This window comes from Gossypium hirsutum, chromosome D08 (genome assembly GCF_007990345.1).
Source record: "Gossypium hirsutum isolate 1008001.06 chromosome D08, Gossypium_hirsutum_v2.1, whole genome shotgun sequence".
NCBI classification, from domain to species: domain Eukaryota; kingdom Viridiplantae; phylum Streptophyta; class Magnoliopsida; order Malvales; family Malvaceae; genus Gossypium; species Gossypium hirsutum.
The window spans coordinates 29881131-29953219 of NC_053444.1; the positions used below are offsets into that span (position 1 = coordinate 29881131).

Consider the following 72089-nt stretch of genomic DNA (forward strand, 5'->3'; position numbering starts at 1 on the left):
CGAAACTCGTACGAATTTAGAGAGGAGAAAACTCACTCTTTGAACAAAGTTCATTCAAATGATCAAAAGTCAAAAGTCAAAAGTCAAAAGTCAAAAGTCCTTTACAAATGAAAGAAAACAAATATTTATAGGCACATAGATGACCATTCAAATTCGGCATCTAGGTGTTCACACAATAATAAAAACGTTCACACTAATGTATTAAAATAGTTCATAAATTCGGCAGATTCATGCACTAGCTGAATGGACACTTTCTTCCCCCTTAGTTTGTGCATGAATGCTTAGTCATAAAGAAAGGCTTCAAGTGACTTGTATGTGCACCAAAAGGTTGCATTCATCTCCTTGGGACGTTCATGCACTTGTATGGACCATGTATCTTCATAATTAAACACTTTAATGGCATGTAAGTTCATAAATGGTAGCATGAACCTAGTAAATTCGTTCTCCCCTTTGTGCATGCACTTAATTCAATCAATGTGTTGAATTATTGAGTTAATTCCTTCCCTTGGACGTTCTTGAACCCATCCATGCATGTGTAGTAGCCTATAGGTCAATTCAAAGTGTGAACATGCTCAAGGAGCTCTATGGTCAACATAGAATTAGTTAGCAGCTACTTCTTGGCCGAATAAGTGCCTTGGAAAGTTAAGAGACAGCCACCATACATGCACTTAAGCCATTCATGCATTCTATCATCCCATGCATTTGATCCATTCATGGACTAGCCTTTAATGTCCATACATGCATTCGAGACATGCATGAATTTGTAGAAACATTGCATCTAGCCGTACATGCACCAGCATTTAATACTTCTTCATTCATGAGTGTGGAATGCCCAAAGAGATGTTTCTTCATTCATACATTGTACCGTCCAAAGGAATGTACCTACATGAAATAAACAAGTCATTAAGACATCTCATGAACACTCATAAATTCGGCATGATGTGAACACATTAATGTCATGCATTAATTCGGCTATGTGAACATAATCAATTTATATAATGACAATGATATATTAATAACAAATATTAATATAAGACAAGTTTAATGCTTAAATGAATATGTGCAAATTTTATTTAATGTATTAAAGACAAAACCGAGTTTAAACTAAAATGAGCTAAGTTTTAGCTCGTGAGCTAAAGTTGAGCTGAGGCTAAACTCCTAAGCTGAAGTTGAGCTAAGGTTTAGCTCGTGAGCTAAATATGAGCTAGGAGTGAGCTCGGTTTAGCTCAGGCAAGTTGGATCGAGCTTGAATAAGCTGGATTTGAGCTAGACGGAGCTCGTGGAGCTGGAAACGAGCTGGGATCAGCTTGCCAACATGTCAATGCTCGGCTTGACAGACTTGCTCGATGAAGTTCACGGGGCGTGCTCGTATCACTTGCTCCTTGGACGGCCTTGGCAATTTGATCTTGATGTTACACACCAAGGCAAGCTCAATAGATACTCTCTTGTGTTTAAAGGCTAAAAATTCACTTTTGCTCCTTTAAATCCCAATGATGTATATAAAGATCAATTAAAAATGATGAAATTTTGTGAGGGGTGGAGTAGAAAGGACAAATAAAAAAGACAGAGAGAAAAGATGCTAGTAGTGAAAAAAGTCAAAATTTAAATGGCCCAAAGGTGAGTGAATCCGCAAGTGGTAAAACTAGAGTGAAAATTTTAATTGCAAGAAAAAAAGATGTGCGGAGAGCCCTACTCAATAAACAGCCTTGTATCCTTATGAGGTTTAGGCAAAACTATTTATCTCTATCTAACATTAATGAAAATTTGCCTAGTGTGTTTCAATGTCTTTTGCAACATTATGCGGATGTTTTTAGTGAGGCCCCTAAAGGTTTACCACCTTTACATGGGATAGAACACTTCCATTGGCCACATATGAAGAAGGATGTCGAAAAGGTATGTTCTAAGTGCATCACACGTAAACAAGCAAAATCTAAGGTAATGCATCACGGCTTTTATACTCCTTTTTCGATTCCTACTTCACCATGGGTAGACTTCTCCATGGATTTTATTCTAGGTTTGCAACAAACTAAGAAAAGAAGAGATAGTATATTTGTTGTTGTTGACAGGTTTTCCAAGATGACACATTTTATTCCTTGTCACAAAACAAATGATGCTACACATGTGGCAGGCTTATTTTTTAAAGATGTGGTAAGATTTCATGGCATCCCTAAAGCAATTGTTTCCGACAGAGATGTCAAATTCCTTAACCACTTTTGGAAGGTATTGTGGGGAAAGCTTGGTACGAAATTACTGTATTCAACTACATGTCACCCCCAAATTGATGGCCAAACTGAGGTAGTCAATCAAATTTTAGGAGCCTTCTTACGATCTGTTGTGGGAAAGAACATTAAAAATTGGGAAGAATGTTTGCCATTTGTTGAATTTGCATATAATAGATCTATTCATTCTACAACTGGCTATTCACCATTTAAACTTGTTTATGGTTTTAACCCACTAACATTACTTGATCTTGTGCCATTACCACTAGAACATATTGTTAATTTAGATGGTGAACAGAAAGCTGAGTTGGTGAAATCCTTACACGAGAAGGCTAGTCAACGAATAGCCAAAACAAATAACATCAACACCAACAAAGCAAATAAGGGGCGCAAACGGGTTGTCTTTGAACCCGGAGATTGGGTTTGGGTCAATATGAGGAAAGAACGATTTCCTACAAAAAGGAAGACCAAGATGGACCCAAGAGGTGATGGGCCTTTCCAAGTACTCGAGCGGATCAATGATAATGCATACAAAATTGATCTACCCGGTGCGTACAATGTAAGTTCTACTTTCAATGTGGCTGACTTATCTCCATTTGATTTTTCAGATTCGAGGACAAATCTTTTTGAGGAAGGGGGAATGATATGAGTCACAAAGGCCCAACTCAAGCTCAAGAACGTGATGGGCTCAAATTACCACAAGGAACAATAATGAGGTCAAAGGCCAGAAAAATGCGTATGAAACTAAATTGAATCATTCAAGACTTCATTAGCAAGGCCTTAGATGCGTATACAAAGGAAAAAGAAAATCAAGATTCACTTTCTTGTTTTTAAGAAAATCAAGAAATCAAATCTTGGTCCAATCATGCTGTTTTAAGCAATTTCAAGAATCAAGAAAATCAAGATTTCAAATCTTGGAATTCTTGGCCCAAGAAACCGAATCTTGCAACTAAGGCGCATTGGATCTCAGTTATGAGCATCAACGAACCAATTTCGGGAGAGAATGGATTACAAGCCCAAATTCTTGAAGAAACGGCCCAATAAGATGTTCGAAGCCCAATCAAGAAATTTAAATTAGACTTAGTTGGAAATCAGGCCAAATTGTCAAAGTGGCCCAATTTGTAAAATTTTATTTTTTTAAATACTTATTAAAAGCCTTGGCCGAATTTCCCTTGATGTTAATAATTAGGTTGTTTTTTAGTTTTCCTAATAGTGTTAGGAAAATAGATAGAAGGCCTATAATAAGGCTTGGCCGGCCACCTTATAGAATTTTCTTTGAGTTACACATTGAATTACACATTGAAATCAGATTTTTGTTGAGTGAAAATTCTCTTTGAGTTTCTCCAAGAAGTTTCTCTTGAGTTTTCTTTGGAAGTAGTTTTAGCAATCTTTTTGATTGTGGAAGCCATCTTCAGCCTTCTTCTTGCCATTGTCCTACATTGGAGGGGAGATTAGAGCCGTTTGAAGGGGGTTGTGAAATCTTTCTCGATTTCAAGGCTTCTTAGGACTTTTCTTTATTTTCTTGCTGTTTATTCCACTTTAATTTTTCTGCTTGTACCGATTCATTGATTAAATTGTTTTAATCTCTCTTGTTGCTTTTCCAGCCCTTTCAATCTTCAAGAATCTGTTCGGCACCAGTCTTGGGCATCAAGAATCGTTCTTGATTCGTAATTCTTCTTTTTCTTGCCGCACAAAACCTAGTTCTACTTCAATTTAGGGTTTCGTGATATGTTGAGTCTAATTTTTCTGTTTTGTGTTTACTTGTCAGATTCGGCTAATTGGAGACTTTTCTTCAAGTTCAATTTCGTGTTCTTGGCTACCAAGAATCCTTATTAATAAGTGTTTCAATTCTTGGCTGATTTTTTATTGTTTTGGGTGTTTCGTTTTAGATCTGTTGATTCTAAGTTTAATTTTCTGTTTCGTTTCAGATCCAATTGTCTATCATTTTAGTAGGATTTTCTCGTGACTTGATAATTCGATCTTGGTCCGCGCGCAACCCTCTATTATCCCCGTTTATGGAAATGTTTGGACGAAAAAAAGGGGGTTGACCTTTTAGAACAGTCAATAATTGTGGCTAGGAAGAAAAATAATATAAATGGGAGTACAGGGGTTTGAACATGATAACTCTAGGATTTAGTTTAAAAACTAAACCACTAGGTCATTTTACTCGTTGTGATACAAAGATGCGCAATTTAATAAATAAAATCTAAGGCGTGACCATCTCCAACATCAAATTAGGGTTATGAAAAGTTACAACAATTAACAGAACAAACATATATTAATTCAATTCAAAAATTTACTTTTAAATCAATCATCAATAAGTCCATTCAATAAACATGTCTTTCAAACGAGACTTAAATCGAGCCTATAAAGCATTAAAAGTGATTGAGAAACAACCAAGGATTAAAATGAATCAAAATATGAAAATAGGGTAAAAACTTAAAACAGTGGTCACACAGTTGTGTGACAGGGCTCAACCCGTGTGGTGCAAAGACATAGCTATGAGGCCAAACTGTGTAACTCATTGTGCCCGTTTAATTCAGGGTCACACGGCCGTATCGCTAGGCCGTGTTACTCTTTGAGACTATGTGAACCTAAAATCACCAAAATTATACAGAGGACACGGCCGTGTCATACAACCGTGTGGGGCACAAGGCCGTGTGGAAGACCGTTTCATAGGTCATGTATACCCAAAAATACCTTCAAACACAAGCCAATTCACACACCCTTTCTTAGGTCCCAAGCCATTCATTATCCAACATCCAACCCTATTGAAAATGTGCCAAAACATGTCAAAATATACCTATTCAGAATCAAACTAAGTGTCTAACCAATATGCCTTCATTGGCACCACAATTCAAACATAAACAACAATCATTCAAAGCAAAGACATATGCTATTCATTCAACCATCAATAAAGTTCCAAATACCATATGCCAAAATCATTCATTTATACCACTTTCAAAAGCAATCACACTCCATCCTAAAATCATAAGTTACCCAAAACCAAAATGACCATTTCCATAACAAATCATCAATTAAGACATCATATAACAAACTACCTTATCAAGATATCAAATACCAACTTATGTTTTCCACTCTAATGACATAAAACATTATTTCACAAAATAAAGCCAACATGGCATTTCAACTAATTTCTCCACATTCATCATAAATTTGGACATGGAACATGAACTTAACACTACATACTAGCTTTAACCAAAATTTACAAATCTGATTAAATTCATTAACTTCAAAACCCTATATACATGCCACAAAACCAAAATAACCAAATAAAAAACTACCAAAATAGAAGCTTGATAGTGTAAGCTCTGAAGTTGATCCGTTCGACCAGTTCCAGAAAACGTTAACTATAGAAATTACAAATAAACAGAGTAAGCTTAAGCAACTTAGTAAGTTCATAGCTAAAATTCATTTCAACTTACCTCACTTAAACATTGTGAAAACTAACATAAATTAATTAAACCTAACAATCATTTACGAGAATACATATGATTAGTACAGAATTAGTTCATTATATATTTCATATTCCACAATGGTTCAAACCAAATTAATTCACATAAATATATATATCTCTACATTTCATCACATCAATACCACAATGAAATATTTTGCATGATCATTCTTGAAAAAGCCTTCAAACTAATATACATAAGAATTATCAATTAATTTTAACCTTAGACACATATTTTCATAGCCTGATGAACTATAGTAACATGAATTGGATACTCGGGTACTCCAAATCACACCGAGAGCACCAAAATGCTAACAGAGGCATCAAAGTGCAATCTCGTACAAGCGCGCATTCAAACCCTATTGACATGTCAATCGTATCCTAATCGTTTACTATGTTCAAACATGCATTTCAACAGAATTATCACATTTAAAATTCAAAGGCACTTCCAGAAATACTCTTGTACACATGCTATCAATCAGTTAAATTCGTTCCAATATCATATAATCATATTTCTCAAATATTAAATAACAACCAAATATCCACTTTCTCACCTGTACTTAATTGTAAACATTTTATAATTTCAATTTAATATCAAAATTCAACCCAAATACAATTAAACCACATCATAATAGCACAAGTCATAAATATATACATATATTCATCTATACTATGAACTTACCTAGGATATGCTATTAGTTGACTCGTAGGGAGTAATTCGCGATTTTCCCTTTTCCCCAATTATCCTCTGCACGATTCAATTTTTGATCTAAATATAATAATTTTATTCAATTAACCAATTCAATATCATAAAATACTTAAATTTACATTTTTGACCCTTTAAAAAATTACACTTTTACCGTAAAATTTTACATTTTATACAATTTAGTCCCTAAAATCGAAACTATTTAAAATTTCACATTTAACCCTTAATATTCAAAACTGAACAAAACAACATCCCTATTTAAACATTCAAAAATTACACTTTAATATGCTAGATTTTTTTTACAAAATTTCATATTTGTCCCTAGGTTTAAAACTATCAAAAATTCCTTTACAAAGTAGTCCTATTTAACAATCAAATTTACAAACTCAGCATTTTTCACTAAAAAATTAAAGAACCATCAATGGAAAGTTTTCAAAACTCTTAACAATTTTACAAAATAGTCATTGAGTTAGCTAGATAAAGCTACAATGATCTCAAAAACATAAAATTTAATAAAAACCGAATTAGAAATCACTTATATGCAAAAAATCTGGTTGGCTGAATGCTCCTAAGTGTTCTTCAATGGAGTTTCGGTCTAATGCTAAGAGAAAGATGAAAATGATGGTGGTTTTCTTATTTTTTTTATGTTTTATCACTTTTAAATTTTAAATAACTATAATAATACTTAATTTAGATAACAACAAAGCATTAACCATCCATATTGATATATTAAGGTCTAAATACCATATGAATCATCCATCATTTATTAAATATATATACCCTTTAATTAATAAAATTCCATAGCGATTATGTTTTAAATATTTTACGATTTAATCTTTTTTCTTTAATTAATGAGCCGAACATTAAAATTCCCGGGCCAAACTTCAATATACCTATATAGTAACTCTTGTAAATATTTTATTAAATATTTACAAGCTAAATTTACAGAAATGAGGTACCAATACCTCATTTTCCACAACCACTTCACTTTAAAAGCAATCCACTTGAACTTAACTATTCATTCAGTTAGCAAAAAATATTAAATCCAACATTCAATATAAAACTACATTTGACTCGTATAAATTATATAATACTAATTACAGGCTCATTATTCAGATTTGTGGTCCCGAAACCATTGTTTTTGACACCACTGAAAAAGGGTTGTTACAATTGATATGGTATATCGAGATAGAGGACTAAATTAAAAAAAATAGAAAGTAGCATGATTTAATTAATGTGATATTTGGTATGAAAATGAATTGAAACATGTTACATGATGTGCTGGAATGGTGAATTAATGATGAATTGAGAATGATGGAATTTGAATTGAACAATATGATGAAATTGGAAAATTTGTTACCCTATTAAGTGTTCGGGCAGATTCGGATATAGTTGGCATGCCACAGGATTAGATTGTATATGGGTCTATACTTTAGTTTAGTCGATGATGCAATTATGTGTCAATATATTTACTTTGGTTTGGTCGATGATGCACTTATGTGCAAGTATATTTGGTTCGGTTCATCCGATGATGCACTTATGTGCCAATATAATTGCTTCAACTTGTCCGATGATGCACCTAATTGCCAGTATATTTCCTTCAATTTATCCGATGATGCACTACAATGCCAGATTGGGATGTAGGTAGGCTAATCCATGTATCCGTCTTGAAACTTGAGTAAGGTTAACAATGATTATAAAATGTAAGCTAGATAAATAATATGGAATTGAAATGATTTGATGATATGGAACTATATTTGTGCATATATGTAATTCATGATAAAGATAGTATAGAAATGAGATTATGCAAATTGGTTGAATACAAGCCTTGGGGGCTGAATTGAATACGAATGAATCAATAGACTCTAGAAAATGAATTGAATAAAAGTAGAATTGTTAAATGGTGTTAGTTGATCATGGAGTTTGAATAGCCTATTATTGTAGGTATAAATGTTAAAAACTTAAATGGTATTGAATGTTTTAAATGGTACCTAGATTGGTACTTGGTGAATGGTATGAATTGGTGAACTCTATAGATATGTTGATATAAAATTTTCCATATGAATCTTTACAATAATATTTGATGATGGAATTACTTAGTATGATAAAATGTGATTTAATTGACTTTGAACTTGATTTTATTATAATTATTTGCTAATATTAATTTTTCTTATCTTGAATCATAAAAGTACCACTGAGCTTTATAACTCAACGTACACTTTGTTTTCTCCATACATAGGTATAGATATATCTCGAGGTTTCGAGAAGTGATTCTGGCATCCAAGAAGCAATCTCCAACTTCAAAATGTTTGTATAGTCTTGTTTGGGTTAAATATATAGCATGTACTTATGTTGAGTCAATTTTTGCATAATACAATAATGTTGAAGTTGAGCTAGTAATGGTTAGCTAGATATAGCATAATGGTATGGTTCAAATTATGTTTTTGAGATTAATGATATTGGAATGAAGTTATGTTCATATATAGTTTTAAAGTGGATGAATAGAGATGGTATCTTAAAGCTAATAGTTGGTAGGTGTAAAATGTTGTTAGTAAATAAATTAGAGTGGTGTTTTGATGTAACGCAAATGTGCAAGTTCTGTAAATGTTTATGAATGAACATTGTGTTATGGTGTTTTTGCTTGTTTTAATGCAAGAAAGGTTTGGCTTGTGTAAATGGGAGTAAATTGTATAGGTACCAAATTAGACCATTTGCAAACAAATAGTCACGTCCTGACGTAGGACCCTTGTCATTGTGACACGTCTAGTCAGTATGGTGCATCGCAATGAGAAATCCCTAGAGTCTCGATGTCAACCTGAGATTTTGAAATCTTTACATTTTGGTCCTAATTCGACCTTAGGTTAGCAATAGAGCTTTCATAAGCTCATGTAAGACCTGAAAAGGATGCATATCGCATTATAAGCTTATATTACTCATATTTAAATTTTTAATGGTAAAAATTGAATCTAATTGATCGTATGTTGCTCCAACAACGAATGTGGCATCCTGTAGCTCGGACTCGACGATCAAGTTGGGTATAGGGTGTTACGTTGTGCGCGTTGTAGCAATGTCTGGGAGACATATATTTTCATTCTTGATCTTGGGACCTACCAAAGAATTATGGAAATTCATTTTCTTCATAAAAAATACACAAAAAGGGATTTTAAGAAAAACACTTTATTCAAAAGAAAACACTAAAATTGAATAACATGAAAATATTCCTAAAAACAATAATTCAAATATTATTTTCATCCTTAATAATTCTATTCCACCTCCAAGTGGGTAAAATCAAAAAATTTATTAAAGCCATGTTCATTATAAATAGATTTTGCTTTAGTATGATAATCAAGATCATCATCTTTGTGCCAAAATTAGCCTTTCCATCATCATTTTGATTTGTCAAATTTGTTTCAACATATTTTCCATTATTTTTTTACGGAGGCTTGATATATCTTTACAAGATGATCGGATGTATGTTAAGTACGCGACCAATGTCCTTTCATATCACATCAATAGGACAAATTTTATGTACTTTTTGAAGGATTGATTAAGCCATATTTCTCTTTCTTTTCAATATTCTTCTTCTTTTGGTGTCAATATTACCATGATAACGATAATTATTACATCCTTGATCACGTCTATAATTACAACCACGGTTGTGACTACGACTATAATTTCTTTCAGGTTTAGACATACCACATTTCACTTCTAGGGATGAAGCAAAACTAGTAGGACAACTTTCATAGTTTTTCATTAACAACTCGTTATTTTGCTCAACCACCAAAAAAACATGATATTAATTTAGAGAATTTCTTAAAACCCTTTTCACGATATTACTATTGTAGGAGCACATTAGATGCGTGAATGGTTGAGAAAGTTTTCTGTAACAACCCGTTTTCAATTGTACCAGAAATGATAGTTTTGGAACCCCTTTTTCCAACGATTAAGTCAGTAGATACTATTTATTAATATTTACTCATCTATTATGATATTAAATTAGGTTTTAGTCCAGTAATTTTGTGGATTAAATGGTTGACTAGAATATAAGGATTAAATCGTAAAAACTACAAACGTTAATTGCTATTAATTTATGTGGGTTAAATGAGTATAAAAGCATAATGTAATGGGTTTAAATGGAAATTAGGCCATATTAGTTTATAGTGGACTAAATTGTTTAGTAGATATTTGTTAGTGTTGTGTTTAGAGACTAAATTGTAATTATGTTGAATTTGATATGAAGTTGCTGAAATTTTTAGTTCTACAGGTTATAAGTGGATAGAATTGAAAAAGGTTTGAAGAATGATACTTAAATATAAAAGATACATAAGTTTAATTTTAAGGACTAAATTGAATAAAAGGTAAAAGTTTAGGAAAATGTTGTAAAATGTTATAAAAAGGTCATATGCATATTTTTAGATATTATAAGGTATTTGGAGTTTATAATTGAATTAATTATTATATACATCAAGAAATGGATCAACTAATCAATAAATGCGAAAAAGGAAAAGGTTGTTGAATAACCCTCGGTGTTGTGTTCGTTGCTGTTCTGGTTAGGTAAGTTCGTATAAATTTCATTTTGATTAAAGAAGTTTGTGTTATATTAGATATATGTATATATATGTATTACTTGTGTTTGAGTTGTATGAATTATAAAGTTAACATTAAAAGGTCTAAATTACAAAGTATGATATATATATGTGTCTTGAATGAATAGATAGATGATATGGAATGTTAATTGGACCATGTTGATGTTTGAGAAAATGTTACATTGATGGAGAATATTTCAATATTTATTAAAAGCACGTGTGAACTTAGTGAATGAATAGGATACAAATGCCATGTCATTAGGGTTTTGAAGTATCAAGTACTATGTAACGGTGACTATATTATATCAAGTACTATGTACCAGTGACCATATTATATCAGTTACTACGTATCGATGTTTATTTTGTATCAAGAACAATGTGTCGATGCTTATATTCTATCAGGTACTATGTACCAGTGTTGAATACCTTACTGATGGCTGAGGTCCAACATTTATTGTGGATTCTAGCTCTTGTGAGCAGCATTGAGTTAAGTTTAACATCTCTATTTGCAGCTCGTGTGAGCAAAGCTATCCCGAGTATCCGAGGTTAATTTACTATAGTTCTTCAAGCAAAAATAAGTTATGAAATGAAAGAGTATTTGCATAAAGTTGTTAACCATGGAATGAGCATAGCTATTATAGTTGCTATGTTACTTATAAGTATGTGATGATTATTATGTTAAGTTGTACTAAACAAGTTGATTATGGCATGAATTGTGTAAGGTGACAAGGACTACTATGTTTATATGTTATTTTAAATTTTTAAGATATGAAATGTCAAGTATGTTGTGTTTATTTTCATACGAACTTACTAAGCTTTGAGTAAGCTTACCTTTGTTTCATTTTTCTTCCTTGTAGATTGTCAAAACTGTAATGTCGATTGGATCGTTTTTAAAGCTCACACTATCCACAAATCCCTTTGGTAGACTTTTGAACATTTTGACCCGATTATAAGTGGCATGTAAATAGGTGTAAATGGTTACATAATGTAAAGTTGAAAATTATGTTTTAGTTCATTTTAATGTGATATATGTGTAATGTTGTAACCCTTAATGTTGTTTTGGTTAGTTGTGGCATTAAATGGTATATATGCTTTGGGTTAATATGATGAAACTTTCTTGATGAGTTTCTTTTTGGCACTTAGGAAAGATGATTATGTGATGAAAGTTTAGGTATTGATAATATGGTATATTTGATAGTGATTGTTTGGTTGAGAGTTGTGTTATTGCGGTGTCAACCGTGGCATATAAGTTAGGCATTTAGGGTAATGTTATAAGTTATGTTTATGGTATGAAATGTAGATGTTTTGAAGAGGTATTCCATTATTTATATGTGCGTTATAGGTCCCACGAATGGTTAGTTTGAATTGTGCATTTAAGGTTTTATCTATGCTATACATGGTTTGACACACAGTCGAGTGTCACACACGGGCTAATGACATGGCTATGTGCTCCTTAAAATTTAGTTAACTTGTGCACTTCACGGTTACATAAAGTTACACGGACTGGCCACACGCCCGTGTGGTACTATTCATATGGTCATTAATTTAGCACAAGGTCTCTATTTGTTACACGGTCTAGGAACATGGCCATGTGACTTTAAGTTGAAAAATTTTCATTTAGGTCCACACGGCTTAGTTAGTTACACGGCTTGGTGACACGGCCGTGTGACTCCCTTCCACAAAGTTTCAGCTTTTCACACCGCCATGTGACTTTCTTTTGCTGAAATTTCCCTACTTTTTGTTTAGTTTTTAATTCAGTCTCTATTTGGTTCTTGGTTGGTTTGAGAGCTTTCGTAAGCTCGTGATAAAGAATGATGTGGATGAATGCGGAAGCGAATCGTAAGTTTGTAAAAGTTGTGGATTTATCCTAGATCTTTAGATGAACGTAAATTGAAACGAGAAACAACGAAAACAGATTAGTTGTTACAAAGGAGAGTTAAACGAAATTAAAATGAAAGAAAGATGAGTTGCTGGTAAAGAGCCCAAAAGAGAACGACTTAGGGTTTCTTGGATGGAAAGAAATTGTCATTGGACCTCAAGAAAATTCCCCAACTAGATTTGGAAAAACAAAAACAAATAAATTTGTTAGAAGTGATTTTAAAGACAAAAGCAAAATGTTTTGTGCATGAATGTTTGAAATAACAAGAAAAGATTAAAATTCCTAATTTTGATGTGTTTCTTGATGGAACATGATAGAAGAACATCTTTCTTAAAGCAACTTTAACCTAGAACGAAAATCAATAAAATCAACAAGCCAAAACAGCAAAAACTAACTTAAAAATGATTTAAGGATAAAAAAGAGAATATGACATCCTAAGAAGCCTTAGAAACATTAAGAAACCACAACTTCTTTCAATGGCTCTAATTCCCCCTCCAAAAAAAGATCTTGGTAAGAAAAAGCTTAAAGATGATTCTCATAACCTGAAAGATTGTTAAAACAGCTTCTAAAAGAAACTCAAGAGCGATTCTTGAAGAAAAACTCAAAAAGAATTATTATTAGCTCAAAAAATATAAATCAATTTTGTGTGTATAAGGGTGAACGTCCATGCTACTTATAGGCCCCAAAATAAGTTTTCCTAATCCTAATGGAAAACCTAACATGACAACTCATCAAATAAAAAAATTGGAATTTTAATGGGAATTCAGCCAAATGAATTAAATGGGCTCCTTGGGTTGAATTCTTACATGATGATCCACCTATTAAAATAAAATTGTACCTATAGTTTAAATATTTTACAATTTGGATCATTTTGATAATTTGGCCTAATATTCTATAAAATTACTTTCCAAACTTCAGGATGGGCTAGTAGACATCTTAATGGTCTATTTTTTCAAGAACTTGGTCTTGTGATCCGTTTGGTCCCGAAATTGGCTCGTTCAAGCTCATACATGAAATCCAATGAACCTTAGTTACAAGATTCAGTTTCTTGGACCAAGATTTCCAAGATTTGAAATCTTGATTTTCTTGATTCTTGAAATTGTCTGAAAAAGTAAAATTGGACCAAGATTCGGTTTCTTGATTTACTCGAAAACAAGAAAGTGAATCTTGATTTTCTTTTTTGGTCATGTGCGTATCTAGGGCCTTGGTAATAAAGTCTTGGATGGTCCTGTTCAATTTTGCTCAGATTTGCTTGGCCTTTGACCTCATTATTAGACCTTGAGGAAATTTGAGCTCATCACATTCATGAGCTTGATTTTGGGCCTTGAAACTCGCATCATTCCCCTCTTTCTCAAAAAGATTTGTCATCAAATCTTTAGCTGCACAAAAAGAAAAGGGATTAGAATAAATAACAATAAAATGAAAAAAACTACTTAGCTAAGCTTTCTTGTGCATCAAAACTATCTCCAGGATCAAAGATATTATTTTGATCTCCCAAATCAGCATGGATCAAACATCTCTCCTTAAAAAACAAACCATTAACACTAAACATAGAAATATTAGGCACATGACTGTTCAAGTAAAAAAAACTTGAAACTTTCTTTGAATATACATGGTTATCCATAAGAATTTCCAACGATGAGTCAAGAATGTCACATAATTATAAAATTCAAGAAGTTTAATATTATTATGTAAAAATTCATATTTAAAGTCCAAGGTAGAAAATTTTGTTGCAAGATCAAATGCATAAGGTTCTTTAATAAACTTGTCAAAAACAAAAAAAAACAAAAGTAAGCTTTACATACCTAGATAAACCCATAAAATCAATTGAAATTTTAGACCATTGTTTATTGAAACTTGACCAATGAGAAAGTATGTCGTAAGGAAAAATAAAATTAGTAGCATACTTATCGAACACATGCAAGGTATGCATTCTTAATTCAATTTCTAATGTTTCATTTCCTTTCTTTCCTTGTAGCACTTGTGGAGAATTATCAATGTTCAACTTACCTCTCTCCCACAAGTGAAATCATCTATTGATGGTAGAGTAATATAAGTAAGAGTTCGTCAATAGATCCTTGAAGTCTTGCAATAAAGAACACCACTAAACAAATTTGAGTTAGGGTAAGTTAAAACATAATCATTCCTCACTTTTGTATGGATATTTTCTTTCTTTTCATATTATTTTTCCTCGTGATAACTCTCCAATTTTACCTCATATGGATTTTCACTCACCAAATTTTGACCATCAAGTAGACTTTTATCACTCAAGGTCTCTTTTTTCTCAGTCTTTTCACATGAATTTTCCTCACTCCCATATCCCCCTCACAAGTATTATGAATATTCAATTCAGTACAATATATCTCAGTAAGAGAACATGTCATTTTTATCTCATCTAACTCCATAGGTTCGAGGAAAAAATTTTCACTATCATCTTTTTCCCGTTCATGAAGTTCGCTACCACATATCTCTTTTCCACTAAAGTAAGAATCAACAAAAGGTACAAAGTCATACTTACTTTCTTCTCTTGTTGGATATTTAATTGGACATTGGAAACTCTTATGATCCTTTGAACTATACCAATAACATTGCACAAAAGGTGATAGCTCAATCTTATTCTCTCTATTTGGATATTTAATTGCACATCGGAAACCCTCATGATCTTTTGAACTACACCAATAACATTTCACAATAGGTGAGAGATCCATCGTACTCCTCTTTTTGTTTGACCATCTCCCCATGTCTAATAGTTCCTCTATTTGCCCTTGCAACTTCCCAATCATAGTATCGCGAATCATTATGAAAGCTTAAAAAGAACACAACATTCAAGAAAAGAAAAATTAAACAAACCTCACTATTATGCACTCAGAAATAAAAATCAAATTCTCAATAAGGTAAAAATTAATCTTGTGAGTCCTTTAGGAATATTTATGACAATCAATCATAATGTTAAAGAATCTAGCTACCAAATATCCTAACGGTACTAGGAGTCTAAAAGTGGCTAGACACCAACGGTTTGTGTTGCACGGCGGAAGGAATGTGCAACATGTTTTAACCTACTAACACAGGAAACAATAAAGTATTAGAATTCATATAGGAATAATAAAAGGAAAAAACAAATGAAAACCTAAGGCTAAGAGTCATTGAAAATTGCTGAAACCTGAAAACCCAAAACATTGCGAACCAACTGGAGCCTCCTCAAATAATGTAGATCTGATTTGGAAATTTAAATAGGAGCCTCCTCAAATAATGTAGATCTGATTTGGAAAGTTTCGACAAAAATTCAACCCACAAAATATTTTTTTATTTTTTCTGTTCTTTTTGTATTTTCTTTTTTCTATACTTTTTCAATCACTTTTTTTCATGGGAAATATTTTTTTATATTGTAATACAGTGCCAAGAATTAGTATATAAAATTTCAGATCAATTAAAAAGCGTTTACCCGCTCAAACTTTTTTTTCAAAAAAAATTCTGGATAAAAACTGCTTAGAGGCTGTTTTGCAATGGAAATAGATTTAGAAATCAACCATAAACACCCAAAATGCCCAAACTTGATACCAAATGATAAAGAATGAGACAGATGAATGTGGAAGCGGATCGTAAGTTTGTCAAAGTCACGGATTTATCCTAAATCTTTAGACGAACGTAAATTGAAACGAGAAACAACGAAAACATATTAGTTGTCACAAAGGAGAGTTAAACGAAATTAAAACAAAAGAAAGATGAGTTGCTGGTAAAGAGCCCAAAAGAGAACGACTTAGGGTTTCTTGGATGGAAAGAAATCATCCTTGGACCTCAAGAAAATGCCCCAACCAGATCTGGAAAAACAAAACACAAATAAATTTGTTAGAAGTGGTTTTAAAGACAAAAGCAAACTGTTTTGTGCAAGAATGTTTGAAACAACAAGAAAAGGTTAAAACTTCTAATTTTGATGTGTTTCTTAATGGAACAAGATAGGAGAACGTCTTTCTTGAAGCAACTTTAACCTAGAACGAAAATCAATAAAATTAGCAAGCCAAAATAGTAAAAACTAACTTAAAAAAGCAAGAAACGATAAATTAAGGATAGAAAAGAGAAGATGACGTCCTAAGAAGCCTTATAAACATTAAGAATCCACAAATCCTTTCAATGGCTCTAATTCCCCCTCCAAGAAAAAGATTTTGGCAAGAAAAAGCTTGAAGATGATTTCCATAACCTGAAAGGTTGTTAAAACATCTTCTAAAAGAAACTCAAGAGCAATTCTTGAAGAAAAACTCAAAGAGAATTATTATTAACTCAAAAAAACATAAATCAATTATGTGTGTATAAGGGTGAACGTCCATGCTACTTATAAGCCCCCCAAAACAGTTTTCCTAACCCTAATGGAAAAACTAACATGACAACTCATCAAATAATTTTTTTCTAAGTGTGTACTTTTAATGGGAATTCAACAAAATGAATTAAATGGGCTCATTGGGCTGAATTCTTACATGATGATCCACCTATTAAAATAAAATTAGACCTATAGTTTAAATATTTTACAATTTGGGTCACTTTGATAATTTGGCTTGATATTTGATAAAATTACTTTCCAAACTTCAGGATGGGCTTATAGACATCTTAATGGACCAGTTTTTCAAGAACTTGGTCTTGTGATCCGTTTGGTCCCAAAATTGGCTCGTTCAAGCTCGTACATGAAATCCAATGAACCTTGGCTGCAAGATTCGGTTTCTTGGACCAAGATTTCCAAGATTTGAAATCTTGATTTTCTTGATTCTTAAAATTGTTCAAAACAACAAAATTAGACCAAGATTCGGTTTCTTGATTTTGTTGAAAATAAGAAATTGAATCTTGATTTTGTTTTTCGGTCGTATGCACTTCTAGGGCCTTGGTAATGAATTCTCGGATGGTCTCGTTCAATCTTGCTCGGATTTCCTAGGCCTTTGACCTCATTATTGAGCCTTGAGGAAATTTGAGCCCATCACGTTCATAAGCCTGGTTTTGGGCCTTAAAACTCACATAAGCTCGTTTGAAACTTGGTTTTATTTGTAAACCATGTTATACTTAGATTATGAATAGTTTTATTGTTTAATTGAATGTTTAAAGCTGAAATTATATGTGACATATGTTGATAACTATTGTAGCATCCAATAGCTCGGGTCCGACAATCAGACCGGGTGAGGGGTGTTACATTTTCTCTAATGATTCTGCATCAATAGTTTTCTCTCCACACAATTTTAATTGAGAGCTTATCTTAAATACTGCAAAATTATACTCATTAATTTGAAATCTTGCAACCCAGGTGCATCCATTCATAACGATCTTTAGGAATTATTACCATTTTTATGGTTGTATCTTTCTTCCAGATTATTCCACAATTCAAGTGGATCCTTTATGGTCAAGTATTTTGCTTTTAACCATTCGTGAAGATGATGACGAAGGAAAATTAGGGATTTGGCTTTATCTTGGTTAGATTCCTCTTTGCCTTGGATAGTTGTATTTCCAAGACCTTTAGGATCTAGATAGATTTTAGCATCAAGTATCCATGATAAATAGTTTTCCCCAATTATATCAAGAGCCGTAAACATGAGTTTTGCAATATTTGACATAATTATCACTAAAACAAAACGAAACAAAAAAATAAAAGAATTTATAAGATAATAAGGTTACTAAAGAAAAAAAGAATAACAATAAACCAATATATTAGATAGATATATGCATGGTGTTCAATTCTCGATTTAAAAAAAATAATTATTCAATTATTATGCATAATATAATTCAATAAAAAGTTAATTTAAAAGAAAGTTTAAATAATAATAATTTTCTTCCATAAAGAAAGATAAGAACAATCTTATCAAAAATTAAAAAAATATAGTGAAGAAAACATATCGGATATGAATATACTTTATATAAATTTCTTGGTGTTTTAAAACTAGTAATATTAGAGTATCTTAGTGGTTAAATATGGTACTAGAGTCCAAAGGTTTTAAAATTCATATTAGTTAAGATTTTATTATCATGTTTTATTTATTTTAAAATATTTAATATTTTGATTTATAATGATATTTTTGTTCATGATATTATTTTATTTTTATTTTTATTTTATAAATTTATAATATTTAAGTAAGTTTAATATTATGAATTTATTGCATTTTATCTATTTCTCAAAAACATATTATAAGTAATTGAACTAAATTTATAATATTTTTCCTCAAAAAATATTTTTCAATTTATAATATTATTGAGTTAAATTTTATCATTTTAAATATACAATAATATTATAAATTATAAGTTATTTAAAAATAATATTATAATATTAAAAATAAAAATTTTATAAAAATAGTAAAAAACCTTTTGGGTTGCGTCACATCCCTCAATCATTTTATCTATAAGTTTATCAATAAGTCTATTTTTTATTAAATTAAAAAGGTAAAAAAAGGCAAAATTATTTTTTTTCAAGCCCAATTCTCTCTCCTGTCACAAAACTTGTACTAGTTTGATAAAAAATGTAAAAAATATATTAATTTGGTAATTTATTTTTATTTTTCTATTATTAGGATAAAAGAGCCCACTAGTGTAGATAAAGAAACAGCTTCAAGTAATGACAATAGCAAATATTTTTGATGATCTAAAAAAAGCTTTTACAGGTACAAATGCTACCATCCTGTAAAAGAGTATATTGTTTCTAGATAATGGGTTACTTTTGTTGGAAAAATATGATATTTGGAATTTTAAGGTATATTTTCGATTGGTAAATGAGAAGTTTTGAATCATAAAATAATGATTTTATGTTCTACCCCATAAGACCTTTACAATGGGATATCGTATGCTCAAAATGGTTGAGTGATGAATGAAAAATCGATGCTAAAAGTAAGTTACTTGTGAATTATGTTGAGAAAAATGAAAAGCATTAGGCCCACATTTATTGGGAATCAAGTGTGGAACTTGTATATATATGTAAACCTACTTGGTAGTTATTGAATGACTAAACTAATATTTTCCCTTGCGCGCAAAGGGGGTGTGAATCCAAATCCACTAGGTTTGGTGGCACATCTGCACAACGTGAGTGATTCAAAATGTTCCTTGCTTATTTTACATACCAACTTGTTGGAAGACTCCTTTAATACAGATTTATATCTTTATTCATGGAAATTTTCAAAATGTCTATAAAAGCTTAAAGAATATTGCAGAATTTTTTAGAGACAAACAACGAATTTATTTCACTCTCAAAAATTCGTTTCTTTTTCTCCCCAAATTTTTGAATGTTTCGGTGATAGAAGAAGGTAAGGTTTGTTTGTTGATCACTGCAAAGGTACTATTGCTGCGATCATTTTTTTGTTGTATCCTGAGAGACAGATGACCAATTTTTCTCCAAGTACCATAGGAGCGGTCGAATTTGTCTTAAGGAATATGTGAAAATAGGCATCAACATCTAGTAAAACTCGATTTCCTTTATTCGATTTTTGATTTTTCAAGATCTTGTTTATTTAATTATTTTTTAGATATGGTGTTTTTACATAAATATAAATATAAATATTTATTTATATTATTTGTTTAAATCTTGTATTTAATATAAATATTTATATTTATATTTGTTCACTAACATGTTTTGTCCTACAACTTTTTTTCTCAACATGCTAGCATTCATTATGAAAGAGAAAATTACAAAAGATCTTGTAATTTCGTTCGAGGGTTATGAACCTAGTTTGATGGACAAGTCTCATACAAAGAGCTTTTAGCAATCTAATCATGAGCTAAATCCCTATTTCGTGGGGTTAAATGAAAGGAAAATATTATAGTATATTGGAATTAATGAGAGAATGTTGGTTAAGATTGCAGATGATTCCAATAGGTGGTCAGAATCCTGCCATAAGGCGTCCATGTAGAGCTTGCTGTCGGATTCCAAGATGGTATGTCTCCTTTCATAAAAGTGCAAAAGTTTTGAGCCAAGCCTCAAAGTATATGCTTCGACTGCTTATAACGAGGAGGAGTGAATTAATGAATTGGCTCTAGCAACTACACAACCTTGGAAGTCTCTAACAATGGTAGCAATACTAGTTGTAAAACGAAGAAAAAGTTGTGTCACAGTTAGTTTTAAAAGTGCCTTCCGAGGGAGAAATTCATGTCAAAGTGGGCAATGTGGATGAATTGACTTGAAAAGAAACTAGGTTTGTTCCGAGGAAGTCAAAATATCCTTTGAAATCTTCGTTCCAAATCTGAATCATATCTCTCTCTCTTCCCCTTCTAAGATGGAGAAAATACGAGTTTTTCAAATTTTGCAACAAATGTAAGCAATAAAACTGTGACCAAAAGATGAAATTAAGAATGTTTGGAAAATATGGACATCACATATATAATAAGGGTAATTACATGTTATTTTTTATTATCATGATAGGTTAGCCTAAATTAAAAGTGATCTAATTTGGTTAAGATTTATTCGGCTTTAATTATTAAATAAAGTATGAGTTAAATATGTGTAGATACTCTAGTAATTAAGTTTGAATCAATTTCTAATTAATGATGGGCTAATTAGGAATTAGGGCTAATGTGTCAAAGTTATATATATTAGGGTTATGGCCCCCAAATTACACACAAGATAACGTTTCTAATACCCCATCCTTAGGAAAAAGAGAGAAAATATTCTTTGAATTTCTTGTGTGCTAATTTGGAAGATCAAATCCCCAAGATCCGCAAAAACTTCAAGAAATTCATGGATTCAGGTACACTTCCGCATCTAGTTTATTCTTGTTTTGTTCTTGATGATTTGACATGACAGATCCTGGTTTATGATTTCTTAAGCTTTATATCATATCTTAATTTATGATTCTAACAAAGGAGGCAACCATTATTTGCATCGAAATCCACCATTGTGCGAAGGAAGAAAATCTTTTTAACATAGGAAAACCTCACATGTCCTAATCTAGCACGCCATAAATCATAAGAGTCAATCAAGTAAGTAAAAGAACTGTCATTGCCATTAATTATTTCATAAACAAACAAGAAAAATAATTCATGGTTACAATAACTCTTTCCCCCCACAAAAGACTTAATTTTTAGTCATCACAACCTTACCAGATTCAAAAGAAACTTTCAGTCCAACTTTCCTAATAATTTGATAGGAACCAAATTTGTTTTAAAATTAGGAACATGAAGCACCTCATTCAAGGATAAGATCTTTCCAAATGTATGCTTGAGCAGAATCTTGCATTTTCCAAGCACTTGTGCAATTCATGAGTCTCAAAGATAAACAATTTCTTTTCCTTCCTCCACTTCGGAGTAGGACAAAAAGACATTTTAGTTGTCGCAAATGTGCCTTGTGGTACAAGAGTTTATCACCCACTATTTTATTTTAGTCAAATATTGACCTAAAAAATGATCACATCAATTATGTCATCTACTTTGACCAAATTAGCATTTGACTTAGTGGTATTATCATTCCTCCCTTTTTGATTTCTACACTTAGGTTCCTAATGGCTTGGTTTGCCATAGAGAATACAGTTTCCTTTTTTATCTCAAAGGTAAGATTATTAGTTTAGAGTTTATGATCATATTTTTTTCATACATGTTTTTGTGTTGCCTTCCAACAAGTTGACATATAAAATAGCAAGGAACATTGGCAATATGTGAAACACCAATATTGGTAGCAGTGGCACAAGGAACACCATTAGCAGTAGTAACGATGTGAACAATATGTGAAATATCCTTAAGATTGTTGGTAAATGCATCAGGTAGATTCCCAAGAAAGAGAGGTGGTTACCATGAACATTCATAATTATCAAGTCTTTACTAAATAGAATCATTTCTAGACATGAACTCGTTGCTGAATAATTTTAAGGAAAACTGGAAAATAAAATGTCTAAACTTGAGGCATGTTGGATATCATCTTTAAGAACATTTCTCTCACAACGTATCCCTCAAGATTCAATAAATTCTTTTGTTACAAGTATAAGAATATGAAGAAAAATACTTAAGAGAAAATACTTAGCTAACGAGTGAGAAGAATGATGATTTGGTACTTTTTAGAAGGCTATAATATTGCATGTTATTTATATTGCCTTCAATGTAACGGTTACATGGAAAAAAAGTAAATGATAAATTGACAAAAGGTAGGTAAAACGGTTAAGTTTATTTATAGATTGACTAAGAACAGAGACAATTTTCTTAAACTTTTTATTTTAAAAATGTAATACCCGATTTTGGCCCGGGTAAAAGGCCCAAATTACAAACGGGCCACAAGGCCCAAATTGAAATAAACAGAGGCCCAAAATTAGACCCAGGCCTGAAGCAATTTCAAAAACCCTAGGGTTTCTGAGGGAGCCTCCCGTCGCAAGCCAAACGCTGGATCTCTGTGGTCTTCACCTGCAAAGGAAACAAACAATACAAGGAAAGAAATAAACAGCAAAGAAAATCAAAGATTCGTAAATCAAATCAAACGAGATTTGTTTCTTTATTTTTCATTCGGCTATAAAATAGCCATTGTAATATTGTAAAAGAGGGATCCCAAATTGGAAATCAATAAAAAGAAAGCAAATATTCTCACAGCAGAGACAAAGAGCAAAATCGACCGGAAATGTTGACATTGTGCAATTTTTATTTGTTATATTTATTATTTTCATTCTTTCCTACATACAAATAAAATAAAAAGAAGTAAAGGAGAAAGAAACGACCCGAGTGGTGCCCAGAATCGCCGTGAACGGTCGGAAACCGAAAGGTTTCTCGGAGACTTGATGTTCTTCCGGTGATATTTTGAGGGTTTTGGGGCGAAAAATGGGCCTAGGGGCTTCGGAGGAGCCAGATATGAAGTTTTCCCTGTTTTCAGCCACCGCAGACGGCGGCGCCGGAGATCGGCAGCCGGCGCGGTGGCCGGTGATCGGCCGATGATCAGACGGCTGGGAAGGGGGGACAGTTTTTTTTGAGGTTTTGAAAGTTTTTTTTTAAAAAGATGGAAAATGAAATTTTTGAATAGATTTTTAGCTTAAATAGCCTAGTGAAACGACATCGTTTCAACAGGCCTCCCCAGATGCCAAAACGACGTCGTTTTGGGGAGGCCGACCCGACTCTGACCCGACCCGACCTAGGATCCGTGCGTTTTTATGCGGAGGAGAAATTTACGCTTTTAGCCCCTCTGCCTTTTTAATATTTCACAATTAAGTTTTTTATATTTTTAAATTTGCCCTTTAATTTATTTTTAATTTCAATTTTAACCCTACCTGAACGACGCCGTTTTAGAGGAGAAGGGATAATTTCCCTTTCAGCCCCTCTATGTAATTCGCGTGTTCAATTTAATCCTTTGGGTTTTATTTATTTGCAGATTTGCCCCCAGATTTTTCCTATTCAGTTTAATTTAGTTTTTGTTTTCATTTTTTTAAATTAATCAACTTCCATAAGTTCCATAACCTAAAAATTTATTTGTAAATCATGTGTATATTTTAATCTTCATAATTTCTATGTTCATATTATATATATTCTTTACTTCACTTATTTGGTTTGCTTTCCTCATTCGTTATAATTGTGTTTACATTTAATATTTTGCATGTCATGGATTATTGGTATCAATTTTGTTTATTCATTTGTTCATATTATTTTTATGCCGTCGTAATATTTATTATTGCATTGTATATTTAATGTAGCATCACATCATTTTTTTACAAAATTTTCAAAATTGAGATAATGCTTATATTTAGGATTTTCAAGGAAATTGAGCCCTAACGTATTGGGTTCCAATTTTCTTCGTTAAATCTAACAATCGAGCATTTCTCTTTAATCAAAAAATAAGAACTCATTATTGGGAATTCAACACGTTGTGTCCTAACGTATTGGATGTGACACATTGATTTCTCGAAATGAAGATTTTTTTTTAAAAAAGAAATAATAAAGGAAATATTCCGAGTTTGGGATTTTAAAGGAATTGTGCCCTAACGTATTGGGCCGCGATTTCTTAAATCTTGGATAAATGGATATTCTTTTAATTTTTTTCTTTTTCATACGAGTATTCTGACCTAATTCATTTTGGAGGAAATTAGAATGTTGTGCCCTAACGCATTGGGTGTGGCATTTTTCTTCTCTGAAATGAGAAGGGTCTTAATACGTAATGTTTTAAGTTTTTTAAAGATTATATTTTTTAAAATTTTCGACCTTAAGACACTAATTAATTAATTAGGTACCAATTTTGGGCATTACGAGGGTGCTAATCCTTCCTCGTACGTAACTGACTCCCGGACCCGTTTTTCTAAAATTCGTAGACCAAAATCATTTTAGGTGACCCAATCACACCTTAATAAAAGATTGGTGGCGACTCCCAATTTTTGCTTTTTAAAAGTCGACAACCTAAAACTTTTATTTTTCAAAAAAATGGTTTCGACAGCTTGGCAACCCCACTGGGGACATTTTTTTTTAAAAAAAGTGAGTCGAGCCGCAAAGTTGATTAAGTTTTGTCTTACGGTCGAGAAAAATATTTTTTTAAAAAAAATTCATGACATCCTTTCGCATCTATTATCTTATTACTTAAATATTGTTTGCATTATACATTTCATGAGTTGAACAATTTTACCCTTTTAAGTGGGAGTAAGAAGCTATGCCTTCGTGAGGTTTTCACCTCCGTGTAGGGTAGTGGATTGCTTTCGGGATACATCCGTACCTATGTCTTCGTGAAATTTTCATCTCCGTGTAGCCATAGGGAAATGTATTCCCCTAAACCGAACTCGATCCATATGAGCCTATAATGGGTGAGGATTACCTTTACTCTAGAAGCCAAACCTCATATAATGAACCTTAGGAATCCACCCTAAGTAGAACTATACTAAACCCTAGTAGATACCCGAGTAGGAATTTTACTATTATATTATATGTTTATATGATAGGAATTTTACTATTATATTATATGTTTATATGATACTGACTTTTCGTGTTTTATTTACATGTCATGGCATTTCATTTCATTATAAAAGAGGTGTTGATTCATGTTCAATTGCTAAATAGAGAGCTGGTCATAAGAAAATGGGTTTCTTGATAAAGTGGATGACAATATGGTTGTCCGAACTTGGTCTCAAACAATGCAGCAAGAAAAGGGTGATAGCCTGGCCGATGGGTATGTATCGGAATTATGGGATTTTACTCGCATCAGTGTGGCTCAAAACAATTTGCAGGAGTTGAAAGAAATTTGGGATCAGTGGAATAATGAAGCTAGGCAGTTATTTTACGACAATTATGGGGACTTCCCTTATTTACTTGATGTGAAGGTAGACAAACATTTGTTTCGAGCCCTCGCCCAATTTTGGAATCCTGCTTACAGTTGCTTCATGTTTGGGAATGTCGATTTGGTACCTACGGTAGAGGAGTATGTGGCTTTACTCTGATGTTTAAAGTTTCAAGAGGATAGAGTCTACTCGAGAGCAGTAAATGTGCCAACCTTTTCAAAGAAGCTGATAGGTATAACAGGGATGAGTGAGCAGTGGGTCGCTGCACGAGTTAAGTAAAAGGGGGACATCAAGTGTATTCCTTGGAGGAGCTTGAAAGATGCAATTCTCACACACCCAGACGTAAGAAAGAGGTTAGATATCTTTGCTTTAAGTATATATGGCTTGGTTGTCTTCCCTAAAGCCTTGGGGCATGTGGATAAAGCAGTCACCGATTTATTTGATCGGCTTGATAAGAAGGTTACACCGATTCTGGCAATTTTGGCAGAAACCTTCAGGTCATTGAGTGCATGTCGAAAGACAGGTGAGGGTAGATTTATCGGATGTGCACAGCTTCTACTCGTATGGTTTCACAGTCACGTTTGAAAGGTGGATAAAGTTTCGTATCGGGTCTTCTCTGAAAATCATTCACCACTAAAAGAGATGGTGGCTACGCCGAGGAGGGATGACATTTCGGAGGAAAAATGGATGGCAATTCTTCAAAATCTTCAGGAGGAAGATGTTGAGTGGAGAGCTCCTTGGTTACTTCCAGATGAGATCCTATATAGGTGTGGTAATTTCGATTGGGTACCTTTATTGGGGATTTGGGGAGCTGTCGGATATGCCTCATTGTTGGTGCTAAGGCAATATAGGTCAAGGCAGTTTATACCTGCGACCCAAGGGATAGCTGATTGTGAATTTTCATACAAAGATGATGGTTATAGAAAGAAGATTCAAGAAATGTCCAATGCGTGGAAACAGACTCGCCGAATGAAGAGGTTAGCTGTAGGGCCGATGATAACTCCTGAGTATCATGGATGGTGGGCTAGGAGGATTAATGATAACACACCTAAGTTAAATCATGAGGACGGCCAGTCAATAGAAGAGCATTTACGAGTCATCCCTTCGGAATTGGAAATTGTAAGACAATATTTTGAGAGGAAGAACGCGGATTTGGAGAAAAGGATAGAGCAAATGGAGGCAGAAAAGACGAACTTGAGATTGGACATAGACGCTCAGAAGCTTGATAATGAGAGGTTGAAGAAAGAGAAAAACAAGGCTGATAGATGGGAACAGAAATTTCACGAGATGCAAAGGCGAAACGACGCTTTAGAAAAGAGTTTGTCAGAAAGCCAAAAGGAAAAGGGCGAGTTGAAGGATAGGGTGATCGTGTTGGAAAGATCTCTTCGTCAGTATCGAAGCTGAAACTTTACGATAGAGTTAAAAGCAAGCCTGAGCAAGATTGAAGAAATGAAGGAAAGAATCGAAGAGCTAGAAACGGTGTTGCAAAATTGAGAGATCCAGATTAAACACTTGAAAGCAAACGAAAGTCGTAATAATGAACAGCTCCACCATCTTCAGAGTCAAGTTAGGAGTAAAGATCATCTTATGGAGGAAGCTGTGGTCCAGATTCGAGAAGTAGCTGATTACGTACAGTCTTTAGCAGTACAGGCTGACGTGCTGAGTATGAAGTATGAATTAGAATCGGATCGGGGGCAAGAATTAGCTTTGTTACTTAGGAAGATTAGAGTTCTGGGTACTAGGGCAAAGTCTTATTTGTAATTCGCTTTATGTAAAAAAATTTGCTTTCTAGTAAGGTTTTCTTATATGGAATTGGATCAAAATTGATGCCTTTCTGCATTCATTTCATGCATTGCATTGTTACATATGCATTAAGAAATACATCAAGGGATTCTAATTAATTTAAATCAGTCCTCAGCTAATCTGGAAACCAACCAACTTACCAACACCCTTACGATATCCAAGCAAAGATTAGAGAAATGGAACAAAGGTTGGAAAAATTAGAGCGAATACAGATACAGATGCAGGAACAACTGACCAAATTTCAGCAGGAAATGAGAGATCAGGTACTAGAATTACAGAAAATTATGATGAACCAGTTTAACCGATTGTTAGTTGGAGAGTTAGAAGAGGTGGAAAAATCGGTGGTCCACATTGGGGTTGATAATGAGGATTTTCTAGGTGGTACTCCGCTAAATGTCCAGGTCCAGCCAGATGGGCATCCACAAGGGGCATTCTTAGCTGTCAGATCCCAACATTATCAAACAGGTACATCAACACCAGTGAATTGCTCGATAGGCCTAGGATCCAATTTTCCAGTTGCTCTTGTTAAACCAGCAAAAATGCAACAGTCGAGGGTGGAGTACCTAGATACTACAAAGGCCCCAAGGAAAAAGAGGAATGAATGGGATAATGTAGGAAAATATAATAAGGGCCACTCAAAACCAATCATTGTGGGCCGGCCAAAGACAGAAACCACCAGACATCAGAGCCCTTCAAAGCATGAATCTGGTGGGAAACCAGGTACTGAGAAGCTCCAGTTCACACCAATTCCGATGGCATATAAGGAGCTGTATCAAAGCTTATTCGATGCGCACATTGTTGCACCTTTCTACTCAAAATCCCTACAACCTCCGTACCCTAAATGGTATGATACAAACACGCAATGTGATTATCATGGCGGAATTATGGGGCACTCAGTAGAGAATTGCATTGCCTTCAAAAAGCTAGTTGAAAGACTTATCAATATAGGCGTTGTCAAATTTGATGGTTCATCCAATGCAGAAAATCTGCTACCCAATCATATCGATGATGAAGTGAATGCAATGTATGAAGAAGGGTTAAGAAACGTTCACATCAATGCCGTGCATGAAGACAACAGAGAAGAGTCCTTATTAGATATTCGACCTTATCAACTTGGAGGTTTCTAAATAATTGGACTGCGAAAATCTCTGTAGTTTTTAGAGCTTATTTAGAGTAATGTTCAGAACATTTTTGTTGTTTTTAGCCTAAAAATGATAGAAATTCCTTTGTGAAATAGGCTCATGTCTGAACATCATTATTCTAATAAAATACATCTTGGCATTTATTTTTGAGTCAATATTCTTTCATTATTTACAAGTAATTATTCTTTCATTCTTTTGGATTTTCTTCCACATCATTCTTTCATTCATAATTATTGTACAGATAATCATTCATAAATTCACACATTCTTTTGTATATTCTTTTGCACTAACTATGGGTCCCCAGATATCAATGACGTGAGTGATGCTGTGACAGACTCAGGATTTTCTTTTTGAGCGAGGCATGTGTTTAGGGGGATCTCATGACTTTGAAAATGACATAGATTGTAGCCTATCTCCGGACTTGTTGAGGATAGTAGAGCAGAAAGGAAATTTTACTTCCTGAGGAGACAGTGGAGATTGTGACCTTAAGGGAATGTGCATAACCGAAGAAATGAAGCAGAACCTTGTTGAGTTACTTCAAAGAGTTCAAAGATGTCTTCGTATGGTCATATCAGGATATGCTTGGGTATGCACTGACATTGTAATCTGAACAACAATGCGATATCAAAATTTATAGTATGTTCAAGATTAACATCATGAATGATGCATTTAGAATTCTTTACCGGGGCAATGCCTTCTTCTTTGGCTCATCATGGTTTAGCCCGTCGAAGTCAAGTTTCCATTTCTCCATTGTTGGATTTCATATTAATTGAAGAGGAAAATCCAAAGTTTTCGTCATAGTTAAATTTTGCCCCAAAAGGCTCTATGAAAGAAATTTGATCACAAAGAATTCGATATCAGGATATGCTTGGGTATGCACTGACATTGTAATCTGAACAACAATGCGATATCAAAATTTATAGTATGTTCAAGATTAACATCATGAATGATGCATTTAGAATTCTTTACCGGGGCAATGCCTTCTTCTTTGGCTCATCATGGTTTAGCCCGTCGAAGTCAAGTTTCCATTTCTCCATTGTTGGATTTCATATTAATTGAAGAGGAAAATCCAAAGTTTTCGTCATAGTTAAATTTTGCCCCAAAAGGCTCTATGAAAGAAATTTGATCACAAAGAAGATCTTACATTGGTTCTGATCGAAAGGGATAATGAGGACTTGTCTAATCCTATGAGTTCAGATATAAAAAAAACAAAAACAAAAAAACAAAAAAACAAAAAAGTAAAAAACAAAATGAAAGTGATAAAAAGAAAAAGAAAAGCAAAAGGAGAGGCCAAGGTGAAAATCCGCAAAGGACGCCTTGAGACCAAATGTGGATTTGAGTTGAAAACCCGAAAAGGGCGGCTCAAATATTGATTAGAATGGGGCAGGAGGTAATCAGAGTAGCTCAAATTACTGATCAAAATAGGATAGACAGTAGTCTTGCTATACCTGAATCAACAGGAAAGGGTATGCGACATCTTGGGGCATCAACAGAGTACTGTAGATCTCCTAAGCACATGTCAAACTCAGAATGGTCTTCAGAAAGTTTGTGCAGAGAAGTTCAAGCTGTGATATCTGGGGCATCCAATTTTCATACTATTTATGTTGAATTTGTTGTTCTTGGAATACTTCATTCTTTTCCAAGATGCACATTCCTAATCAATTTCTTTGTTATCCTTTTTTACTATTTTTGATAATTCATTCCTTTCGAGCTATGCTCAGAACTAACTTTATTCTTTTTCATTGTTATGACCTTTTTGCAAGCATGTTGCATTGGAATAATGATTAATGGACTAATAAAACTTTCACAAGGGAAGTTTTGCATATTACTTTAAAAGTTTCTAAATAATACAAGAACCTGAAACAGGACTATTGTTTAGAACGCACCAAGTTTAAAGGTTGGAAATTTAAGAAGGAAGAGTCTAATTAGAACTTTCTGGATTCTATTGTCAAAAACATTGATTGAACAAATGACATGATGATGACAGCTTAAAAAACAAGCGAGCAATGGTCACTAGGTAATAGGAAGAGGTTTCCTCGGAGAAAAAAGACTTCATTTGCACATGAGCCTTTGGTGCGACACCTTGGGCATGGTGTAAGGGCCAAAGAATTTTACATTCTATATCCTTGAATTGTGATAGGAGTGGATTGAGAAGAAGCCATATATATTTACCCTCGGGTTGCAGTGGGAGAACAATTATATGAATTTTGTGCCCCAATGGATTAAACTTGGAAGTTCACAGTGGGAGGCAGCCTGGCTAAATGTTTCTTCAGAAAAGCTAGTCAAGCAAGAAGGCGTTGTAGCACGTCAGTCACAAAGCCTTAATAAACTTCGAGTAATGACAACCTAAGCGGGATCATTCTCAGAAAAATAAATTTTGCATTCATGCAAACACCATTCACACATGTCTAATTATGAGCATTTGATACATTTTGATCATGCCATCCTAATCATTAGGCATAATTAGGTTCACTATACATGTCATGTTCCCCAGAGAACAGATCAGTGAAAATAGCAGATCTTGCCTTCTTGCATCGAGCGGAGCAGATCGAAGATGGCAAGTCTTATCTCCCTGAAGTAACAGTGGAGCAGATTAAAGTCGATAGTCCTATCTCCCTGAAGTTGCAGTGGAGCGGATTAAAACCTCAGATCTTATCTCTCTGAAGTTGCAGAGAGCATATCGCATCTAGTCTTATCTCCCTGAAGTTGCAGTGGAGCAGACTAAGTAAGCAAGTCTTATCCTCCTGAAGTTGCAGTGGGGCAGACTGAAGATGGCAAGTCTTATCTCCCTGAAGTTGTAGTGGAGCAGATTAAAGCCGATAATCCTATCTCACTGAAGTTGCAGTGGAGCGGATTAAAACCTCAAATCTTATCTCTCTAAAGTTGTAGAGAGCAGATCGCATCTAGTCTTATCTCCCTGAAGTTGCAGTGGAGCAGACTAAGTAAGCAAGTCTTATCCTCCTGAAGTTGCAGTAGGGCAGACTGAAGATGGCAAGTCTTATCTCCCTGAAGTTGCAGTGGAGCAGATTAAAGCCGATAATCCTATCCTCCTGAAGTTACAGTGGAGCGGATTAAAACCTCAGATCTTATCTCTCTGAAGTTGCAGAGAGCAGATCGCATCTAGTCTTATGTCCCTGAAGTTGCAGTGGAGCAGACTAAGTAAGCAAGTCTTATCCTCCTGAAGTTGCAATGGGGTAGACTGAAATTGGCAAGTCTTATCTCCCTGAAATTGCAGTGGAGCAGACTAAATAAGCAAGTCTTATCCTCCTGAAGTTGCAGTAAGGCAGACTGAAGATGACACTAATTCCTATACTTCTGAAGATGTACCAAGGTTCAGCACGACCGAACAAAATCGGGCATTTTTAAAGTCTTTGCTCTGTTCTTGTTACACGACAACGAGCAAAGAGGGGCAGCTGTAATACCCGATTTTGGCCCGGGTAAAAGGCCCAAATTACAAACGGGCCACAAGGCCCAAACTGAAATAAACAGAGGCCAAAAATTAGACCCAGGCCCGAAGCAATTTTAGAAACCCTAGGGTTTTTGAGGGAGCCTCCCGCCACAAGCCAAACGCCGGATCTCCGTGGTCTTCACCTGCAAAGGAAACAAACAATACAAGGAAAGAAATAAATAGCAAAGAAAATCAAAGATTCGTAAATCAAATCAAACGAGATTTGTTTCTTTATTTTTCATTCGGCTATAAAATAGCCATTGTAATATTGTAAAAGAGGGATCCCAAATTGGAAATCAATAAAAAGAAAGCAAATATTCTCACAGCAGAGACAGAGAGCAAAATCGACCGAAAAGGTTGACATTGTGCAATTTTTATTTGTTATATTTATTATTTTCATTCTTTCCTACATACAAATAAAATAAAAAGAAGTAAAGGAGAAAGAAACGACCCGAGTGCTGCCCAGAATCGCCGTGAACGGCCGAAAATCGAAAGGTTTCTCAGATATTTGATGTTCTTTCGGTGATATTTTGAGGGTTTTGGGGCCAAAAATTGGCTTAGGGCTTCGGAGGAGCCAGATCTGAAGTTTTCCCTGTTTTCAGCCACCGCAGACGGCGGCGCCGGTGCTGGAGATCGGTGGCCAGCGCGGTGGCCGGTGACCGGTTGATGATCGGACGGCTGGGATGGGGGGAGAGTTTTTTTTTGAGGTTTTGAAAGTTTTTTTTTAAAAGATGGAAAATGAAATTTTTGAATAGATTTTTGGCTTAAATAGCCTAGTGAAACGACGTCATTTCACCAGGCCTCCCCAGATACCAAAACGACGTCGTTTTGGGGAGGCCAACCAGACTCCGACCCGACCCGGCCTAGGATCCACGCGTTTTTATGCGGAGGGAAAATTTGCGCTTTTAGCCCCTCCGCCTTTTTAATATTTCACAATTAAGTTTTTTATATTTTTAAATTTGCCCTTTAATTTATTTTTAATTTCAATTTTAACCCTACCTAAACGACGCCATTTTAGAGGAGAAGAGAAAATTTCCCTTCCAGCCCCTCTATGTAATTCTCGTGTTCAATTTAATCCTTTGGGTTTTATTGATTTACAGATTTGCCCCCAGATTTTTCCTATTCAGTTTAATTTACTTTTTGTTTTCATTTTTTGAAATTAATTAACTTCCATAATGTAATTATTTCTTTTTTTTTGTAATTAGTTTTTATTTATATATTTTGTTGTTTTCATTTATTTATTTATATTTTTTAAAAAACAAATATTTTTATGTGTACGTATATCTATTTTTAATATTTTTATATTTATATACTTTTTTATGTATCCATTTATTTTCCTATATATATGTATATTTTCTATAATATAATTATTATTATTATTTTTTGTACATATATTTTAACAAATGTTTTATTTATATCCATATGGATATTTATTCTTTTTTTAAAAAAAAGGGTTCAAATATATATAATTTTAAACGCCTATTTTATAATCTATATATGTTCATCTATTTTTCTTTATATTCACAAATATTATGTATTGCATATATATATAAGTTCCATAACCCAAAAATTTATTTGTAAATCATGTGTATATTTTAATCTTCATAATTTCTATGTTCATATTATATATATTCTTTACTTCACTTATTTGGTTTGCTTTCCTCATTCGTTATAATTGTGTTTACATTTAATATTTTGCATGTCATGGATTATTGTTATCAATTTTGTTTATTCATTTGTTCATATTATTTCTATGCATCGTAATATTTATTATTGCATTGTATATTTAATGTAGCATCACATCATTTTTTTACAAAATTTTCAAAATTGAGATAATGCTTGTATTTAGGATTTTCAAGGAAATTGAGCCCTAACGTATTGGGTTCCAATTTTCTTCGTTAAATCTAACAATCGAGCATTTCTCTTTAATCAAAAAATAAGAACTCATTATTGGGAACTTAACACGTTGTGTCCTAATGTATTGGATGTGACACATTGATTTCTCGAAATGAAGATTTTTAAAAAAAAAGAAATAATAAAGGAAATATTCCGAGTTTGGGATTTTAAAGGAATTGTGCCCTAACGTATTGGGCCGCGATTTCTTAAATCTTGGATAAATGGATATTCTTTTAATTTTTTTCTTTTTCATATGAGTATTCTAACCTAATTCATTTTGGAGGAAATTAGAATGTTGTGCCCTAACGCATTGGGTGTGGCATTTTTCTTCTCTGAAATGAGAAGGGTCTTAATACGTAATGTTTTAAGTTTTTTAAAGATTATATTTTTTAAAATTTTTGACCTTAAGACACTAATTAATTAATTAGGTACCAATTTTGGACGTTACGAGGGTGCTAACCCTTTCTCGTACGTAACTGACTCCTGGACCTGTTTTTCTAAAATTCGTAGACCAAAATCGTTTTAGGTGACCTAATCACACCTTAATAAAAGATTGGTGGCGACTCCCAATTTTTACTTTTTAAAAGTCGACAACCTAAAACTTTTATTTTTCAAAAAAATGGTTTCGACAGAAAACTCCTAAAAAAATTTAAAATGGAAAAATAAAAAGGGTCGAATTTTGCATTTTACCATGTGTAGGGGGAAATTCATCCATTTCCACGACACTAAGCTTTTGGAATTCAATTTTTGTGCATACCAATCCATCCTCTCAATTGCGTCTTAGAAGCCATTGAATTGTTATTTAGTTGTTTTAAAAGATTCTTTATTTCCACCACCTAAAAAGCTACAGGTTCAACGTGTTTTCTCTTTTATTGGTGAAGGGGCCGAAACATCACGCAAAGATGTTGGTTACCATGTATTTAATTGCAATAATATTGAAGGGGCAAAGATCATGCGGTAAGCTGTTATAGGTCGGATGAAATACATTACCTCGCTAAAATTAATGGCATTCATACTATATTTAAAACTTTAACTGAATTACTGTAGACACTAATCTAATTAAGAAACATTAAAAATATATGTTGTTGTACAAAATTAATAAATTATATTAATACAAAAGTAAACTTTACATAAAATATAAAATTCAATTTTATCATTTCAATAAAAAAATCTCAGCTTATTAGCTTCTGAAGTTTGCCGACAACTATATAGCTTGATGTTCACGAATCATGAGAGTGGCATACTCTTTTGAACCAAAAAATAAAAAATAGAAGCCTACTTACGATTGCTCATCCCTTTCACTTCCAAATTTCCCCTCTACATCAACATTTCCAAAAAACAAAAATGGCAGCTTCTTTAAAGCTTTCCCCTTTCATTTTTCCACTTTCATTCTTCTTTTCTCATGTGTTGTTTGCTTCCTCTCTTTCTCCTCCTCCTCCTCCTCCTCCGCAAACAACCACACTTGATATCTCTTCTTCTCTTAAACAAGCTAAAGATATTCTTTCTTTGGATCCACTGTCTTTTAAACCCTTCGCTACTTCCCAAAGCCAACTCCTTCACTCCAACTCTTCTTCTCCTCCTGCTTGTGTTTTTTCTATTCCACTTCACTCTCGAGCGTCTCTTCACAAAACTGACCATACCGACTATAAATCCCTTGTTCTATCCCGGCTTCATCGTGACTCTGCCCGATTCCACTCACTCACTACCAAACTCCTCCTCGCTCTCAATGGGGTCCAGAAATCCTAGATCCTACCCTACGAGCTTTCTACCCCCATCATTTCCGGGACAAGCCTAGGAAGTGGGGAGTACTTTTCCCAGGTCGGAGTCGGTAGACCGGGTACAATTCTATATGGTTCTCGATTCCGGAAGTGATATTAATTGGATCCAATGTGAGCCCTGTAAGGATCAGGGATTTAAATTGCGGTCGCGGTCGCGTTTATCGTTGTCGTGGATATAACGAACGCTATTGCGGTCACTGCGGGTATCGCGATCGTGAATTTTTTTAAAATTCGCACAACTTATTGAAAAACATAGTAATTACAATTATAATTATAAAAAATCAATTTTAATTATTTTTAGAGTGTTTTCTAACACTTATGAACTAAGTGTAAAACATAGTAATTTTTCTTATTATGCAAACTAAGTTATATTTAGAAATCATTTTTTTTTACTCTCTTAAGTTAAATCTAAAGTTTTTTTTTCTTTATTGTGTTAATTTTGCTAATAAATGAGAAGCCTTTCTAAAGCTTCTTCTTCTTTTCTTTTTCTCTCTAATATGAGTTTATAAATATTTGGGTCATGCAAGATTCTTCTTTAAATTTTTGGGCTCTTTCATTTATTGTTTCTAAATAAAATGAACGTTTTTTTTTCTCTTTTAGTCCTCGGCTTGTCCAATCATTTATTGTGTTCTATTTACTTAATACTATTTTTTATTTATAAGCAAACTAAAAATCTTCATTTTCTGATTTCTTTCAAAAGGAGTGTTTTTGTTTCTTTTTCTTAGATATATTTTACTTTTTTTTTACTTGTTACAATTAGATTCTTAAATTGCTTAACATTTATATTTGAAGGTACCATTTCATTGGAAATTCCATAAATCCTTTTCTAGATTCTTGTGGACAAACATTTACTTTATCAACAAACATATGATAAAATTTCGTGTTTCAAATATTTTAAATTTTTAATATATGAATGTTTGTTCATAGATAACAAAAACTTAAGGGACTTAAGGGGAAAATTGACTATAAAGACTTTATTACATGTCATATTAAAAATTGTGTCCAGAGATTTCTATATATATTTAAATTTAATAAAGAAATTTTTTAATAATTGTTTTAAGAAAATTTTTAACAATTTAGTGATTTACATTATTAAAAAATTTATAGAAACTTTATGGTTACCATTTCTCAATGAAAGCACAATTTACTTGGCTCTTTTCTAGTGGATAAAATGGATGGTGGCTGCAAATTGACAGAAACTTTATGGTTACCAACTTACCATTTCTCAATAAAAGCACAATTTACATGGCTATTTTCAAGTGATTAAAACGGACGGTGGCTGCCCCTAATTAATGAGTAAAACAAGAACCAAAGACAAAACAAAACAGAGCAGCATGCCATAAGCCATAAAGCCATAAACCAAAACAAAAACAGAAAAATTAAAATCAAACGAAACGATTCTATTCCCTAACCCTAACCAGTAGCCTCCAAGGCTCCAACTATAGACTTCAACCTCATTAGACTACCAACAAAAATGGTCGAATATGTTGCCTCTACTGTTGTTGAAAGTGTGAAAAACCAGGTAAAGGAATACTGGCTTAGAAGGGCTGAGAAAGAACTGGAAGAAACCTAGAACTTCGAAGAGGAAATAGATGGCGTCCGTCAAGCGGTTCAAATGGTGTCCTCAATTCTAAAGAACATATTTGCACTGCAGATTCAAGACAAACAAGCAAAAATCAAGACAAAATTTCAGGTACTACTTGAAAATTATCAATCTCTGAATGTGCAAGTGATTAGGGCATGGTTTGCTTTTCAGATTCAAGTCCTAGGCTCCTTGCTTTCATCTGTTGGTTGTTGTTTGCCGAAATATAAGAAATATAATTTCATATTTTCTATTGCTTTTGAGTTTTGATTACTTTTTTCTGTTTATTTGGACTTCTTTTTACTTTTTTTGATTGAAAGCTCTCTGATTTTGCAGGTTTTTGTTTAGAGGGGATGACTTTTTTTAATTTACTGTAACGGAAAATAACGGGAATAACGGCCCGTTATTGCCTCAATTGGTCGTTACCCGTTAAATTGCAGCCGCGATCCACCGCTATTGGTGTGACTCCGCTTCACACCGCTATTTTTAGCAAAAGCGGTTTCAGACGACACCGCTACCGCTATTCTGATATCAGACCACTATTTAAATCCCTGGTAAGGACTGCTACCAACAATTCGACCCTATATTTAACCCTTCTACTTCATCCACTTATATTCTGCTTTCTTGTGTGTCCAGGCAGTGTTCCTCTCTTGATGTTTCCTCTTGCGATAGTGGGAAATGTCTCCACCATGTCTTGTACGGAGATGGGTCTTATACAATGGGAGAGTTCGTCACTGAAATGTTGTCGTTTGGAAACTCCAGTGAAGTCAATAACATTGCTTTGGGTTGTGGTCAATACAACACAGGCTTGTTTGCTGGAGCTGCAGGATTGCTAGGACTCGACGGTGGATCCTTCTCCTTAACATCACAGATTAAAGCCACGTCGTTCTCTTATTGCTTGGTGGATCGTGATTCGGCTAGCTCGTCGACTCTGGATTTCAACTCTGGGCTACCGGCTGACTCAGTGATTGCTTCACTAATAAGGAACCAAAAGGTGGATACATTTTCTTACGTTCGTCTGACAGATTTTAGTGTGGGTGGCCAACCAGTTCAACTCCCGTTGGGCCTCTTTGATATGGACGATTCAGGAAACGGAGGAGTAATGCTAGATTCAGAGATTTAAATAGCGGTTCGATATCAGAATAGCGGCCGTTATATAGCGGTAGCGGCGCCGTCCGAAACCGCTTTTGCTAATAGCGGTGTGAAGCGGAGTCACACCAATAGAGGTGGATCGCGGCCGCAATTTAGTGGGTAACGGCCAATTGCGAAAATAATGGGCCGTTATTCCCGTTATTTTCTGTTATAGTAAATTAAAAAAAAAGTCATCCCCTCTAAACAAAAACCTGCAAAATTAGAGAGCTTTCAATCAAAAATAGTAAAAAAAAGTCCAAATAAACAGAAAAAAGTAATCAAAACTCAAAAGCAATAGAAAATATGAAATTCTATTTCTTATATTTCGGCAAACAACAACCAGCAGATGAAAGTAAGGAGCCGAGGACTTGAATCTAAAAAGCAAACCCTGCCCTAATCACTTGCACATTCAGAGATTGATAATTTTCAAGTAAGTAGTACCTGAAATTTTGTCTTGATTTTTGCTTGTTTGTCTTGAATCTACAGTGCAAATATGTTCTTTAGAATTGAGGACACCATTTAAACCGCTTGACGAATGCCATCTATTTCCTCCTCGAAGTTCTAGGTTTCTTCTAGTTCTTTATCAGCCCTTCTAAGCTAGTATTCCTTTACCTGGTTTTTCACACTTTCAACAGCAGTAGAGGCAACATATTCGACCATTTTTGTTGATAGTCTGATGAGGTTGAAGTTTAGAGTTGGAGCCTTAGAGGCTACTGGTTAGGGTTAGGGAATAGAATCATTTTAGTTTTTTCCATTATGCTATTACACCTCTATTCCATTCAACCAAACACAAGATTACTATTACGCCTCTATTCCATTACATTCAACCAAACAGTTGATTTGCTATTACACCTCTAATCCAATACACCTCTAATCCAATACAACTCTAATCCAATACACCTCTAATCCAATACAGCGAACCAAATGTACCCTAACTATTCACATGAACTTACCTCGACAAATAGGGGCGTGAAGGTTAAATCGAGCTATTTCGAAGCTTTAGCTTTGCCTCGATTTAAGTTCGTACGTGGTTTGTCTTGACCTAAATAGACAATTTCAATCCATTTAATACTTCTAGCATTCAATTTAGTCCACTTTCACATTTATGCAACATTACTAATTTTCTCCTAACATTTTAACTTTTCACAATTTAGTCCTTAAGCTCATAAATTGAAATCTAAGCATTTTAATCCCCCATTCAAGCTAACAAAATTTATTACGGACTTATATCAACCTAAAAAAACCATCATTTCCTAAATTTTCCATGAACTTTTACTATTTTTACAAACAAATCCCTAAATGCAAAATTCATCAAAAATCACTTTACAAAACTTGTTTATTTATCAACAAGGACTCATAATATACCATTAAACATCAAGCATCATTTAAAAACATTTATGGAATAACCCTAAACCTTTAACATTTTTACAAATTGATCCCCAAGCTAGCTAGATCAAGCTAAAACAACCTAAAAAACATATAAATAATTAAAAATGGGGCTCGGAAACACTTACATGCAAGATGAGAAGCCAACCGAATGCTCAAGCTTAATGTCTATGGTGATTTTTAAAGATAGATTGAAATGGGGAAGAAGATGAGTTTAATTCATTAAGTTATTTTAACATTACTTATCAAATTACTAATTTAACCTTTAAAAACATTAATAATTTCAATAAAACCAAGGCCACAAACATTTACTATTAACTCAATTGGTTTATTTGACATTGAAGTCCTTTAGTCTAAGGTTTCATATCCATTTGACCCCTTTTAACCATGGAATTCTACTTTTACACTTTTTACGATTTAGTCCTTTTCATTTAATTAATCATGCAAACATAAAAATTTCTTAACGAAATTTTAATAAAATCTAACTAATATCCCATAGACATTAAAATAATAAAAAAAATAATTTACTCGTTAGATTTGTGGTCCCAAAATTATTGTTCTGATTTAACTAAAAACAGGCTGTTATAGAGAGAATTTAAAATATTAACTAAATAGGACCATTTTGCAAAACAAGGGAATATAAGAGTGGTTTTATAGCAAATTATCCTTATTTTTGAAATATTGGAGGGAAAGGAGTATTTTGTAAAATAAGAGAAATATGAGAGTGGCCTAATGGCAATTTCCCCAATTATTGAAAATCATGTGGGGTTTTTAATTTTAAAAACACTGCAATTTTCACCCGAATTAAGAGATTTTTCTCTTGTTTTTTTCTCATTTTCATAGCCCAAATATAAGAGAATATATCTAAACTTTTACTCTCTCAAAATTCTCTCCAAAATCTCCATAAAAGTTTTCCAAAGTTGAGCAAAAGTTATCCAGAATGTCTTCAAGGATCTTGATTCAATCTTTTAAATTGGTTATTTGAGATCAATTGAAGGTAATTATCAACTCTAAATTCAATTTAACGTGTTTTCAATCATTATTTGCTATTTAAATTGATTAAAATGGATTTTCAAGTTTTGATTTCTTCTTTCTTGAACATGGAACTCAACAATGGTGAATCCATGATAGTTGGAATCTAAGTTTTAATGGATGTCTAAGCTAAACATGTGTTTATTAAGAGGTTTTCAATCATAGAACAAGAGATCAAACTCATTTGGTTGATCAATTTTGATAAATTCGTTTTTAATAAAAAAATGAGTTAATTTTCTGGAAAATTTTAAAATGATTTAATAGATGAAATTAACGCTTAGGTTTTATGTTAATGGACTAGGAGTGAAGTTTAGAAGTGGTTTGTCGTGCTAAGAAGGTCGTTTAGCTGATGAATTTTATGTTTCGGCTTAGTTGTGCAATTTTGGTAAGGTAGATTAAAGAAACGATTTAGATTCATATAGTTTATGAAATTTTGACTTTCTTGATGTTAATGTTAGTTTGTAATGCATATTTTGTCTCTGTTAAAGCTTCACACTGAGATGAGGATGATGCTAACTGGATTTGCGGCTAAAACTTACGTACTTGAACACACTTTTGTTCGAAAAATAAAGCATGGAGGTGAGTGATTTTAAAGGCTATTGGTAAATTTGCCTGGTTTTGTATTAAATTAAAGTTTTGAATAGTGTTTTTAATAACTTAATCACATCTTATTTGGTTGGATTTGCAAAAATTAATTTTATTTAACAAGAGCATTATTGCAATTGGCTTTTGGAAAATTGTGTGTTAAGCTTTTGGTATGATTAATTTGGATTGAATGGATTGTTAATTGGAGCATGAGTTACTAAATTTTTTAGCACTTGATGTTGGTTTTATGATTGGTTTAAGATTCATGGAAAAAGGCATTTGTTGTACTTAATTATATTGATGTTGAAATTGTTAAGCTACATGCTTTTAATGGCATTTTTACATCTTAAATTAAGTGTTTAAACATCAGATTTTATACCTTGTATGTATGATTATATTGGCAACATTCCATGGTGGATCTATTGGATATAGTTGGCATGCCATAGGATTTGTGAGTACTCACCATTTTATGTGTTATTTGTGAGCATATGGCTTAAGAAGTTCTGATTTTTGAAGTAAATAAGGGAGTCTTGAGCTTGTGTCTCCACTCAACGGGACTGCAAGGCGATATAAAGGAGCGTGTGGCTTTGGCCCACTCAACCCGGGACTGTTTCCAATATGTAGGAGTTTGGAGATCCATTTATCCAATATATGATCACACGTTTAAATATTGCCACGGATGTATTATGCCAATATAAGTGTATGTTTATAAGTTAAATTATGATTTCATATGCCATATTAAATTGGAATTTTATTCATGGAATAGCATATGATATGATATTGTGAATGAAATTTTGATGCTTAATGTGCCTAGATTTATGCATGAATTGGGTGTGATTAGTTATAGTTTTTACGATCATTCACTAAGCTTTTTAAGCTCACACCCTCACACTTATGTGCAGAGACTTTTTCGACTTGAGGAGGAGGAGCAAACGAAGGCCGATCCAAGATTAAGGCTCGGTAGTAGCATAAGGGTTCTTCTTTAGAAATAGTAAGGGGCATTGTGGCACTTATTAGGACTAGATTTAATTTAATTGTAATGGACATTGCACATTTATTTGGACATTTATTTTAGTGATGTTATAATTACTTTAATGCTTGATTTTTATGCTTAATTGTTGTGTGGTTTATGGTATGTTGATGAGAGATCATATGGTGATTGAGAACATGGTGTTTGAAGCATGTATTTTATATTAACATAGTTTAATTGTAGCTTGCCAAGGAGTGGAATGTTTGTGGCTAAGGTATGTACCTTGTGTGATATAATTGATTGTTGCTAAGTTTGATTATAATTTAGTCCTAAAACTTGATTAGATTAATTAAAGCCTTTAACCATAGGGAAACTCGATAATATTTTAGAATTAGACTTGTGAGTGTTAAAATTTGGTTAGATAATATTTTGGGTAATGTATTAAAAGTTTATAAAAAATTACGTTTTAGTTCCTATTAATAAAATAATAATTAGACTTAGTAAATGAACTCAATTGAAACTAAAATTTTTAGGGCTTGCATAAATTGACTAAAAAAAGGTTGGTAATCATTTAGAACTAAAAATGAGACTATTTAACTTTAGATGGTAAAATGACCAAAATACCTTTAAGGTTAAATAATTAGAAATAGTTTAAAAATGGTTCACAAAATCACTTATGCATTAAAATTGGATAGTTAATTAGTTAGAATTGAGGTGTTATAAGGTTGGGGTGTGTTTTTGGCGGTCTTGAGTTTGAGAGTCACTTCAATGGCTATTATGTCGCTTCAGATTAGGGTCAGTCCGTGCTATTCGGGTTAGGGGTGTCACAATACATGCAAAACTGTTTTACAAACTTATGTTTTCTGACAAACAGGATCTGTGAACTGGGTCTCGTAATCTACACCGCGAACCAAGTACGCAAAAATGATTTTCAAACTAAGTCTTCTTTCTGTTTTAAACTATGTATTTTAGGCATTGTCAATTCCTGATTATTCATTGAGTTCTCGATGAAATCACCCACTCCTTTCTTACTTTGCAGGTAAGTAGGTCGCGGATGGAAGTGGCAAGTTAGATGGCTTAGCAAGGCTCATCCTTGAACAGATACTATCGAACCTGGGAATTAGGAAATGGGGTTTATTATTTTATGTGGGTTTAGATTAATCATAAGTTGACTCTGTTATTGAAATATTTTCTTTTAAAGTTTAAGTTTCTTTTATCTTTGCGAACCATGTCTTAGAATGTTATCTTTTATTATGAATAAGCATGTTTCGTGCTATATAAGTTTCATTTTCAAACAAGCACAAGCTAAGTTTTTAAGTTCAATTTTCAGTAAATACATATGAAATTATTTTAGAAAGTTATATTTTTTGACAAACACGATCTGCAAACCGGGTCTCGCAATCTACACTGCCAACCCAACACTTGAAAATGATTTTCAAACTAAGTCTTCTCTCTATTTTAAACTTTGTATTTTAAGCATGCTTTGTCGATTCCTGTTTATTCATTGAGTACTTGATGAACTCACCCACTCCTCTCTTACTTCGCAAATAACTAGGACGCGGATGGCAGTGGCGAGGTAGATGGCTTGGCGAGGCTCATCCCTAAACAGAAACTGGCGAACCTGGGAATTAGGTGATGGGGTTTATTATTTTATGTTGGTTTAGATTAATTATAAGTTAATTCTGTTATTGAAATAATTTATTTAAAAGTTGAAGTTTATTTTACCATTGCGAACCCTTCTAAAACATATAAAGATGACCCAGTTACTTAGTAGAACTTAACAAGTGTCACACGTTTCAAAATTTACCTTCTTAATGGTTTAGAATTCTCAAGAAAAACATAAATAAGTACAATACATTCACAATTCTCAAGCTAGGTTATCTAGTTTATTTCTAGTTAAACTACTCATAATCTAACTAGTACAATACTCCAGACAAACAAGGCGTATTACACCTTTCGCGCCAACTCATACCATACTTAACCTTTATGACTTAACATAGACTTCTCCTTAATATAGTAGAATAACTGAAACAAAATCCTCACCTACATATGTGGAGATTACTATATGCCCACATGTATTCATGATAGCTCTTGAAAAGAGTTATATTTTATACCTTTAGACTTGGTCAATTGTCTATACTTAGGTAAGTTTAGTTGCATTTTAGGATTTTCCATTAGTTTTTTTAGGAAATTGCATTAAAAGGCTTGGACTGTGCTTAAATGTTATTACGTGTTACTTCTAATTGTTTTAATTTACTATTTCATTCAATGGTATTTATGAATAAAATGCGTGTAATCTCTAAATATAGGTGAATATGCAACATGTTTATAAAATTAATCTAATTCTTACAAGGTTAGGTTAGTTAGATCGAAATTGAATGATATGAACGAATAGTCGAAAGAATACTTGTAACAGAATTTAGACATAGAGCAACATTTTGTATAGAAAGGAGAAGAACAGTAGTAGGAACCAGACTCAAAGCCTATAGTGCCCTAGGTGTGGTAACTCAAGGTTTAGCTTTCGAAAGAAACAGAACACAATAGAATTATTTCGAGTAGTAGAATAAGATTGATCTTGCCGAGACATTATTGGTTAATAAGCGTAGAATATTAGTAATCCCAGCTTTTCAAATCAACATTGTAGGTCTTTTAATCCTTTTCGTAGCATATTTATTTTCACAACTCTAATTTTTTACTTGATTGTTCCGTACATTTTATACATCATTATTCTCCTAAATGCCACTGCATTTTTATTACTCTTCTTTTTGCCTTAGCATTAATCTCACTTTACTATAATAACTTAACCAATTTAAACCTATCCAATCCCTATGGAGACAATCTCACTTATCACTTTATTACTTGATTCGACGTGCATAGTTGGCACAATTCATATTTCATATTCACACACGACAAGTTTTTTGCATCATTGCTGGGGAATGGCACTTTGGTGAAATTTGGTTTGGTTATTTTATTTAATTCCATTTAGTTTTAGTTAATTTAGTTGTATTTAGTTTTTCTAGGTTTGTTATCAATGCATGAGTAGAGGCATTCTTGCTAACGAAGAGTATCCTTTTAACCCTAAGATCGAGAGAACTTTGAGAATAAGGAGAAGAGAAGTGCGTAACATGGCTAGGGACGGGAATGATCCTGGTCTAAATGATCCATTAAATCCAAATGGTCAGGATGTTGATCTTCCTATTCATCATGTGATAGATGATTGAGACAGGCCAATTCATGAACATGTTATGCCAATTTTGGATTATCTGAATCCAAACAATTGCATCGGTGATGTTTCAGATGTTACAAACAGTGGGATAGTTCAGTAAGTTGCCTACTGAAGATCCACGATTGCATTTAAGACTTTTTCTAGAAGTCTGTGTATCGTTTAGACAATAGGGTGTTCTTGAAAACGCCCTGAGACTTAAATTGTTTCCATATTCTTTGAGAGATCAAGCAAAAGCATGGTTGAATGCTTTGCTGTTGGGGATAGTGACATCATGGAATGATCTTTGCTAGAGGTTTTTGTTACGGTATAATCTGCCAAACATGAATGACAAGCTTACAAATGACATCATGTCTTTTTGGCAATCAGAGGATGAAACACTATATGAAGTATGGGAAAGATTTAACGAACTACTTCAAAAATGTTCGATGCATGGGTTTCAGCACTGGACACAGATGGAGATGTTTTATAATGGGTTGAATAAACATATGAGAATGGTAGTTGATGCTTCTGCCAATGGTACCTTGTTGGATAAGTCTTACAGTGAAGCATATGAGTTTTTAGAATGGATTTCTAACAATGATTATCAATATCCTACCACGTGAGTTGGGACTAGCAGGAGAGCTGCTGGCACCATGGAACTTGATGCAATCACTTCATTGACTGCCCAGGTATCATCTTTAACTAATATGATCAAAATAATGAAGAGACCAACTGCAGTTCAGGAGATGAAAGTAGTCGAGCCAGCGTGTGTTTATTATGGTGAAGACCATGAGTTTGACGAATGCCTATCAAATTTAGCATCTGTGTGCTACATAGGTAATTTCAACCGGAACAATAACTCTATTCCAACATGTATAATCTAGTGTGGAAGCAACATCTAAACTTTAGCTGAAATAATCAAGGTGTGGGGAATTTTAACAATGCGACAAGAAAGAACACCACCGGTGCACTGCCTGGTTATACTCAACCTATACAGAGGTAAAATGTCCAACAAGGTCAGACATTGGCTTCATGATCATCATCATCATCATCTATTGAAGCCTTGCTGAAAAAATATATGGCCAAGAACGATGTCGTAATTTAGAGTCAACTTGCATCCCTTTGAGCTCTTGAGAATCATGTGGGGTAGATAGCAAATGCTTTGATTTCGAGACCAAAAGGAGCTCTACCAAGTGATATTGAGACTTCGAGATCACAAGGGAAGGAGCATTGAAAAGCAATTAGTATCAGAAGTGGGATTCAGGTGAATGAAATCGTTAAACATACCATGGTAGAACAGGGCAAATCAGATTGCAACAATAGAAAGCTATTAGATGTAACACCCCTTACTTGAGATCATTGCCGGAGTCGAGCACGAGGCGTTACTTGACTTAACTTACTAGTTTGAGGCATAAAGATTTGCTTTTAAAATTAATTTCACTATTTACAACAAAGTTGTCCAATCACATAGTAGTTACTAAATTAATTATAACTCGAGCTACGAAACTCAAAATTTAGATCTGTAAATTTTTCGTAAAACTAGACTCATATATCTTCTTACCATAAATTTTTTAGAATTTTTGGTTTAGCCAATTAGTACAGTTTATTAGTTAAAGTCTTCCCTGTTTCACTATTTGACTGTCCTGACCTCTCGTCCCTAAAATTAAAATTTCTCATTGTATAATTTTAATATGGTCTTATAACTTGTTTCTATAGAAAATAGAATCATTAAGGAATCTATAAATATAAATTACAACTCATAAATATTTTTGTACAGTTTTTAATGATTTTCTAAAGTCAGAACAGGGGACTCTAAAAACCGTTCTGACCATATCTAACTAAAATCCACATATCTAAGAATATAAAATTCCTTTTTCTACACCGTTATTTTTCTATGAAAATAGACTCAATAAGATTTAATTCTATTTATCATTCACCCTATAATTCATTTTATACTATCCCTGGTGATTTTTTATAGTCACGTCACTGCTGCTGTCTGAAATGTGTTTCATTGCAAATTTTTACTTTTTCACAATTTCTAGGTATAAACTATCACCTAGGCATATATAATACCAAACATATTCTTACTTGGCCGTTTTAATAGCTAAAAATTATCACATATTTACACATCATCCTTTAGCATTGTCATAAGGACATACATTCAAAATGACTAAGTCCCTATGCATGCCATAGTTCAACATTGATCATCATAAAATACCGAGTTGTTGTGGTTGATAGTGTGGACGCTCTCCGACGTCTTTAAGATCCCTAAAGTAGCTTTGCAATTCTATAAAAGAAAGAAAAATAAAAGAAGTAAGCATAAAGCTTAGTAAGTTTACAAGTAAATATATAACAACACTTAACACAAATAATTATACTCAAGTAACATGATCCCTAAATTCCTCTTTACTTAATCTCTTACTCGTTCTCTTGCTTGTTTACTTAGCTAACTCATGATTATAACTTAATCTTCTCTTGCTGAAATGTTGATTCTCAATTGATAACATAATATGTTCTTAACTCTTATAACTCACCTGAATTTGCTATTTATGCTTTTACCTGATTATAACGCCATGTCCTAGACATGGTATTACATGGGACCTCTCATAATCTCAATGATGCCAATGCCATGTTCCAAACATGGTCTTACATGGGATCTCATCACCCAAATGTCATGACATTTGTATCCGATACATTCCAAAAGTTTCAAAGGGACTTTTTAATACTAATTCTCTGTCGTCTCATACTTGAGTCAACATCAAATAAATTCATGAAATAAATATTTAATTGCTATAAAATAACAGCATTAATAATAATTATTGAAATATTGCATTTATTTACCGTAAACTTACCTCGGTACAAAATATAGCCAAATCCACCCACTTAGTCTTCAACCTTATTCTTTCCTTTGTCTAACCATGGATTCCATTCTTCTTGATCTATAATAGCAAATTTAGATTATTTAATACTCAAATTTGCCAAAACAGCCATTGACTCTAACTTTGGAAAAATTATGATTTTGCCCCTAAGCTTTTACATAATTACACTTTTTCCCCAAAGCTCGAAAATTAAACTTCATCTCTTATTCTTATGTTTTATAACATGCTGAATAATTTTCCCTTCTATGACAACATCAAATTCTTACTCTAACACTTACTTATGAACATTAGGTATTTTACCGATTATGTCGATTTACTCGTTTTCACTTAAAATCGACTAGCAAAAGTTGTTTAACATAATTTCTAGCTTCATATTATATCATAAAACATCAAAATAAACATATTTCTCCTATGGGTATTTTTTCAAATATAAACCCTAGATTAAATTATTGCTAGAATAAGCTAAATCAAGTTACTGAGACCCCAAAAACGTAAAAAACATTGAGAACGAGGCTTGGGATCACTTACTACGGAGCTTAGAAGTTTGAAAACCCTAACTATGGCTTCCCCCCTTGTTAATTTCATCAAAATGAAGAAGATGAGCAGAATTTTCCATCTTTTTCCCTTTTAATTCATTTTAATTATCGAATTACCAAAATGCCCCTAACTTAAAAATTTCCTATTTCACTTATTTCATGTCCATTTTTGTCCATAACTTAACCAATGGTCTAAGTACCATATAAAGACCTCCAATTTAGAATTTCATAACAATTGGACACCTCTAACATGTAGAACTCAACTTTTGCACTTTTTACAATTTAGTCATTTTGACTAAATTGAGTGCCCAAACATTGAAATTTTTGAATGAAAATTTCACGAAATCATTCCGTGAAATTGTAGACCATAAAAATATAGTAAAAATAAAATTTTCCTCATCAGATTGGTGGTCCCGAAACCATTTTTTTAACTAGGCCCAAAATCGAGATGTTACATTAGAAACGTTTGAAAAGTACATTGTAGCTGAAAAGGCTAAGCAAAAGATTGCTGCAGTAGAATCAGATTGTGTTACCAACAAAAATGTTACGGCAAAACAGCGTTAGCAACCTGAAGGATAGCCACCTCCACCATTTTCCCAATCATTTTACAATTGTAAACAAAAGGCTCAGTTCAAAAGATTTCTAGATGTCCTTAAATAACTTCACAACTACATACCACTGGTTGAAGCTTTGGAGCAAATGCCCAATTATGTGAAATTTATGAAAGACATATTGTCAAAGAAGTGCAGATTTGGACAATTTGAGACTGTTGCTCTTACTGAAAGGTGCACAACAATGTTGACAAATAAATTACCTCCAAAGTTGAAGAACCCAGGGAGTTTCACTATCTCATGTTCAATAGGAAATCAATATGTTGGTAAGGCACTATGTGATTTAGGAAGCTGGGAATTGGGAAAGCAAGACCTACTAAGGTTACGTTGCAATTGGCTGATCAATCCTACGCACATCTGAAATGTAAAATTGAGGACGTACTGGTAAGAGTAGATAAGTTTTTTTTTTCTGGCAGATTTTCGTATTTAGAATGTGAAGTTGACAAAGATGTGTCAATTATTCTTGGAAGACCTTTTCTTGCTACAGGTAGGAATTTAATTCATGTGTAGAAAGATGAACTGACCATGAGGGTAAATGAACAATAAATTACATTCAATGTATTTGATGCTTTCAAATGCACTATGAAAGTGAAGAATGCCATGCCATTAACCTGATAGGGGCAGTAGTGGAGGAAGAGTTCACAAGATTTTGCCACAATAATTCTGATAGTAATGAAGATTTACTTGAGTGGAGTTACGCAATAATTTTTGAGGACCTTGGTGAACTTGTGGAAACTAAGAAGCTTGTAGATAGACCAGGGAAGAAGTTTGAATCCTTGTAGTTATCAAATCGCTCTTTCAGGCATCCTAAACCTTCTATAGAGGAACATCTCACACTAGAGTTGAAGTATTTGCCACAACATTTAAAATATGCTTATTTGAGAGAAAACAACACTTTGCCAGTAGTTATTTCTACTGAATTGACACTCGATCAAGAGGTGAGATTGGTGGAAGTACTCCGACGATCTAAGAAGGTATTGGGATGGACAATTGTTGACATCAAGGGAATCAACCCTGCTATTTGTATGTATAAAATCTTACTAGATGATTTTCATAGCAATTCTATTGAACTGTAGAGGAGGTTGAATCCAATCATAAAGGAAGTTATTAAAAAAAGATTATCAAGTGCCTAGATGTTGGTATTATCTACTCGATCTCCGACAGCTCGTGGGTGAGCCCTATCCAATGTGTATCTAAGAAAGGAGGTGTCACAGTGGTTAGCAACGATAACCATGAGCTTATTCCAACTCACACTGTCACGGGATGGAGAGTTTGCGTGGATTATCCTACCCCTAACCCGTATTCGTCGACAGATTAAGGTTATAAAGCATTAATGTATAAACGAAACATTTAACATACAATTCACACATATCCATAAACATGTTATAACCAACCATTCACATACATATCGTCCCTAAATCGAGCCTTCGAGGCCTTAATTATACCTTAGAAACAATTTGGGACCAATTTGAAAACATTTGGAAAGCTTAAGAAAAAGTTGAAAATTTTTGACTACAGGGGTGAAAAATTTGAAAACACCTGTGTCCCAAGTTGTGTGACCTTCGAACTAGAGACACACGATCGTGTCCCATCCTGTGTAACTCTCTGAGTAGGGTCACACGACTATGTCGCATGCCCGTGTGCTAGGCCGTGTACTCATTGACTTGCATAAAAAGGAACCAATAGGGGACACATGGCCATGTCGCCAGGCTGTGTGGGCTAAAATTTGCCTATAAACAAGCCTTTTCAAAGCCAATACAAGCATAACCATTCAACCTATCAAAGCAAACTTTAATAGGGACCTTAAACAACATCAAAACACAATTAGACATGGTCAAAAACATATCAAAACAAGCATCTTAAGTGCCTAACCAATGTGCCCTCATTGACACCACATTTAAAACATCCATCAACAACCAATATACCTTTCATAGGTACCTTAAATAAATTTCAAGCATTCAAATAATTAAATATGGTAAATTCATAACCTTTACTAATTATTCTCAACCAATTGTCAACCTAAGAGGCTCAATGAATAAGCAAAGGCTCAATGAATAAGCTTTCTTCATTTACTAATCAAGCATCACAAGTTTAATACCAAAATGACCAAATCATTTAAGCAAACACTGATTGAAAGCATTTACATAACAACTCCAAACATGTATTTACGATCATTTTAGACTTATAGAACTATATTCCCTAGGATTTACTAAACAAAAGGACATTATCTTAATGTTGACATCCTAGGTACATGCCAAGTCTCAAAAGAAATACATCACCAAAATTGAGTATGAGATTTTTCGTGGATGTTGAGACGTAGAACAATAGTAATACCTAACCAGCAATCAATTAAAAATTCAAGCAGTAAGAAACTCATGATCTCAATACATCTCACTTGCAACAAGTAACCAAAATTTACATTTCACAACATATAAATCAATTCATGAACTATTATACCTCACCAAATTATATATTCCAACAAATGGCACCCGGTGCCTAATGGTTAGACCGTGATTAAGATTTTTGCACCTAGCGCTATTCATTTAACTCGATGAAATCATTGGTGTGCTTAGCACTAGTCGAACGAATCAACAAATTATTGCGCCCAACACTAGTCGAACGAATCAACAAATTATTGTGCTCAGCACTAGTCGGATAACTGATGGTAATTACTCAATCGAAATTCCATAATATTACTTTCATCACTCAATATCAAATTTTATATATAAATCCATATACTTCTATTCACTTGAATTAGCAATTATATTAGAGATATAATAAACATCGTGTAGTAATTAGATGAATTAAATTAATTTATAAATTTCGAGTCTAGGGAGTACGAACTTACAAAAATACGACGGATGCAGCGAATCGAAGACGCCTACTCAGTGATCTTTTCCATCCCATGGTTGATACCCGATCTAGTCTTCTCTTGTTCTAAGTTTAACAAATTAATTCAATTACTTAATTTGAATACCATACTTGTTTTTAATTAAATAAATTAACCTTAGATCATAATTTTATAATTTTACCCTCAACAATTGACATTTACACAACTCAATCATTAACATCAAAATTAACTAAATCACATCTTCATCTAATTTCCATAACTAACCAAATATAAATATAATTTATTAACAATCCCTAAATTCTTGAATTTTCTAACTTAACACCATGCTAGTTTAATTTATAGCATTTAATTCCTTGAAAGCTAATATTAACAAAACTCATGGTACAAAATATTTTGCTAGACATCACAAAATTAACAATTTAACCCCCACATTTCAAATTTTGCTACAATTTAATTCTCAATGCACAAGTTCATGAATTGGCTTTACAACTCTTCCCACTTCTATTCCAACTTCAAAAATCTACCACAAAAACATTAAGAACTTATATTTTTCTACCATAATAACTTGTTTTAGCATTTACACTTTTAAAATTTTCAACATGGGTAATTTAACTCATGATCTTAGGATTCCAAAAACACAAAATCCATGAAGAAAGAACCAAAAATTACTAACCAAATTGAGCTTTAAAGCATGGGACTAAATGGCCAAAAATTTCTTCCCCTATCATTCCCACTTTCGACATGCAAAGAGAAAGATGAAGTTTTTTAATTTTCTTGTTTTTCTTCTCTCCCACTAATCTATTTGTTTCTTTTATTAATGAATTTCCTTTCATTTTATATTTATTTATTCTAACATCATTTACTAATTATTTCAATACACATAATATATATTTAATATATATATCATCATAAACATCCACAATCAAAAGTCTATATACGTAATGGTCTATTTATTAAATAAGTCCTTTAATCTAGTCCCACTTTTCAATTTAACATCAATTACTAATTTTATCACGTATTTAATTTAATCCTTGTACTTAATTTTAAACACTAAGAATTAAAATTGTCTAACTATCATGTAAATCACTTCTAACGTAACTCTCAAAATATAAAAAAATTAAATATTTATAAGCTCGATGTGCGAAGGCGGGGTCTCGAAAGTATGTTTCCTGACACCCATGACTTATGGGTCATTACAGCCATAGCACCCAATGACCAAGAGAAGACTACTTTCACTTGTCCATATGGAACTTTTGCGTTTAGAAAAATGTCATTTGAGTTATGTAATATCCCGACAACATTTCAACGTTGCATGATGGTGATATTCTGGGACAAGGTGGAAAATTTTCTTGAAGTCTTCATGGACAATTTCTCTGTGTTTGGCAATGATTTTGAGGATTGCTTGAAAATTCTTGAAATGGTTCTATGTCTTGAAGAAACAAATCTTGTTTTAAATTAAGAGAAATGCCACTTCATGGTTCGTGAAGGTATTGTGCTAGGTTATAAGATATCGCAACAAGGGATTGAAGTTGACAAAGCAAAAATTGAGGTGATAGACAAATTGCCACCTTCGACCAGTGTCAAGGGTATTAAGAGTTTTCTAGGTCACGCGAGATTTTATAGAAGGTTCATTAAGGATTTTTTAAAGATATCTAAACCCTTGTGCGCCTTGCTGGAACATAATAGACCCTTCAATTTTGATGAACCTTGTTTGATCACTTTCGAGGAGCTAAAAGGGTGATTGGTAACAACACCAATTGTAATCGTTCCAGAATGGACACTGCCTTTTGAACTCATGTGTGACACTAGTGATTATGCCATGTGAGTAGTGTTGGGACAAAGGAAAAACAATGTATTTCATGTAATTTATTATGCGAGAAGGACCCTGACTGATGTACAACTTAATTACACTACCACTGAAGAAGAGTTATTGGTTGTGGTTTTCGCATTCGATAAATTTCAATCATATTTAGTTGGTACCAGAGTCACTGTCTACACAGATCACTTTGCTATTAAATATTTGGTGACCAAGAAAGATGCCAAGCCAAGATTAATTCGATGGATACTTTTGCTGCAAGAGTTTGATTTAAAAATTTGAGATAGAAAGGGGACTGAAAATCAAGTGGTTGATCACTTATCGAGGTTAGAAGTTGGGAATTAAAATGACAATGTTCAACTTATTAAGAAAGAGTTCCTAGATAAGCAACTGTTGGTTGCCACGCCATTACCTTGGTACACCGGTATAGTGAACTTTTTAGTAAGTGGTTTGCTGCCACTTGATCTCAACAATAAAAGAAAATGGAAATTTCTTCATGATGCCAAGCATTATTATTGGGATAAACCCTTCTTATTTAGGTCATATGCTGATCAAATAATTAAGAAGTGTGTCCCTGATGACGAAGTACATAGCATCCTGCAACATTGTCACTCAACGCCTTACGGAGGACACTTTGGAGGAATGAGAAATGCTGCCAAGGTACTCAAATATTTTTTTATTGGCCAAGATTGTTCAAGGATGCCCATGAATTTTATAAGTCATGCGATCGTTGTCAGAGGACAAGTAATTTATCTAAGAGACATGAAATGCCATTGTAAAATATTTTAGTGATTGAATTGTTTGATGTTTAGGGAATTGACTTTATGGCTCCATTTCTACCATCATCTGGCAATCTCTACATACTTGTGATAGTGGAATACGTCTCTAAGTGGGTCAAAGTGGTACCCCTCCCTATGAATGATGCCAAGTCAGAGCTAATTTTTTGCAGAAGAACATTTTCACAAGATTTGGTACACCTCGAGCCATTATCAGTGATGAAGGTTTTCATTTTGATTGCAAATTAGTGGCTAATGCTTTGCATAGGTATGGAGTGAAACCTAAGATTGCCACGACATATCATCCCCAAAAAAATGGACAAGCAAGGATTTCTAATAGAGAAATTAAATAGATTCCGGAAAAATGGTGAACCCAACTTGAAAAGATTGGTCCTCCAGATTGGATAAAGCTTTGTGGGCTTATTGTATGACATTCAAAACACCGCTGGCAATGTCGTATTTTAAGCTTGTTTGTGGGAAGTCATGTCACCTACTTATTGAGCTCGATTACAAAGCATTTTGGGCTATTAAAAATATGATCATGGATTGGATCGTTGCTGGCCATACAGAGCTGAATGAAATGGAAAACTTTTGGGCACAGGCATATGAGAACACTAAACTGTACAAGGAGAAGACAAAGCGGTGGCTTGATAAGAGGATTGTCACACACCAAAATAGGGCCTAGGAGTTTTAGGGGTATTTTAGGAATTTTAGCCTTTGAGTGTTCGGAATTCTATGACATGGCATATCAGTAATGTTTTCAATTATTATTTTTAGAAAATTTGATCAATTCCTAAAGATGAGTTTTAAATACCTTTAATTTTAGAAAAAATACTGATTTGTAAAAGAGTTAAAATTGTGAGTTTTGAAGAAGCAATTAGACCAAAATGTAAAAACCAACCTATTTCTTCTTCCCACCTACAATTTTTCAGTTTAACTCTTCCCCAAAACTAGTGTTGCCGTCCCTTGATTCTCTTTTGCTATTTCAATCAATTTTGAACTCCAATTGCTAATCCTCTTTGATTTCTATCACCCTTGAACCTTAAATCTCTATAAAAGACCCAGAAAAACACTCAAAAATACCATAGTTCCCATTATCAAGCTTTCGGGTTTTTTGGGTTTTCAATCAAACACATAGATTTTCTTCATCTAAGGTAACAATTCAATTCCTTATGAGCTTTTAATGTTATTTTGTATTTAAAACTCAGGTTTTAGCCGTTAAAACGCATGTTCTTGATAAAAGCCGAAAATCGGGTCATTAATGGTGAATTTTGGGTTTGTGGATAAAAACTTGATTTTAAAGTGTTTTTAAACTTGTTTTAACATGATTATAAGATTTATAAAGTAAATTTTAAGTTTCGTCAAGGATTTCTTGTGTTTTAATGAATTTTTGTTGTAATGGCTAAAACTTGTCGAAAAATTTTGATACCTTAAAAAGTGTAGTTTTGTGTTGTTTAAAAGTTGATAATTAGCCTTAGATGAATATGTATGATGAACGAAATTCATTTTGTGTGAAAATATTAAGTGTAAACTGAGTTATTTGAATCTAAATTTTTCTATGTTGAAAGTTTTGGTTAAAAGATAAGGTAGCTTAGGCTTACGTTTGTGACTGTTTTAATAAAGTTGATGATTGATTGTTGAATGTGTGTTTGTGTGGTTTGTCTTGTTGAAGCGTCGGAGTCAATAGGACCTTCAACAAGTAGAGCTAAAGGCAAAGAAAAGCTTGTCTAGGTTTTTGGTTTTTGGCAAAAGAGTATATTTTGGTGAGTGTTTTGGAATAGCTGCTCATAAGCAATTCGTTGTGTATTTAAGAGTTTAGAGGTAACCTAAACCCCTTCTTTAAATTCTGAATGTAAGTGTTCTTTTACCTATGATAAATATGTGATAAATATGTTTGTGAATTATGATAAATATGAACATGTTGTGATGATTGTTGTGACAGTAAATATGAGAGTATGATATTCATGCCATGTGACAGTGTGTATAATATGCTAATGATATGGTTCTGTAAAGAATATGTATGAATAATTGGTAAAGTAATTTTTGATGACAATATGGATATTTTGGCCTTGTCACTAAATGAGACAGTTGGATATAGTTGGCATGCCATAGGATTGTGAGTACTCATTTACAACCCTATACCTAGCTTAATTGCCGAGCCCGAATATTAGGACGCTACACTATCGTCTCACACAATTAACTTAGAAACCAACTTTACAAGTAACCAATTTTCATCTTTATTTAACAATATGTATGAATTATAGTCGTATAACCACTTCTTATCTTTATAGCATGCCATACATACAGTAAGGGTTTTAAAAATATCAATCAAACCTGTCAAAGGGCCAAATTATAAAATTTCCAAAACTGTTACATAGGTATCGATACTAAAGAAGTATTATCGATATTTTCTTAAAGTGGTATCGATACCAAATGAAAAATTGGTACCAAACTTGCATTCTGTTTCTCACCAAAATTCCCAAACATCGAAAACTATCTGTAGCTTTCGCAAGGTACCGATAAATTTACCCCAAGTTTCGATACTTGGGACGAGTATCGATACCAATTCGATATTCTATCTTACTGTACCTTCAAAATTAAAGAGGATCATTTTTAAAGCCCTAATATTGATACCTTTGCTCCAGGTTACAAAAATTCAGCATATGCAAGCATTAAAGCCACTCAACTTAGCCCCTAGACATCATTCTTCGTTCACCTAGTTTAAGAAACATCAAAATATCTGAAATAGCAGTCCCAATATCATATTCAAGTCCACATACTTCCAAGCATAAATGACATGCAAACAACCTAAGAATTAACTTAGAAAAACTGAAATGAAATCTACCACATTGCCTTAAAGTCCTATATAATAAACAAACCAGTCACAACTACTATAGGAACTAAAGAATGGCTTGAATCAATTCCTTGAAGGCCACACCGCTCACATTAGGAACTCAACTACTCTGCAAAGGTTAAAATGGAGTGGGCGAGCTTAAAAAGCTCAGTGAATGCTCAAAATAACAACTACGCAATAGCCATCATGCATCAATGAAACAGGCAAACATCATACTCATATCATATTTTACTTTTTTGACATATTTTACACATTAATCATCTGACTAGACTTCATTCACACAGTAGACACATGAATACTTAAGCATATACTTCAACATATATCAATATCAGTTAAAAATATTCAGTCACTTTTGATGATAATTTGGCTCTTGAGATTATGTAACATAAACTGGACTCTATCTCCACACATCAGATACGTGGATCTCCATCACACCATAATGACTCAAAGAGTGGAACATGTCCCATAAGTGAAGCATATAGCTAACACTCTCCAACACACCACACATACATGTCCTAATGAATGGAGCTTAGCTCACATTCCCTTATCTCTTCGAAATTGTCCCTGGATCTCAACACCCCACATATTTCACAACACAAAGGTGAGTACTCACAATCCTATGGCATGCCAATTATATCCAACAGTCTTATAAGGTCACAATGCCAAAATATCCACATTATTATCACATATTTACTTATCAATTTTCTGCACATATTCACAGCATATTCACATTAGTAGCACAATATAATCTCTATCATATGGCATGAAAACATATCCACAAATTTATTGTCATCGGACATGAATAACATACCCTTATATTCACTTCCACGACGATCTCACAAGTTTATAGCATATATCATAACAACTCATACATGTTCATGATTGCACAATTTCACAATTGCACAACACACATTTATCACATTATAACATAGATGTGAGGACATTTACACTTGGAATTTAGATAAGGGGTTTAGGCTACCTATAAATTCCCAAATTCACAACAAATCACTTACGAGTAGCTATTCCAAAACACTCATTGATTATGAACTTTCACCAAAAAATGAGAGCTTGAACTAGCTTTTCCTTCAACTTATAATAGGCTCTAATGAATCCGAGGATTTACACACAACAATCATATGATATACATAGTCAAGTAACAACCAATGACTAACTTGAATGAACCAAAATACAAGCCTAAACTACATTCTCATGTAACTAAACCCTTTAGCATAACAAACTTAAAATTTGAATAACTCAGTTTACGCTTAATCTTTTCACATGAAACGAATCCCATTCATCTACGTATTCATCTACGACTAATTCCCAACCTTTAAACTTCACAAAAATATGCCCTTTTAGGTATAAAAAATTTTTGACATATTTTTCCCATTACAACGAAAATTCCTTAAAACCCGAGAAATCCTTGATGAAACTTCAACATTACTTTAGAAAGCTTCTAATTAGGTAAAAACTAAATGAAAAACACTTTTAAACCAGGTTTTTATCCAAAAACTTGAAATTCACCATTAAAGACCCGATATTCGGCTTTTACCTAAAACAAGTATTTTAATGGCTAAAATTTCAATTTATAGAATTGAATAGCATTTAAAATTACGAGGAAAATGATTGATTACCTTTGACGGAAGAAAAATAGAGTTTTCGACACAAACCTGAGAAACCACACTCAGGGAGGATGATGAAATTGGTTAGATTTTTGGGTGTTTTCTTAGAATACTTTGAAGATAAATGGCTTGAGAATTGACAAAAATCAAAAGGGAGAAGATTTAGCAACCAAAATCAATGAAGAGAGCTTGAGAGAGCAAAAACAACACAATCAAGAATAGAGAAAAGCTTTTTCAGTGAAACAAGCTAGGAAGGGGGAGATTTTTAGGTTGATTTAAAAAATTGGTTTAATTTCTTCATAAAGACTTGTAGCTTTGACCCTTTGACAAATCGGTCCCTTTTTTAAAATTAAAGACATTTAATACTCATTTCCAAAAATTGACTTAACTTTATGAAAACCATTGTCGAAAACATTATCGAGTACCAACCTTACGAAATTTCAAGTTCATATAGGCCAAAGTTCCTAAAATACCCCTAAAACTTCTAGGCCTTATTTTGGGGTGTGACAACTCTCCCCCACTAAAAAAAATTTCGTCATCAAAATTTACCTGAACTAAACAGATACGAGTATTGACGTTTAATCGCTTCCTCAGTTACCCAAGTAGCCTTTTCCACTTTGCGGTTGCACTACAAAACTTTAACTAACGAGACTCTTTTGTTTCACAACACTTTCAGTTCATGATCTAAAATCTCTATTGATTCCTTATCAAAAGTGAGATTAGGTCGAACCTCAATCTCCTCTACTAGCACAATATACGACGGATCTGATCGATACTCCGGAAGAATAGACACATGGAAAACATCATGGATTTACTCAAGTTTCGGTGGTAACTTTAGTCGATACGCTATTGGGCCAACCCTCTCGACAACCTCATATGGTCTGACATACCTTGGACTTAACTTACCCTTCTTACCAAACCTCAAAACCTTATTCCAAGGAAAAACTTTCAAGAACACCTTATCGCCAACTTGAAACTCTATATCTCGACATTTCAAATCTGTATAACATTTCTGCCTATTTGTTGCTGCTTTCAACCTTTCACATATTAAATTTACTTTATCTTCGATCTCATGAACTAGATTTGGTCCAACTCTGCCCACCACTAAGGAGTTCTACACTTCCTACCATACAACGCCTCAAACCGTGCCATGTGAATACTCACTTGGAAACTTTGATTACAAGCAAACTCTACTAAGGGCAAATATCACTCAAAACTACCACTAAAATCGTTCACACAACTTTGCAACATGTCTTATAGAACTTGAATTACCCTCTCAGATTGGCCATCAGTTTGGAGGTGATAAGTTATACTGAAAGTAAGCTTTGATCTCAAAGCCTCTTACAAACTCTTCCAAAACCTTGAAGTAAACCTCAGATCCCTATCAGATATAATCGATACTGGAACCCCATAAACACTAGCAATCTTAGGAATATACAACTCTGCCAACTTCTGCACCAAATAATTGGTACGCACTACTAAAAAATGCGCACTCTTCGAAAATTGATCAACTATAACCTAAACTGAATCCTTCTTCGACGAAGTCAATGGCAAACCATAAACAAAATCCATAGAAATCATTTCCCACTTCCATTAAGGAATTGCAATAGGTTGTAACAACCTCGAAGGAAATTGATGTTCAACTTTCACCTTTTTACAAACCAAACATTGAGCCACAAAATCTGTAACGTCATGTTTTAACCCAGGCCACTAATAAATCACACGAAGATCATGATGCATTTTACCACTACCGAGATGCATATCGTAAGGGATACTATGCACCTCGGTAAGGATCAGTTGCCTTAAATCCACATCTTGCTGCATACACAATCAACCTCGAAAATTCAAAATACCTTCTGCATCAATATCAAAATCTCCTTTAACACCTTACTCCACTTGTCGAATCATTTTCAACAAATCTCCATATAATGGTTGTTTTTCTTTAATCTCCTACAACAAAGTCGACCTCACATGAAGTTTAGCACTCAAACCACCATCACTAGCTAAACTAAAGAGCGTAAACATAGCTCTTAACTCTGTCATCGACTTCCTATTTAAAGCATTATCAACAACATTTGCGTTACTAAGGTGATACCCAATCACACAATCATAGTCCTTTAAAATCTCAATCCAACGTCTTTCCCTTAAATTCAACTCCTTCTAGGAGACAAGGTACTTAAGGCTCTTATGATCAGTGTAAATCAGACACTTCTCTCCATAAAGATAATGGCGCCAAATCTTAAGCGTAAACACCACAGCAGCTAACTCCAAATCATGAGTAGGGTAGTTCCGTTCGTGCGTCTTCAACTACCTTAAACCATAAGCCACAACTTTACCCTCTTGCGACAAAATGCAACCAAGTCCTGAATACGAATGATAACTAAAAATTGATAATGCCCATAATGAGTCCTAAAAGCAGTTTTCAACATATTTGAATCCTTCATTTTCAATTGGTAATACCCAGACCTTAAATCAATCTTCGAAAACACCGTTGCACCTCGAACCTGATCAAACAAGTTATTAATTCGAGGTAAGGAATACTTATTCTTAATAGTTAACTTGTGCAATTGCCTATAATCAATACACACCCTTATCATACCATCCTTCTTCTTTAGAAACAAAACCGGTGCACCCTACAGAGATACACTCAGTTAAATAAATCCTCTATCAAACAACTCTTGCAATTGAATCTTTAACCCCTTGAGTTCTTTTGGTGCCATGCGATAGGCAGCAATAGGCACTGGTGTAGTACTAGGATAGAGCTCAATGCCAAACTCAGCTTCACGATCCGGTGGCAAACTAGACAACTTTTCAGGAAACATATCAGGAAAATCCCTAATAGTACGAATATCCTGAACTCTCAAGTCCTTACTAATTGAATTCATCATGTAGGCTAAGTAAGCCTCACAACCTTTTCCCTTCATCCTTTCAGCTTTCATTATCGAAACCACATTAAACATAAACTCAGTCTTTCACCCATAATAATCATTTCCAAACCATCACTATCTCTCAAGGTAATTCACTTAGTCTCAAAATCTACCTTAGCCTTATGCTCAGTTAACTAGTCCACGCCTAAAATAACATTGAACCCATAAAATGACAATTTCATAATATCAACAGAGAGAACATGGCTTTGCATCATAAGGGGACACCTATGGTAAACTCTATTCACAACAACACTATCTCTAAAGGAACTAATTACAGTTATGCCCAAATCAATTATCTTTACAGGAATCCCTAGTTGACTAACTAGTTCATTCAAAATGTACGAATGTGTAGATCCAAAATCAACTAAGGCAAATAATGGAATAGATCGCACAGTGAAAGTTCTTGCAATAACACCAGTCGGATCTTAATCCTCTAGTTCCCTAACAGTATAAACCCAAGCAGGACCACCAGATTCAACCTATGAGGAAACAATGTGAGTAATAATTCCCTACCCAACATGTGTCCCATTACCTCTACCACGACCTCGGCCACTAGCAGGCGCAGAAACATGTGCCGAATTCTGAGCTGTGAAACCTCTACTCTAATTGCGCAATCCCTCAGAAAATGTTCCTCCGAACCACACTTATAGTAGCCACCAGTAAACTTATGACACTCTTTAGGATGCCTATGATCACAATTATCACAAAGTAGCCATCCAAAACCCTAGTCAAACCACCAGTGCTAGTCACATCATTACTCTGTTGTTTAGACTTACTTGGTCGAGACCCATGTCTCGGACCCCTACCAGAGTTGTAATTATCACGCCCCCTCTCGGGCTGACATCCAGAAGCAACATCGGAAACCCTCTTACCAATCTCAGCCATTACAGAATGAGCGGGCTTAACCCAAGCCTCCTCCACAACCTTATCTTTTTCTACAAGCTCATCAAACAACTCTGTATTTTGGGCCACTAAATAAACTCGAACTTACGATTGAGCCCAAATCAAAACCTCTTACAATGATCCTTCTCAATCAAAACCATATCAGGAGCATACTGACTAAGACGCACAAACTCTGCCTCACAGTCAGCCACAGGTAAGCTACCTTTCACAAGATCCAAAAATTTCCGCTTATAAGCTTCTATATACTGCTCGCCCATGAACTCCCATCTAAAAACCTCAAGGAAGTAATCCCAAGTTAAACGATCAGCAGCTGTACATCTTTTAACCGTATTCCACCAACAATGCGCCTCCTCATCAAGTAAGAACACGACACAACCCAACTTTTCCTCGTTAGAATAGGACATCTATTCGACGATCCTTTCCACTTCTTCCAACCAATACTCAACTACAGTCGGATCAGTCCCTTTAACCTAGAAAACTTTTTACCCCCAACTCTTGGAGACATTCAAGTAGTAACCCACTATTCATAGGTGCAGGATTAGTAGCTACAAGAGCAGGGTTAGCATCGGCAATCCGCTGAAACACATCAATTATCGCTTCCATCAGGGGGCTTACGCCCTTATCAGGTATGTTCACTTTATGCTAAGACACAGGAGGTGTAGAGGATGTACCATCTTCTTGAGCACTAGCTCTCACATTTACACGTCTAGGAGGCATATTTAGCAATCTACAATACACAAACACATAAACATGTAACAAACGATGTGAGTGGCGGGGAAATGATCCAAGTATCGTTCTTGCAAACAACTATAGAATTAAAGGAAATGTGTTCCCATTCCTACCCCACATGCATTACAATCAAGAAACATCTCATTTGATTCAAACATTCAACATAGTTTAATCACTTGGGTTTCCAAGATCCATGGGTTACGAAACCCAAATCAATACATTAACAATAATCACCTAAGTCCAAGAGTTATTGAACCTAGGCTCTGATACCATCAAATGTAACACCCTATACCCGACCCAATTACTGAGCCTGAATACTAGGACGCTTCACCATCGTGTCACATAATTTACTTAGCAAATAGCTTCGCAAGTAACCAATTGTCATCTTTATTTAACCATACGTATGAATTATAGTCGTATAACCTATTCTTATCGTTAAAACATGGCATACATACACCAATGGTTTTAAAAATATCAATCAAACCTGTCAAAGGGCCAAATTGTAAAATTTCTAAAACTGTTACATACGTATCGATACTAAAGAAGCGATATCGATATTTTCTTAAACTGGTATCAATACCACATGAAAAATCGATACCAAACTTGCATTCTATTTCTCATCAAAATTCCCAAATGTCGAAAACTGTGTGTACCTTTCGTAATGTATTGATAATTTTACCTTGAGCATTGATACTCGGGCAAAGGTATCGATATCAATTCTTATTCTGTCTTACTACACCTTTAAAATTACAGAGGTATCATTTTTAAAGCTTTAATACCTTTGCTCCAGGTTACAAAAATTCAAGATATGCAAGCAATAAAGCCACTCAACTTAAACCCTAGACACCATGCTTCGTTCACCTAGCTTGGGAAACATCAAAATATTCGAAATGATAGTCCCAACATCATATTCAAGTTCACATACTTCCAAGCATAAATAGAATGCAAACAACCTAATAATTTAATTAGCCAAATCGAAATGAAATCTACCATATTCCTTTAAAATCCCATATAATAAATAAACTAATTACACTTACTATAGCAACTAAAGAATGGCTTGGATCAATTCCTCGAAGGCCACACTGCTCACACTGGGAACGCAACTACTCTGCAAAGGTTAAAATAGAGTGGGTGAGCTTAACAAGCTTAGTGAATGTTCAAAATAACAACTACGTAAATAAGCCATCAAACATCAACGAAATAGGCAAACATCATACTCATATCATATTTTACTCTTATGACATATTTTACACATTAAACATCTTACTAGACTTCATTCACATAGTAGACACATGAATACTTATGCATATATTTCAACATATATCAATATCATTTAAATACATTAAGTCACTTTTTTTTTTGATAATTTGGCTCTTAAGATTATGAAACATAAAGTGCACTCTATCACCACACATCGGATACGCGGATCTCCATCAGACCATAATGAATCAAAGAGTCGAACATGTCCCATAAGTGAAGCATATAGCTAACACTCTCCAACACACCACACAACATGTCCTGATGAATGGAGCTTAGCTCACATTCCCTTATCTCTCTGAAATTATCCCTAGGCCTCAACGCCCCGCATATTTCACAACACAAATGTGAGTTCCTATGGCATGCCAACTATATCAAATGGTCTCATAAGGTCACAAGGCCAAAATATCCACATTATTATCACATATTTACTTACCAATTTTCCACATATACTCACAGCATATTCACATTAGTAGCACAATATAATCTATATCATATGGCGTGAAAACATATCCACAAATTTACTGTCACCTGGCATGAATAATATCCCCATATTCACTTCCACAACGGTCATCACAAGCTTATAGCATATATCGTAGCATCTTATCATGTTCATGATTGCATAATTTCACAATTGTACAACACACATTTATCACATTATAACATATATGTGAGAACAATTACACTCAGAATTTAGAGGAGGGGTTTAGGCTACCTTTAAATTTCCAAATATGTAACGGATCGCTTACGAGCAACTATTCTAAAACACTCACCAATTATCAACACTCACCAAAAAGTGAGAGCTTGAACTAGTTGTTCCTTTAACTCATAGTAGGGTCTAATGAATCTGAGGCTTCACACACAACAATCATATGATATACATAGTCAAGTAACAACCAATGACTCAATTAAACCAACCAAAATACAAGCCTAAACTACATTCTCATGTAACTAGACCCTTTAGCATGAAAAACTTAAAATTTGAATAACTCAGTCTACGCTTAATCTTTTCACATTAAATGAATTCCATTCACTTATGACTAATTCCCAACCTTTAAACTTCACAAAACTACGCGTTTTCAGGTATGAAAATTTCTTGACAAGTTTTTGCCATTACAATGAAAATTCAATAAAACCCAAGAAATCCTTGATGAAACTTCAAAGTTAGTTTAGAAAGATTCTAACTAGTTAAAAACTAATTGAAAAACACTTTTAAACTAGGTTTTTATCCACAAACTCGAAATTCACCATTAAAGACCCAATTTTTAGCTTTTACCTAAAACATGCTTTTTAATGGCTAAAAATTCAGTTTAAAAAACTAAATAACATTTAAAACTAATAGGAAAATGAATGATTACCTTTTATGGAAGAAAGATAGAGTTTTCAACACAAATACGAGAAACCCTTACTTAAGGAGGATGATGAAATTGGTAAGATTTTTGGGTGTTTTCTTGGAACACCTTGAAGATAAATGACTTGAGAATTGAAAGGAATCAATAGGGAGAAGATTTAGCAACCAAAATTAATGAAGAGAGCTTGGGAGAGAAAAAAAGCCACAAGCAAGAATAGAGCAAAGCTTTTTACATGAAACAAGCTGGGAAAGGGGAGGTTTTTAGGTTGATTTGAAAAATTAGTTTAATTGCTTCATAAACACTCATAGCTTTGACCATTTTACAAATTGATCCCTTTTCTAAAATTAAAGACATTTAATACTCATTTCCAAAAATTAAATTAACTGTATGAAAACCATTGTCGAAAACATTATCGACTACCAATCTTACAAAATTTTGAGCTCATGTAGGCTAAAGTTTCTAAAATACCCCTAAAACTCGTAGGACCTATTTTAGGGTGTAACAACTCACCTATATGTATTGTGATATTTAAGGTGTTGAGACCCAGGGATAATTTTTAGAGAGATAAAAAAATACGAGTTAATCTCCATTCACCAGGATACGTGTGTTTGGTGTGTTAGAGAGTGTTAGCTATAAGCTACACTTATGGGATATGTTTGAATCTACGAGTCTATGCATGGTATGTTGGATATTTTGTATCCGATGGGTGATGATATAACTCATTTTTATGTTTCATAGCTCAAGTGACAAGTTATCTTAAAAAGTGTATATATGTGTAATGTGATGTATGCCTAAACGAGTATGTGGATGCTATGCAAATTATTATAAATTGCATTTAAATGGGATTATATATGGTTAATATGTATTGAAATATATGCCTAAATATTCGTATATAACTGTGTAAAAGGGATATATGAAAGATGATTAAATATGTAAATTATGGCACTAAGTTAAAGATGTGGAAAAATGCTATTAGTTGTTTGGTTGATGTATGACGGCTTGTTTGTGTAATAGTTATTCAGAGCATTCACTGAACTTGTTAAGCTCACCCACTCCTTTTAAATCGTTGCAGATAAGTAGTGTCATTGTGAACGGTGTGGTCTCGAGGAGTGATCCAAGTCAGGAACTTAGTTGCTCTAGTAGGTGCTATTTGTTTAATTGGGTTTTGGGAATGAAAGATAATGAGGCAGATGTTATGTGATTTTACTATGAATTTTTAGTTGATTGCATGCCTATTATGATTGATATTTTATGATTGGTAATTTGTAGACTTGAAAATATGGTGTTTGGGATCGCCATTTGAGGTATTTTTGTGCGTATTTTATAAATTATTTGATGCATGATGTTTAGGATTAATCGAGAATAATCAATGTGTTGATACATGCTATATTTTTAAGGTCTAAAATAGAGGTATCGATATTCGAACTTTAAAAAAATGATATCTCTGCTATATTTGAAATTCAGGAAGTCTATTTTGCTTGTAGGCACTAATATTTTATCTCAAGTATCGATACTCGGGGTGAAATTATCAATACTTCGTCAGTGGTACTGATATTTTTTGAAAGTTAGGTTTTTGAAACAAGAAACAGTGAGCTAATTTGGTATCGATTTTCGAAGTGGTATTGATACCACTTGAGAGAAATATCGATACCACTCTTTTAGTATCGATACCTACGTAATAGTTTGGAAAATTTTTTGATTGGTCTAAATGCATGTATAATTATTGTTATAAGACTATGTGATGTAGGTTGAGCATGAAACGATGGTAACTAAAAAGTGAGAATTGACTTTAACACCTATATGAATACTAAAATAGAATATTTATTTTACAATGAGATTTTAAAATTTTGTATATAACATGAGACGGTGATGTGGCATCCTGATATTCAGGCTTGACAACCAAGCCGGATATAGGGTGTTACATTTGGTGGTATTAGAGCTTAGGTTCAATAACTCTCAAACCTAGGTAATTATTGTTTATGTGTTGATTGGGGTTTTGTAACCCATGAATCTTGGAAACCCATGAATGCTTGAATCGCATAAAATGTCTCTTGATTGTGATGTATGTGGGGTAGGAATGGAAACACATTACCTTTAATCCTAAATTTTGCTTGCAAGAATGAGACTTGGATCATCTCCTTATCACTAACACCATTTGTTATTTGTTTATGTGTTTGTGTATGTTAGATTGTTAAATATGCCTCTTAGACACGTTAATGTTAGAGCTAATGCTCAAGAGCATGGTACATCATCCACACCTCTTGTACCGCCGCGTAGAGTGAATATACTTGATGAGGGTGTAGGCCTTCTGATGGAAGCAATAACTGGAGCGTTTCAGTGGATTACTGGTGCTAACCTGGCTTCTACACCTATCAATCCTGCACCTATGAACTGCGGGTTACGGCTTGAATGTTTTTAGGCATTGGGTGGTAAAGAGTTTTTTGAGGTTAAAGGGATTGATCCGACCGTAGCTAAGTATTGGTCAGAAGGAGTTGAAAGGATCCTTGAACAGATGTCCTATTATGACGAGAAAAATTTTGGTTGCATTGTGTCCTTACATGACGGTGAGGCTCATCGTTGGTGGAATATGATTAGAAGGGGTATTTTTCTGATAGATTTACTTGGAATTATTTTCTTGAGGTTTTTAAGAGGAAGTTTATGGGCGAGCAGTAAATGGAAGCTCGTAAACATGAATTTCTAGATCTTGTTCAAGGTAATTTGTTAGTGGCTGACTATAAGGCTAAGTTTATGCGACATAGTCAATATGCTACTAAGCTAGTCCTTTTTCAAAGGGATCGCTGTAAGAGGTTTTGATTTGGGCTTAGTCGAGAAATTTGAGTTTACTTGGTAACTCAGAACGTGGAGATGTTTGATGGGTTAGTTGAGAAAGCCAAAGCTATTGAGGAGACTTTGGTTGAACCACCTCACTTTGTAGTTACTGAATCTGGTAAGAGAACTTCCAATGGTGTATTTGACCAATCGCCTAAGAGAAGTTGTGATACTTTGGGTTCTGATAGGAATGCATGACATAAGATTCTACCAAGTTAGTCTAAGCGGTAAGAGTAAGTACTGGTGGTTCAACGGGTGGTTCTGGATAGCTGTTTTGTCTGCATTGTGAGCATAGGCATCTTGGGGAGTGTTGTAAGTTGACAGGTGAATGTTTTAAGTGTGGTTCTAAGGTACATTTTCTGAGGGATTGTCCGAATAGAATAGACTTTTCACATACTTAGATTTTGGAACCTGTTTATACGCCTACTAAAGCCCATGGTCTTGGTAGAAGTAATGGAAGATCGGTTGGGCAGTGAATTATAGCTCATACTGTAGCTAATCAGGTTGAGTCTGGAGGTTTAGATCGGGTTTATGCTATTAGGGAATCCTAGGATCAAGATTCGAATGTTGAGATTGCGGGTATTTTTGTCTTGTGATCAGTTTCTTTATTCTTGTTAGTAGACTTAGGTACTATACCTTCGTAAATTTAGGGTGAAATAACTAATAAGTAGAGAATTCCATTAAGGACTATTGATTTAAAAAAATGGTCATAATATTTATAAATGAGAGTGTCATAGTGAATAAAGGGAATCGTTGGCAAAATTATCGTAGAATAGCTCGTGGTAGTGAGTAGAATCATTAAGGAAAGTAGTAGGAAGTTAGAGAGAATGAGAATCAGAGTGCGCAGAGAAAGTGTGATAGTTAGTTTAAAAGTAGAAATAACATATCTTGTGATTAAGCGAGTGATTTGTCAGTAGGGAATTTCGAGGACGAAATTCGTTTTAAAGGGGGAGAATTGTCACACCCCAAAATAGGGCCTAGGAGTTTTAGGGGTATTTTAGGAATTTTAGCCTTTGAGTGTTCAGAATTCTATGACATGTCATATCGGTAATGTTTTCAATTATGGTTTTTATAAAATTAAATCAATTCCTGAAAATGAGCTTTAAATACCTTTAATATTAAAAAAAGGATTGATTTGTAAAAGAGTCCAAATTGTAAGTTTTTAAGAAGCAATTAGACCAAAATTTAAAAACCAACCTATTTCTTCTTCTCACCTATAGTTTTTCACATCAACTCTTCCCCAAAACTAGTGTTGTCATCCCTTTATTCTCTCTTTCTATTTCAATCAATTTTGAACTCCAATTCCTAATTTTCTTTGATTTCTATCACCCTTGAACCTTAAACCTCTATAAAAGACTAAGAAAAACACCCAAAAATACCATAGTTCCTCCATTGTCAAGCTTTCTGGTTTTTAGGTATTCGATCAAATGCATAGATTTTCTTCATCTAAGGTAATGATTCAATTCCTTATGAGTTTTTAATGTTAAGTAGTATTTAAAACTAAGTTTTTAGTCGTTAAAACACATGTTCTTGATCGAAGCTAAAAATCGGGTCATTAATGGTGAATTTCGAGTTTGTGGATAGAAACTTCATTTTAAAGTATTTTTCAACTTTTTTAACATGATTAGAAGCTTTCTAAAGTAACTTTGAAGTTTCGTCAAGGATTTCTCGGGTTTTAATGAATTTTCATTGTAATGGCCAAAACTTGTTGAAAATTTTTGATACCTTAAAAAGTATAGTTTTGTGTAGTTTAAAAGATGATTACTAGCTGTAGATGAATATGTAGATGAACGAAATTTGTTTTGTACGAAAAGATTAAGTGTAAACCGAGTTATTCGAATCTAAAGTCTTCTACGTTAAAAGTTTTGGTTAAAAGATAAGGTAGCTTAGGCTTATGTTTGTGACCGTTTTAATGAAGTTGATGATTGATTGTTGAATGTGTGTTTGTGTGGTTTGTCTTGTTGAAGCGTCAGAGTCTATAGGACCTTTAACGAGTAGAGCTAAAGGTAAAGAAAAGCTTGTCTAAGTTTTTGGTTTTCGACAAAAGCGTATATTTTGGTGAGTGTTTTGGAATAGCTGCTCGTAAGCGATTCATTGTGTATTTGGGAATTTTGAGGTAGCCTAAACCCCTTCTCTAAATTCTGAGTGT

At 33.7% G+C, this 72089-nt stretch overlaps 1 protein-coding gene, 1 long non-coding RNA gene and 1 pseudogene across 3 annotated transcripts; all 3 read left to right on the top strand.

Moving 5' to 3' along the window:
- The first annotated feature begins 19930 nt into the window (after positions 1-19930).
- Positions 19931-21046, top strand: LOC121220032 (uncharacterized). 2 transcript variants are annotated; one of them, XR_005917119.1, is made up of 2 exons: positions 19931-20127; positions 20677-21046. It is a non-coding gene; the product is annotated as an uncharacterized lncRNA (long non-coding RNA). The 2 variants fall into 2 exon arrangements; XR_005917120.1 differs by having other exon boundaries at positions 20684-21046.
- A 6037-nt stretch (positions 21047-27083) lies between these two features.
- Positions 27084-28970, top strand: LOC121220322 (uncharacterized; annotated as a pseudogene).
- Positions 28971-37581: 8611 nt separating this feature from the next.
- Positions 37582-44009, top strand: LOC107956575 (protein ASPARTIC PROTEASE IN GUARD CELL 1). The gene is made up of 7 exons (XM_016892191.2): positions 37582-37629; positions 37762-37850; positions 38326-39250; positions 41727-42523; positions 42726-42814; positions 43668-43707; positions 43833-44009. The coding sequence occupies exons 1-3, from the start codon at positions 37582-37584 to the stop codon at positions 38810-38812; spliced, it is 624 nt and encodes a 207-aa protein (XP_016747680.1). The 3' UTR covers positions 38813-39250; positions 41727-42523; positions 42726-42814; positions 43668-43707; positions 43833-44009.
- The last annotated feature ends 28080 nt before the right edge of the window (positions 44010-72089 follow it).

Excerpts from the sequence above, each read along its gene's own strand:
- LOC107956575 (XM_016892191.2), top strand. The coding sequence starts at position 37,582 with ATGGTCGAATATGTTGCCTCTACTGTTGTTGAAAGTGTGAAAAACCAG. Across the intron at positions 37,630-37,761 it reads TTGAAAGTGTGAAAAACCAG|ATTCAAGACAAACAAGCAAA; the intron begins GTAAAGGAATAC and ends TTTGCACTGCAG. Across the intron at positions 37,851-38,325 it reads GTGCAAGTGATTAGGGCATG|GCAGTGTTCCTCTCTTGATG; the intron begins GTTTGCTTTTCA and ends TTGTGTGTCCAG.